This window comes from Merops nubicus, unplaced genomic scaffold, assembly GCF_000691845.1.
Source record: "Merops nubicus isolate BGI_N331 unplaced genomic scaffold, ASM69184v1 scaffold48813, whole genome shotgun sequence".
NCBI classification, from domain to species: domain Eukaryota; kingdom Metazoa; phylum Chordata; class Aves; order Coraciiformes; family Meropidae; genus Merops; species Merops nubicus.
The window spans coordinates 1-52,629 of record NW_008597829.1 but is presented as its reverse complement, the minus strand read 5'-3'; the positions used below and the strand labels follow the sequence as shown (position 1 = coordinate 52,629).

Here is a 52,629-nt window from a genome sequence, read left to right as displayed (position 1 = left end):
TCCTGCTGATGTATGCACCACAGTCTAAGGAAACTTCTCCTAAAAAGGGGCACATTTAAGACCTTTACACAAAAAAAACCACAAACCAACAAAATTCAGCCTAAGCCCTTGGTGAGTGTGACACAAGATTTGGCATGTCTATAGCAGTTGGTTTATGTTTGCTCTCTCTCTTGGGAATTGTATATATTGAATACAGTTAATTGCTTCAGGAATCAAATTGTGCTTTCAAACCTGCTAGGCAGCTGTGGGATGTGCTACAACAATCATCAAACATTTTGATCATGGTTAACGTAATACTAGGGCAAATATTTTCTTCACACCCCCACTAAAATGAATAAAGCAAGCTGGTATTCTCATTGCATAATATATTTTCTTTTCTACATGTTTAAACAGCAGTTGTAAGGTCTATAGCTCTGGTGGGATGGATGAGTAAAGAAGGTGCTTCTGACACATATAATGGCTCTGAAAAAGATGTAAGAGGAGAGAGGAACTAATTATTGGCCCCTCTTAAGTACTACAAGACACCTGAAACAGTCCTAGGTAGGACCACAGCAGCTATTTAACGTCGTGGGAACCAGGGTCTCATTGGCATCCTCATCAAAGATACAAACAAAATTCTTTGTATTTCATACTGACTGATTCTGACAGCAATGAATCCAGTTATCTTTCAACTGCAGACAATGAAATTAAATCAATAGTGATTTTGGCCTTTTGGCTCTGAGATCTGTGTAAGAACATGCACTTGCACTGCAAACATCTGTGTTATTGTATTTTCTTTGGATGGCAAAGGCCAACACAGGGAATTAATCCAGAAAAAAGAACAAAAACTTTTCACAACAGTAGACAGGGAAATCACAGGAGTACTTCCCCACATAAAATGTCCAAGACTGAGTTTTTTATGTTTGGTTGTCCAACATCTTTTATTTCCAATAGTCAAAACGAAAAAAAAAAAAAGACCAAAACAAAACCAAACCAAAACCAGAAGATAAATCACTGTATCATTTTCACACTACCAGATTAACTGTATTCCAAATTTTAAGTCCTACAACTTCTCCAAGATTCATAGCTTTTATTTTTCCCCCAATACTGTTGTTGTTGCACTTATGTGCACCTCGTATTCCTCCTAAATCTTATAACAGACAAGTAAGACTCCTTGAATACCACTAGTGAAGCTCAAGTCTCAAGCTGTGTCTTTGGAAGTATGACTGTGAAACTCTTTCTCAAGGTTTACTATCCATTGTGCATTTGTCATGGTTCAAAATCCAGCCATAGGTGTTAGTCAAGTGCAAATAACCTTTTCAAAGCTGTGTGATGTAAAGATGGATCTAAAGTAGCCTAAATTCTTGAAGATATAGTAGTAATTTGAAAATCATTGCTTCTTGGACTAGATCTGATTTAGAGATACACCAGAAATATATAAAGGAAAAGAAAGGCTGTCCCAAGATAAAAAAATAATGTGAAGAACTAAACATATACAAGACAATTAGTGGTGGCAAATTATATGCCATTTTAAGTAGAATATTTTAGTGGACATGTTTATAAGAATGGCTAATATCAAGTTTATAAATTCAGATTAATTTTAATACGAAGTCTTAAGATACTGTACAAAATTCCTTTATAAGTCTAGCAAAGCATGCATAATTATAGGATGATTTGCATCTTTCTGAAAGAAAGTCTGCAGAACAAATATGCATTTAGGAACTGACTGCAGGGACAAGCCATCATTGCACTGAAAAACAGTACTGTGCCAACTATAGTGTGCAAACTAAAATGAAAGACAGGAAGAATTTCCTTATTTCTGATAAAATTTCTTTCCCTTATTCACTGCTCCTCCACTACAACTCGAAGAGCAAAGTTTAGGCTTTTGGAATGCAGCAGATTGCCCCAAGAGTTACAAGTTAGATTTTTTAAAAAATTTTTTCCCCTCTGGGGACAGAATGCTTCTGGGGATCTCTTGTTTCCCTGACAAACTGCACGATTTGATTGCTGGTTCCAGCAGAACATATGCAGTTTATAAGAGCATTGCATTCTTTTCCCCTCTATCAAAGAAAATAAAGTCACTTAAAAGTCTAAGGAAAATGCCACGTTCCCAGGAAATCAAAATTTCTGCCTCTTTGTGTGCATGTGCATGTGTGTGAAGTTGAATAGCTTTTGAATGAAGTGATATTTTTATTGCTTTGAGGCATACATGTATTGCAATAGGTTTTATTATTTTGGAAGGTGGAAGTGTGAAGAAAGCAGCTCTTTAAAAAAAAAAAAGGTAATGTTACATGGAATAGGAAATATTTGCATTTCATTTGTTTAAAAATAAGCTATTAAAATACATCCTGCTGTTCTTCACATGTCAGCCCGGACAAATGAAGCAAAGATGCCATCTTCTTGGGAGAGGAGGTTCTCAGGGGTGTCATATTCTAGAATGTTGCCTCGCTTCATGACGATGACCAGATCTGCAGTTAGGATGGTGTGAACCCGATGCTGCCATAAAGAAAAGCACACAGAAGTTGTTGGTGGAAGGCTACCTGTGTGTTTACAGTGGCATTTGGAGTAGGTCCCTCTACTTCAGTCTGAAGAGATCACAAATTACAGCCTCCAAGCCTGAAAATACTTCAGTATACATTTCACTTTTGGTCTGCTCATTGCCATTATGGACAGCATAGCTGTTGGAATAAATCCTGTGGCACCACTAAAATACATCTTCCCTTTTAGGAAATATGGGTGAGAAACATCCTGGGAATGCCTGCACTGCCAGGTGGCTTAGCATCCTGCTCTGCTCCTTGGGTTCTGCACCCTGACTGCTTACTCTGCATCTGTCTTGGGGAAATCCTGGGTTGCCTCCTTCTATAAATGAATTAGCTCTCTCTGAGATTAAATTTGAGTATGCCACAGGCAGTAGTTTAGCCCCACAAGCAAAAGGAATGGAACCAGGCTGAGTTTGATTTCAGCGCTGTATGAATACAGTAGTCAGGTAGTCAGGACAAAATCTAAAAGTGTGATATTCCATTATATGGGCAGAAGGTCAGGAATTGCTTTATGGGGTGGATTCCTTTAACCTGATAGATTCAATGTTAGCTGCACATCTGAGCTTTAATTACATATTTATGATTAGCATAAATAATCATTAAATTAAACAAACCCAGGAACCACACAACACCTTCTTGCACTGTAATCTCAGAAGCTGAGTGGAAGAAAGGAAGCAGAAAGAAAGGAAACTAAAGAGGTAAAGATAACTACCAAAGAGCCAGAAGTCTCGTGAACAGTGTGGACAGAGAGAGTCTACTTGTGAGTCTTCACCAAAGTGGTGAACAGGCCGTCCTCTTTGAGGAGTAAGTTTGAGGCAGTGTCACATTCAACTAGAAAGCCCTCAGACAGGACTAGGACAATATTGGCGTCCAAGATGTGAGATACACGATGCTGGAAAAAAGAAAACAGGTGGGTGAAGGAAGGGTTAGCCATGAATGAAGAGAGGAAGGAAATTAAGCCAGCTCCATGAGGAAAGCTAAATATTAACATGTGCTATTTTGCTTGAGATGCTGACTTTGGAAAGGCAAAGTGAAAGAAAAGTGAGAATCCAGTCAGAAGGACAATACTGAAAAGCTGAATGGCAGGGAAGTGAAGGACAATATGCTTACTGCTAGAATCTTCAGCATTTACACATCCAAGAACCTCAGAGCCTATTCTAAATGATCCAGGTTAAGTGGTTTGCCTGACACAAACTAGTCACTGACAGAGTTGAAATCAGAGTCCAGGAGACATAACTCTGATCTCTAACCGCAGGACTATGTTCCAGACCAAGCAAATGGAACAGCTGTTGAAACACACATTTATCTAGTGGATGAAACATCTGCTTGCTGAGTAAGCCTGCTGTCACAAGGTGGAACTATTCTTAATGGTGTCCACCACATGTGTGCACAGATATGTGGAACTTTTGGGCACTAGCAATGGCAGGAAAGAAGGAAAAAATATCCCAAACTCTGAGTTGAACAGATAGCAATTTTTGAGCAATTCCCATTGATTCCAAGTTTTAAAACCTGTATTATAACTCCACCTTTTTATCCTGAAAGAAATGATAACCCAACTTGAGAGACCACACCAAAAAGATTATGAAATTTCATCTGCTTTTATAAATTCATGCTATGATTGTAGACACTATGCATAGACTTCAGAGGCAAAATTCAAACCTAGATGTTGGTGCAAATTTCAATAATGATTTAATACATGGGTTTGGTTTCAATATTTTAGTGAGAATGACTTCAAATTTTCTTCAAAAATGTGTAGATCCTGAAGTTCAGTGCAAAGTCCTTCTCCAGATCTAGGTGGTTTAGCTTGGCTCACTTGGTAAGAAGATAACACTTATTGCAAAATTTCAGGTAAATAATATGTGTCTTAACTTCTTCTAGTAACTGGGAATGTTCTGACCTTGTGTTTTAGTTCTATTTTGTGATAGTTTTAGTTTTGTATGGTGATCTTTAGCTGGTGCAAGGCAAGAGCAGCTGCCTGAGGAGTGAGGAAAGGGCACTTGCTGGTGTCTACGCTTACCGCTATGGTCACCACGGTGCGGTCTGCAAAGGCAGTCATCACAACCTTCTGCAAAATGTTCTCCTGTCAAAAGGGAAGGTTTACTGCAGTTAATATTTTTACATTTTAATTCATGTGGCTTCAAGTACGTAAACAAGAGGATCATGCTTCGTATTATCTCCGATCTACGCACCAGATTCTCAATAATGAAATGCCACACCTGTGAAAGCAGGGATTTGCTAAAACATTTTGCCTTTTTTTTTACCCCTCCCCATAGGCATCAGTCCCCAAAACACATCAACAGCAAGAGCTGAAACCAAACACAAGAGAAGAGCTAAAACCGACGTCCTTTTTCTTCTGCTAAAGAGATCTCATGGTTGACACGTAGGGTTGACACATGCCTCTTGTCCTAGTAGATCCATGCATTGCTAGTGCTGATTGCTCTACTCACTGTGGCCATGTCAATAGATGCTGTGGCCTCATCCATGATGAGAATGCTGCTCTTGCGGACAAAGGCTCTGGCCAGACAGAAGAGCTGCCTTTGCCCTACACTGAAGTTCTCTCCTCCTTCTGTGACCATCGCATCTGTAATAAAACCAGTTACTTTGACTGTTGCACCACTGAAGTGCTCTCTGTGTACTAGTCCAGGGTAAAGAAAAATCCCTGTAAAAGCCAACCAGCATAATCTTGACTAAACACTGGAATGGAGTGATACCAAAAAAAGTGAGCACAGCTTCTTGGGAAAGGAACACTATATTATTAAGCAAACAGCTGGCAAAAATAGTTAGCAAATTGGGTAGACTGCGGGACTATATCCTAGTAATACAAAATACACTTAATATGGAAGAAAAAATGAGTTTCCTTCATGAACCAGATATGAAATGACAGGGGAAATGCTCTACCAGTGTTCTAGACAAGAGCTACAGCTCTGCTGGCAGAGCCAGATTCTGCTGAAGAGTAAAAGTGCTCTTTTTTAACTCTTTTCTGATTACTATTTTTCTGCAATGAGTTGAAAACCAGACTACTCTTCAGCATTCTAGTAAGAATATTCTCTCTAACATAGACATAGCATATTTTTTAGGTGCCTATCAACTCCTACATGATAGTTCAGAGTGTAAGGTCCCATGTATCTTTTTATATCCATAATTTCATTATGTGCCTGTTTCCACAGACTTGCTTCAGACATACCAAGGCCTCCTGGCAATGACTTGACCATGTTCTTCAACTGAGCAATCTCCAAAGCTTCCCAGAGCCTATCGTCGGTACACTTGCATTCTGGATCCAAATTGAAGCTGAAAAGAAAACCATACCAGGAGTCTTGTTACTGAAATTACAGTTCATTTAGGTCTTCTACAAAGGGACATGAATTTTGGCGTTGTGGATCTCACCTGACTTCCCTTGGACAGACTGTGTTGATAGATTGGACTGAGCTAGGAAGGCTCTTTCCCTTTTCCATCCCTTCCTGTTCCACAGTGCCTGTCACAACCACACCATGCCATGCTGCTTGTCACCCCCTCCTGGCACACACTTACCGGATAGAGCCACTGAACAATATTGGATCCTGAAGAATGATGGAGAGTCGGGAGCGGAGGGTGTGAAGAGGCAGTTTGCTGATGTCTATTCCATCAATCACTATCCTCCCTTTTTAAAAGAGCATGCAGAAGTTGTGTGAGGGAATTGCACAAAGCATGTGATCTGTAGGTAGCAGACAGATGGATAAACCAGCTTGTTTGGGCTGGACTGCAGGGGATGAGGCAGCTCACCTCTCAACCTCTCAGCAGTGTCATGTGAGACATTCAGGAAGGTGAATCTATGTAATAATCTAAGCCAGAGGGAACCCAGCTTTACAACTTTTTAGTGATGCTGTTGCCTTGCTCTTTCTTTCCCCTCACCCCCACCTTCCCTTAAAGAAAATGGTTGGCTTCCATGTGATGTGATCAATGATAGCACCAGAAGGATAATTTATTATGGGGCAACCTGACCTTTACAGCCAAACAGGGTGAGAACAAGAGCAAGTTATGTAATTAGCCATGTCCTGTGCCTTTCTCTCTTCCCCTTGACTTTAGCAGTTGAGGAAGACATTTCATTTGAGATAGTGCACAATTTCTTTTGTATAATATGTATGTATGTGCAATCCATACATACAAAACTATTCTCCAGACTACAGAAGGAATGGTGTAGCATTAACTTTTTTAACAAGAGGCAGGTCAGAAAAACAAAAAGGATGTCCTACTGCAAGGCATTTTAGTACTGCTCATGCTGGTTCCTACAGCTCGGTTTCATTTGAGTATTTGGTTGTGCATTAGCCACATACTGTTCTCCTAGCATAAGATTACTGGAAGCAGTCACATTAATCACTCCTTAACCTAGTAGTTCATTGCTTGACAAGAAGTTGCTGCAACAGCTGAGATACTTGGTGAAGTTAAGAGGATTTTTCCTTTCCTAGTCACTACTTTAGGTCAATGAGCATATGGATCTCATCTGAAAATCTGATTTATGATGTGCTGGATGTGGCAACTGCTGATATTTAGTCAAGGGAGATGGGTGAAATGTGCAAGAGAAACTGGTTGGCTGCTCTGTAAGTAGAAGAGAGTGAGAAGGGTGGAAGGAATCTCATTCCTTGAATCCTCAAACAAAAGCCAGGAACTACTGACCCCACTGAATTTTCCAGAACAGAAACTTCCTCCAGGTTATGGGGAAGGGGTGGGATAGGGCAAACTGGGTGAGGGTATGGTCAGGGGGATTTTCATCGGGCTCGTTTCTGCAGTTTCCCTGTGGCTTACTTCACTGTGCGGCTGCACTGCTCCTTGGCAAGTACCAAACATTAAGTTCATCAGTTCTCACTCCCAGCAGTGAGAACCTAATCAAGAACTGGCAAATGCATGGATATTCAAAGCTATGCACATACACCTCTTCTGTCACTGCCAGTTGTCATGATACTGCATTTTGTAGGTTACTCTGTGTGGCCCTATTCCAACCAAAGACTTCATCTCCACCTTGCTGGATTGCCAATAGTTTTTCATTAGACGGTCAAAGGAAACACGATTTCATCTCTAGGATGCAAAGTCCAATTGTTTTCTGACTTTCAGAAAGTCTGAATCAGGTCTTAAGACTTCACCATGAGACGTCAGTGGTTGCATAAACTTAAGCAATTCCTTTTCTTCACAAATGAGGACATGAAAGAGGGTTAGCAGAAGATGAGGTGGACTAATGAAAAACAAATTGATATGGCATGCCTTGGGAATAGGGGAATGCATTTTTGATAGAAGCCAGGGTGCTCAAGGAAAAGAAAAGAGCACATTAGGAGACCTTAGGAAAAAATTAGAGAGAAGTTGAGAAAGTGGGAAAGTTTGAGGGGCAGCCAAGCAAGACAGAAGAGAAATGAGAGGTAGTTTCAACAGAGGGCAAGAAAAGGAAAACACTAAGGAATAAAGAAAGGAGTGAGAGTAGCAGAATAAAATGGAACACATACAAATTTAAAGAAACAACAGACATAAGGAACCAAGATGGATAACATGAATGAAATCTTGGCTCTTAGTAAAGGTGCTCAAATTCTTGTTATGCAATTTTTAGTAAAGCCAGGACTCCACCCAGAAGTGCACCAGCAGAGAGGCCAAATATGGGTCTAGCTGAGAGGGAGAGGGATGTGCACAAAGGATACACAGAGCTTGATTAGAAAAGACTTAAGGATTCCCATTGGGGAAAATCATGTATACAGAAGGAATGGATAAAGAAAGGCTACAGAAAGAAGATTAAAGTAGAAGGAAACTTAAAGTTGGCCATGAACATTATTATTATTTGTTTGCACTATTTATATATCCAGGAATCTTGCTCATCAATCAGAAGCCTATTGCCATAGATACCTATAGGCATAGAATCACAACAAAAGCAAGTAGTAGCTGCATCAGATTTACTTATCCTCCCACATCCTAATGAGGTTTCTCCAGCAAACGTTCCATGTGCAATGGCTGAGTTTGGAACATGGAAATCTTTGAAGCAAAAAAAAGATGACTTTCCAGTAGGCTTCCCTATTTCCAGAACAGTACACATGTATATGTATTAGAAATGCCAGGGTGCCTATTGCCACATACCAGTTCATGCCAATTAGCTGTGAAAGTGAAATGCTGCAGGAGTAAAAAGACAGTAAAATGTTTCCAAAGCCTTAACTCAATTTCTCCTGTAGTTGTGGGAAACCACAATAAAATAAAGAACAAATATCAAGGGAATGGACTTGTTGAGTTCTAGTTTCTATTTTGCTAATATTGTTGACAACTATCATAAATTAATGCAGTTATTCTTTAGGGAGAAATTTAGAGGCTCCAGAGAGCAGTGTATTTTTTCCTCTCATCTCAAAAATGGCATATTGTTTTTTCAGAGCATATACACACACACAGAGGAAAAAAACTTAAAAAATTAGAAGCATAATCTACTTGTAACATTTCCTGGAAGAACCAAGTGCTGCTTGCAAAAGGACACTTTGTACGTTGAAGGATCACGCACAACAAGGCTCATTCTGATCAAGTATCTTCTGAGTCACAGAGCCAGGATACAAACTGAAAAGAAACCTCCTTGCTTCCTCTGAAAATAAGGGGGGAGCAGGTCAGGAGTGACAACATACTTCAGTGAAAACTGACCATCAAATATGTCCACCATTCTGAAGAATGCCAAAGACAGGGATGACTTGCCACTGCCAGTACGGCCACAGATTCCAACCTGCAGAGGAAAGCAAAATGTTACTCACTTAGAGAGGGAATCCAGAAACAGACTTGTAGTCCTGTTGGGAAAGCTAGACTGGATTGCCCTACTGGTGAGTAGAAAGGTCCTTTCCAATGGCTGGTGGTAGACCAGAGAAAAATAACAAAACACCTCTGCAAGCACATTCATCTTTTGTGCCTCTCAACATCGTGAGGACTTGTCCCAGGAAAATTTTTGGAACTTCAGCATTTTGACCTGAACTCAAGTGCCACTATATGCTGAAGTGTGAGATATTCTTGCATTTTTACTCAGTTCCAGTCTGGTGTTCATTCAATGTTATCTGGCCACCTAGGTTCAATCTATGCAAGGGAGATGGACATGGAAAGAAGTGAGACTCTCAGAAGGAAAACTGATTCTAGCCAAGACTAAAATTTCATCAGTGCAAATTTCTTGACCCATGCCCAGTGACCTCAGAGAGGACCATCAATGTATATAGCTGTCACTGCAAATTGTTATTCTTGCTCTTCTGCTGCCTTAGAAAATAAAACACAATAAGGAAGGATCTGCTCCAGAATGAGGATGGTAGGAAGTTACTTGACACGGTACCTTTTGTCCTGGTTTGATGTATGCCTTCACATGCTTGAGAACAGGCTTCAGGTTGTTTTCATATCGAACACACAAATTTTCAATCTTGATTTCTCCCTCCTGGGGCCAGTCTTTGGGGACTTGAGAGGGATCTGAAATAGTTACAGAAAAACAATCCAAAATGAATGCTAGCAGAGGGTCACCCTTTATGACATTCCCCTTTTCCTCTCTCTCCTGCCTGAGCTCCTTCCTGAAGCCACTCAAGAAACAGAGCCCCAGTTCACTGCCAAGGCAGAGCTGGGAACTGCCTAAGCAAGCACGTTAGCACTCAGCTTCCAGATCTTGGCATGCAAGAAGAGAGGGCAGATCCTAAAGTGTCTCTTGGCAGTGAAATGGGGAGAAGCCAAAGGAGCAGAGAAGAACGTGGTGTCTTCACAGTGTTAATGTGCTCTTTGGTCAGTAACCAGTACAGGAAGGGCAGTGCTGGGAAGGGGGATGTTACTCCCGTGCAACATAAGATTATCATAGCTTGTATTTTGTCCTGATTTGCAAATACACAGTTTTATACAGGTTTTGTCTCTGGACTAAGGGGCTTGGCATTCCAGGGAAGCCTGCTGACCTGTGAGCCTTTTTGGTCTTAAATTTTAAGCACTTCTAAAATACCCATCAAAGCCAGTTTGAAATATGTGGATTAAAACACCAATGTGCCATTCAGGGGAGAGTTGCTGATGTCTGATTACCAGCGTGACCCTGTCCTGTAGTCCTCATTTGCTGCAAACATCAATGATGTCAAAGCATGTGACTGATGGTGCATTTCTAATTTTTATCCATATTTTCATTTTCTAAATAGCTGCATGGACATTTTGTTCATCCCATCTCGAACTGTGTTCTGGTACTTTCTGATTGTGCTACAGGACCATGCTCTGTCTCCCTGGCATTTGGTAGGATTGTTTTTTTTATGTTGACTAGCATGGGCTACATGTCTCATAGCTGCTTTTTGCTGTCCTTGTCATTCACAGGAATGGGAATTCCTACACATCAATGAGAACAGATTTTGGCCAAAGAAGCGTACACATTTTGCATGACCAAGTCCACCATGCTTTCATATCACCACAATAAAACCCCAAAAAGATTAGAGTGCAGTACCCAAGCAGCCGTCATAGTTCTCGGACTCCATGTTCAGGAAGCTGTGGACTTTTTTTACTGCACCCATCTGCACCTCCAGATCAGCCAGATTCCTCACCACCCAGTTCAGATAGTTGGTTATCTGCATCACAAAATGGAAACAACAACAGGGTTCAGCCTTCTGTCTGATCATCTCATTCTTTGTGAATAAAGTTTCTACCTGTTTGCAAATAAATTTAGAAAGTCATTGTCGTCACTCAGCACGGTGGGTCTCTTCTTGATGTTACAACAGTTCAAGACACAGTGACTAATAAGAGACAAATTCATAATAAGCCAGCTATACTCCAACACAAAGAACCCTGACATAGTAATTTAGTGCTCAGCATTCTCATACTTGTTTTTTTTAAGAACTATGGGAATATTATACCTACAGTCTGAAGGTGTGACTGTTTAAGGGAATCTCTTGTTCTCAGCATCCAGCAATCAGTACTGAAAGGCATCTTCTCTAAGCACACAAACACACCAAATAATCAAAATTGGAAGTGCTGTTTGGAGTTATTACATTTTCTAATCTTTGAAAGACAGCAACTAAGCATGAAGAAAGTTCCCTATTTGCAGATGCATTGAAAAGATTTCATGGGCATTTAATTTCTGTTTCTGTCTGTGCATATTTAGAGAATTCATTTCTCTGGAAAATGTGAGGGGGTTTTAGCAGAGAAATGTATGAGGAAAAATGTATTATCAGCTCAGTAATATTTTCTTCTTGGTTTTTGTTCCCATTTGTAATGAAAAAGATTTATCAATAGAGAAGGTATTACTCCTAGGAGGTAATAGTTGATAATTAGTTGCCTAATAATACCAGTAGCTTATACAAACTGATCACTAGTCAGTACTGTCTATTTGAGGCTGAAAATTTTAAAGCAACTTCCTAAACACTTCCTAAATGTTCCTAAGTGTGTATTAAGGTGCTCATACAAAAAAGAAAAGCTGATCATATTAGGAACAGTTGATTGTTGAGCACCTTTAAAATTTGAAATACTTTACATACCTGAATAAAGATTTAGAAACTTAACACAGTGAAAACATCCTGTACATATTCTGAGAAAGTTTTTGCCTTTTATTTGTGGGAAATTGCTGAACCTGTCAAAGAAGAACTTTATTATGAATAAATCCCCCAGCCCCATTTCTTTTCCACTAACTTAATACTTGCTTTATGCAAGTTAGCACATGGCTAACTTACACTAATGATCTGTTTGCAAACACAGACTGAATGTGAAGAAGCCAAAGATGATGCAGACATCCTGGCGCTTCCAGAGCTCTGCTAATGAAGCAGGATTACCAGGAATGTTTTCAGAGTGAAGCTGAAGCACTGGGACTGATTCTCAGTTGCGGGCAGATTCTCATACTGCTGCAACAGTGGCACGAAGGGGATCTAAGGCCATCCTAAGGCAGCTGTTGAGAACTTTCTGTTGTAACAATGAGCTTGCCATCATTTCTGTGCAAAGCCAGATCTTGGTGTTAGACCCATATCCACATCCCTCCCTCAACCCAGTGCTGTAAAGCAGCCAGAATGTTTGCCATGCCAATCATGGATTCAAAAATTCTTCCTGCCACTATCCTCATCCTGCCTTTGTCCCCACTCTCATGGTTAATTCAGTGATACTCCCACTCTCTGTGGTGATTGTACTCACTCTGGGTTCATGATGCACTCTCAGCCTCTCTTACAGTCTGATAGACTGAAACACTATTTGTTCTCCACGACTCAGCTCAAATAACTAACAATAGTGTCAAAATGAATTGGCTAGCATGCTACAAAAATCTTGTCCTTCTTATCCCCATCTCCTCTGCTTTCCTAGCTGTCAGGATGAACCATGCCTACCAGCCTTAAAGGTTTGAATACTCAGATCCATGAGGAATTGCACGGACAATATTTGGCACCCAAATAGTTTCCCTCCGAAGGCAAAACAGGTATTTCTGGTTCTCTTATTTGGTCTTTCGTTAAAGATTACCCACGCTATGACAGTTTGTGGAGTGCTATTTTCTGGCAGGTTTTGCCATATACAGAGAGGACCAACACCACGTTGTGCAAAGCAGAGTACACAGCAGGTCCTCTTACGCACTTTTAATTTTCCTGCTCTCCTTGGGAGCACTCGGGGCCTGGGAATGGTTCTGTTTTTTTAATTGGCTCATAAAACCTGAAGCAAGTCCAAGTTGCCCTGAACTCTCTCGACTTTGGCTCAAATCCATTATTTGCAAGATTTTTTTTTTTTTTTTCAAGATTAAGAAAGCTGGAAGATAACCATGTACATGTATTTTTTTTTTTTAAAAAAAAAATATGATAAAGTTAATACCTTGGTCTGAAAGTTTTTACTCTTTGCCTTGGTACGTACCGTCAGGGCGTAGAGGAGACCTAACCCCACAAACCCTGAGTTAGGTCCTTCAGTGATGGAAGTGACAGCTGCAGTCAGAACTATACAAGCACCAAGGTAATCCTGCAACAAGAGAGAGGGGGAGAGAAAGTTTCTAGGCAACAAGAAAATTTCTTGGGTTGCGAAGCAGGTTTGATTTAATGAGGGTAAGTTTTATCACAGGGACATTATTTTTATAAGGAGACCTAGTCTTTAATTCTGGTTTGTTTTTCCTGGCAAAGGTATGAGGTTGTGGTGCCCAGCTTGAAACACTCTAAAGGAACTTGCTGAACACAAGTGAGACAGGCCAGTATTTTCTGCAGATCCATTTGGGCTACAGCATCTCATTGTGGTCACTTCAATGAGAGCAGGTATCAAAAGATTTAATGAGAACATAAAAAAAAAATCATGAGTGTCATAACAATGACACCCCTAATTCCTACCACGAAAACAGATCAATTCCACTTCCTCCACTGCCCTTGGGGTTGCCTCCCTGAAAAAGTGAAGTGTCCATGACTTCATGAAGGCCATGAAGAATTTTGGGAGAATTTATACAGGTCGTGGAGGTTTCCTTGGCACAAGTGGGCAGATTGACATATAGTGTCTACATCATGCAATGGGACACTACGCATGGTTGAAGGCATCCCTGAGCCTGCTATACACTCACAGCAAAACACCACGTGGATGTTGGCAGTGTGGAATTTGAAGGCAGTATAGCTGTGTAGTTGTGGTGCTGCAAATAGCCTGCCAAGCCTTGCTTTTGCCACAGCACTTTGAGTTTCAGAGGGTTACTGTGGTAGACACCTGAAGGGTCCCAGCTTTGTTGCATGGTGATGACTTGCTTTACAGAAATTGCTGTATAAGGCTGTATTAGAAAGATCTGACTTGAACTTATCTTCTTGATGTGTTCATTTCAGTTTTGAAATGAATGCCACGTGTGATCTCATGTAGTTGTCAAGGTGCCTGATTCATGAGACTGCTGGTATTCCCACTCTCCCACTGCTCCCTGCATTGTATTTATTTTGGATTACAGGGTTAGCATTTTCCATCCATTTTTTTTCCCCTCTGTCTGTTGATATCCTGCCTGGAGTCTTTCCTTCTGAGCTTTGAAATGAGGGCTGCCTAGTTCATCTGTCTGTAAAAAGTATTGATGAGCAGGTGACAGACTCAACATCTAGAGGGAAGAAGCAACACAATGGTCTCGAGCCTCCATCAGCAGCTGGGACAGAACTTCACAGTTTGCTATAACATTTGATGAGCTTTTGAGTGATTTTAGTATCACTGTGCCATTAGGCAGAGCTAAATTAACTATTCCTTGGTATGACCACATTATTTCTAAGGCTATGAGGAAAGAGGTGCTTTCATTCCACATGTAAGCAAGTCTAAGACTGTAAGACTTTAACAGTCATTGCCACAGCTTGTTCCAGGACTGGCTGTTGCTTTGTTATTTTTCTGTCTTTGATTTGGAAGCAAGTTCAGCTTGATCTTAGATGCTGTAGGAAGCTGAAAGCTTCATGCACAAGGGTAAGCTTTGCCATCATAAGAAATGGGGCTCAACTTTCTTGCTCCACCAGCATACCAAGAAATGAAGGTGAGGATTAATCATGCCTGTTACTATTCATGTCTAGCAGAATCAGGTCACTGCTCTGTTTATGCACTGCTCTTTCAGTGTTAGGTGAATCAGTAAATCACAGTGACTTCGCTTGCCTCTTCTTGCCTTGCAGATCAGGAAAGTTCCTCATGGGCTGTCCCTGGAGAGCCCCTGAGAAAGCCAGGAGCCTGTCGCACTGGCAGTGGCTGTGTTGTGCCCTACTGTCATTTGATTTTCAGCTGGACTCTAGTTCTGCCATCCTTTCTGATACTGAACAGCAAAATCACAACTGCAGTGAGGGCACTGCAAAGAGGGGGTTTAAATTACAGCTGTGGGATTAAATCTGTTGCTGGAGTAATAGTTCAGGACCTGGAAGCTCAGTGGTGCCTAAACCAGCCCTGGCAGAACGATGGGACAAGTCACAAAAAGCAGTCCCTGTGCAGCAGGTCCGCAGATGGTGCGCAGTAGTAGACAAAGTTTTATTTCAAGTTATGTGAAATGTTTGCTCTTGTGCTCTCTTCAGATGCTAGACATCAGAACAGCAAAAGCTGAGGGAGGCTTGTATTTTCCTACTCCTGGCCAAGAAAGCTGAAAAGAGCCTATGGGTTTACCATAAACAACGCCAAGCTATTTTAAGGAACAGCGTGTATAATCTCATCATGAGATTAATTCTCCTCATTATCTTCTCTGCATCAGGCAAAGTCTCAGTTTGCTTCCAAGGTTTCAAAACTGTGGCTGGGATGAAACTGAACGTACCGTCCTGACCTCCAGCCATCTGTTGGCAGCTGACAGAAATAAGTAGGCAATGTTGTTCGTGTCCGTGAGTTCCAGCATACGTTGTTTAAACCTGGCTTCGTGCCTGCCAAGAGCAAAGTTGTTCTGTTACAACACACAACACACAACACACACATACCCAAAAGGATGAAACGTTAAACTCTTCTCTCCCTCCTATCCCCCTAAAGCAAAACTTTTTGCTCTTCTGCTTTTACCCAACTTTGGGTTAAAAGCTCTTCCCTAAGGACTCATTCCTGCAGCCAGGTCTCTCCTGAATGAGGCAGAGCTCCATGTGTAATGAAGTGAGTGCTGCTGTGACCCCCCACATCTTCCTCACAAGCCACTGGCAAGAGCAAACAGCTCACCTGTCAGCTTAAAACCTGATCTCAGAAGTTACCTGGCCAGCTGCAGGAGCCTTCAAGAGGACTGACATCTCTAAGGCTCCAGCTGGTGTAGACTCTAGATTGGTCAGTAGATCAATACCTTTCAGCTACTCAGCTCAGCTGTTTTCTCAGCCAGACATGTTTTCTCAGACACTGCCTAAGCAACTCAGGAAACTACAACGAGGGAGAGCTATACACCACTTCTGAATTACAAAAATGAGCAGTGTTACCTCCACTGTCACTTGTTCCTCTCCCCTACGTCATGCCTGTCACATTTTAAAACCAACACAGGGACATCAGGGTGCCTAAGAGCTGAGGTACACTCTGAGAGGAGAGGGAGAAATCTGCTGGTATTAAATTCATGGTGCTTTGCAGTGCTCTGGATATGTCCTGCAGTCAGATGAAAACCATTTTTTTTTTCACGTTCTACTGTCTGTTAAATAGCATCACTCAAATAAATTAACTGGACTTCATTCAGTAGCTTATTGTCTGTTTTATCCCAGCAAGCTCTTATATTTTAAAGTCTCAGGGCCCTGCTGTGAAGCACCTGTAACCCTTGTTCTGCCAGAATTTTTTCTTTTTTTTCTGTTCCTTTTCCCTCTGCCCTTGTAAACATGGCAAGCAACCTCCCCAGAACAACTGGTAACTCTAATGACGTGGGCAGGAGCAAAGATGCACCAGCTATTCTGCTTGTCTGCCTTTCTGGCAGCAAAACCCCTGTTTTCCTAATGGAAAATATGACATGCTCAGTCTGTATCTTTTCATCCCCATCCAGCTCATCTTCTGGGCAGTTTTAGACTTTTATCCTGTCAGAGGACAAACAGCAAATGTCACTGAAATTGCTTTCTGATCCAACTGTACTACTTTGCAGTAAGTTATATGAGGAGCTGCTCTGTTTTATCCTGGAATATACTGAACTCAGACTGCAGGGAATGACTAACAGGACTATTAGTAAATAAGAGCTTGCTGACAAAATCCACTGGAGACTTCAGGTTTGGTCAACAGCAGAGCACAGATGGGGAAATGGAATGGATTTGTTTAGCACTAGAGGCCCTGGAAAATGCACGTGATGGTTATGATGTCTAGTTAGTCCCCAGGGACTGCATTTTGCTCTCTGCCATCAAAGCCCACCTTGCCTTTTTGCACACTACAGAAGAGTTGAACCACTCCCAAGAAGTGCTAAGCTCCTTCATCTTTCTCAGGAGATAATGTGATGAAAGGCCACTCTGAACCTCACAAGAAGCATACACCAGAATCAGGCCTTAATTATGACATATTCTTTCAGTGCATCATCCTGGTAGATAAAACTTGTTAAAACACTTCTTGGTGACCACTGGCTCACATCACTTCAACACAGCAATGTTTTGGCTTGTGCTGCCACAGTCTTATACCACAGTACTCTGTACCAATAAGCCAGGTCCTAAAGCTAGATCAAAGTGATGAAACAGTCTTAAGCTGATGAAATAGGTGTGTAAATAGCATTGCAGTGAGATCTGCACTGTCTCCTCACTGCAATTACTGGAGAGCAACATCAACCTAGCACTTTGACAGAGTCATGCTAGCTATGAGGCAGTGAATATACAAGGAGAATTTGGCCTGTATTTCATGTACCAAGTAGTTAAAAAAAAGATATGCTTGGGAAATCGGAAAAATTTTCCAGAACTTCTGGAATCTATTTTGCAGTTTTGATTGACAAGACTAAGTTTTACAATATTAAGGTGAAGTTCTGCTCTGCTGTAGTTTTCTTGGGAAGTCTCTCAAGTTGCATACTAACTTTCAGTTGGGAAGTGCTATAATGAAGTTTCCCTGCCTTTAAGAATGGGTTAAATGCAGAAATGGTTCAGGGACACTTGGATAGCACATCTTGTAGGATATAGCAGAGGGGTCTGAAGGTGTGATGTGTGTGCCTGCCCAGCAAAGGAGACCTTCCTGCTGTCCAAGTTAGGAATAGTTCAACAAGACACTTTAGAAATTTACATATCCCATCCTAAAAAAAAATCATCACCTTTAATTCATTGAAAAACCAATATAGATAAATTATTGTGTTATTGATAGTTACTGTGTTTAGAGCCATGGCAAAGCAACAGGAAAACAAAATCTCTTTCCTTTTTTGATTTGGCTTAATTAAAAAGTCCACCAAATTCAGCATTTTGCCCTCAGATATGCTCCAAGCAAGCTGCATGGGTCAGACCAAAACCTCTCTCTAATAATTTGTTTTACTGACCTGAAGGCTCTGATGGTGGTAAGGCCTTCAGCTGTCTCAGAGAAGTGACACAATAAAGGGAGCTGGGTGCTGTCATCGAGTTCCTGGAGGTCCCTGGGTGTACAAAAACCAACAGACAGCCATTACAACGTAAACACCTCTGTTTGTAGAAATTTTACTGCCTAACAGACAAGAACAGACTTTTTATGCATTGCACATATTCTTTCCCAGATCACACAAAATAGTATTTCTATAGTATAGAAAGACACTGATGTGGGAATATCACATTTCTCTTTTCCCATAGGAGCCTTGGAATCGTTTCCCAGCCACCTCCACAAACCAGCTTTTGGTCACAGCTAAGCTCCTCTTTGTCCCACAGTAATAATGACATTATCATGTCTCTCATGGAGAAAAACCCACTATTTTAGCCAGATCCTCATTACCTTCTATTCTGAAACATACTAATGCATTAATATCATTAAATTCAGAACAGATATTTTAAACTTTATAGCATGTTATTTGTGTCTCTTACATGAGATGTAAAATAGATTTTGTGGATCTGCAAGTTTATCTATTTTATTGCAACTGTATCAGCTGGCTTAACAAAAAGGGTGCCTTCCATATAAGCTTTTCCTCTTTTTTAGTATCTGTAAGTACCCCAACATGCTGAACATAGAATATAACAGACTACATTTATTTGACCATCTATCTGTAGTGTTAACATTATAACACTGGTTGAAATAGAGACAGCATTGACAGAGAAATAACATGAATGAGAAAGTTCCTCAGTTATTCAGCAATAGTATTTTCAAGACCTGCAGGGAGCAATGATAAGTAAGTCTAAAAAGTTCCAGTCCTCTGAAACAGGAATGTTGGCCAAACCACAAAGATAAATCCATCTTTCTGTAACACTGACATTGGCATAGCAGCCAGTTGTATAAACAGAAGAGAGGCCAGATCATTAGATATTTAAACTCTTTATTAAAATCCTACTATGTTTGCAGACTGTATTAGATAGGCCAGGAGAAATAACTGCTCCATGATGCTGAATGTTACAGTGTACAGAACTGAATTTGCTGCTCATGTTTTGATAATAAATATGCTCTCTTTCAAATTAATGATGGAAAATACACAGAATTTTTTGAGGGACGTAATGGAAAATACAACAAAGGGTCAAAGTGCTGCAAGAAATACTGTAAATATTTTCATTTCTAAAAATTAGTGAAGCTTATATGCCTGGAAAGTACTGCATGCAAGTAAATGATAAATAGTGGCTGCAGCTGTTCCTTCATTTTTAATAGAAATAAATTGTATTTATTAGTGTCTGTTGTGGATTGAAAGAACACAAGTCAACTTTGCATGCTTCACAAATGATTTAAAAGAGTTTAATTTAAACAGATTTGGAAAAAAAAAAAAAAAGAAGAAGAACTTGCTGATACATATTTTCCCAGAAAACAGTAAAGGACTAAAATGAATGAGGTAGTTATGGATTTGCAGAGCCAGTGGGTGCAAGTGTATGTGTGCTGACTTGCAGGGGTGATCAACCTCTTGTTAGTGTAGATGATATGGCTATTGGTACAGCATGTGGGAAAACCAGGTTTGGAGGTGGGTACAGCCTTTACTCTCACATATAAATACAGAGAGAAACTGTAATATTTACTTGAGGTCTAATACATCACATTTTGCCTACTTGTGTATTTTAAGTAAGGAGTTTACACAGTGTACACTACTATGTGTAGCAAGACAAGGTGACACTCAGAAGACCACAGTGGATTTAAGAACTAAACCCACGTCTTCTGATTTCTCAGCCACCTTGAGACCTTTTGTACTGCCACATACAGCCTTAGTTTGAAAACCTGCTGGGGAAAGAACAAGATGAAAGAACAATATTTCTGTAAAAGTTCAGAGAATTTAAGCAAATTATTTCTGAATTAAACAGTTTTGTTTTGTGAATACTGATTATAGAGTTTTTTATGAATAAATATCCAAGGAAAGCAGAGGAAAAGTAGGGTAAAGTGAAGCTAAATTATTGATATGTTGCTCTGTGCCCTTCCTGCTCCATTGATTTAAAGGGAATAACTGACACAGTTCTTTCTTAGGCTACCTAAGAGTGTTACCTGTGAAGCCAACTGTACTGGTACACTCAGCTGGAAACTACCATCTCTCTTAACTGAATGCTACAAAACAGCAGCAGAAATCTGGCTGATGAAGAAGAAGCAGCATGACTGACTGAACTTAAGAAAAACCTTTTAATGGCTTGCTTGAGATGTTTTATTAAATGATATAATTAATTTAGCACTAGAAGCATGATTCTAAGAAATCCTGACACATTTTTTTGTTGTTGTTGAAAAATGGCACTCTTCATAACCAGCCAAATCTTTGTGGATATGAAATGCTGAAGTACAGTGAAAATTACTTTCTGTGGAGTTTTTTTCCCAACATGAAGAAAAAGCCGTGAGTAACATTAATCCAGGAATTAATTTTCCATTCTCTACTAACCCTCAAAAGGTCAAAGAGGAGCTTTGACCAGATGCAGGCTCACTCTGTTGATTAACAAACTACATGCTCCTCTGACTCTACAGCCAAGAGTATACAAAAGTGATGCAACTAGTGTTACTTCCCCAATACCCCATTTGTAGTCGGTCAACTGGAAAAATCCTCCAATGTCTCTTTCGAACTCATAACTCAGGATAAAAAGCAGGACACCATGGCCATTTCCTCCTTGTACTACCTCCAAGAACCTCACATGCCATCACAATTCATATGTGTACTTTTTTTTAGCAGAAATTTTCAGGACATTTTTTTTAATACGTACTTGGAAGCAACTCTGAAATATTTCTGGATGAAATAAAATGCTATCCCAAGAGGCACGAGGGCAACAAGGAACCATGGGGTGGCATAAGAGATCATTCCAATGGCTGACAGGCAGAGTAAGGTGGAACGAGTAAGAGACTCCAGCGTAGGAGGAATGTGCTAGAGTGAAATAAGAAACATAGATAAAATTAAAAAAAAATCATCAGTAGTAACACTGTATTGTCTTTTCCTACAGAGGATCATGGGGAAAGTGGAATGGTACCACTGTGCACTCATTGATATTCTCATAACAGGAGCCTTTATGTTTCTGTGGGTGTGCTACTCAGCTGTGTAGACATTTAAAAATGAGCCAGTAGTTTGTTTTTTTTTTTCTAAAGGTCAGTGATTCAAAGGTCTTGGGGAAGTAGGAGCCATTTTATATTATATAACAAGCAAGAAAGAGAAAATTGTTTGAGATATCCCAAATATTTAGAGAAACAGCATGCTCTGTCTCAGAGCCTTTTAACTTTCTTTCCATGTTCCCATCACCCTTCCATTCAAGATTATTATTCAAGATTATTGCTTATTCAAACATTTTAATTTACAGTCATAGTGAAAGCATCCCATCCTCTCCCTGAATGCTCTAAATTCACATGCTACAGCCAGCAGGGAACATCAATTTGTCGCAGGTACTCCCATGTATTTATAGTTATTATATTCTACCCCTTTTTCATATTTTGAGCCCAGAATCTGGTGTTTTGCTAATCCAGATCTTTCAACAGAAGCAAACAGTATCTGCATATGAAGAAACTAAAAGCCACTATTTTTATTCTATTGTTTACCTGCCCTCATTACTACAAATGTATGTACTTTCTATTTGGAGTTTGACTATTATAATTCCCAGAGCCTGGTTTTGCTACACTTTTCTCTACTTAGTATTTTAAAGCATTAGCTTATTTAGTAGCTAAGTGAAAATTTACACACTCAAGATGTAATAAACCAGGATATATTGATACATCTACCTGATCAATGATATTTGTATCAGCAGAGAAGCGATTTAGAATTAGCCCCAATGGAGTCATATCGAAGAACCTGTTGAATAAATTGAAAAAAAAAAAGAAAGTTATCTGAAAAGGGATTCCAGTTTTGAGTAAAAAGTCTGGTGACACAGAACACAGAGCTGTGGCCATCCATTTTTTCTGAAACCAACTAGTAAATATGAATAACATAGCAAATCATAATGTCTGCATCCTGAATGATTCTCCTGGCATTTCCTCTCCCTAAACTTCTGTGCCTCCTTTTCCAAAAACCTACCACCTTGCCTCCTGCTCTTTCATCCACACTCCCTCAAGATTTAAGATCCTTTCCAAAGATCACAGCCTGTCCCTGGCCACTACTCAACCTTCTGCATAGCACTGGGGGCCAGGGCTCCGTTATCCCATGAAAGCCCTGTGATAGCTGTATTTGTTACACAGGCAAACTTTTGGCCATCCTCCTGAGATGTCCTGTGAGAGACTGTGGTTATTCTACACAAAAACTGTCCCCAGCCAACAGAAGAAGTCAGGTTTGACCTCCACATCTGACACCATGCCCATTGCTTAGAGCTGGATGACCTGGATTTCCCCCTGATTACCTCACTACTTATTTCCACTTTATGAGGCCTTGAAGGAAACAGGGTGAATACAAGAGCTTTTCACAGTAGTACCTTCCCAATTACAAAGAGGACAGAGTTTTGACCATGTAGTTTTCCAGGAGGAAAGCTATTTTTGCTGTACCTGATGGGTCCAAGGATGATCTTGTTGAGGAGATTATGGTGTAGGTTCTTGGCTGCTGTGAGGCCCATCCACTCCACAGTTAGAGATGTGATAAGGCAAAGGACAATCCCTGCTCCAGAGAGGATGCTGAAGACAGCTACATGATAAGTCTAATAAAATGACAGATACATCAATCCTAGAAATAAATACCCATTTCTCTCTTTCACAAGGAAGTTCTCAACGTATGCAGTACCAGTCAGGTTGTATGCCACATTATTTTTTTGTATCATTATATTAATATAATCTTTGGGACATAAAAGTAATGTGACAGAACTGAAATTAATTAAGTTCCTATAATTAGAAGATCTGATAGTTCTAAGATCTCTCAACCTACTGATGAGTACCCTTTGAGATCTTCAAGAGATAGTATTTAGAAATGTGAAGATAAGACTAACTGGACAATAAAAAAGCATGCAAATTGTCAGCCAAGAAACTCAGACAGCCAAAACAGAACCTCTCAAGAATAAAGTCATTTGAGAGATGTTGCCAAGTTCCACTTTATTACGTTCAAACATTACTAAAGTTCCCAGAGCAAATCCTAAACTAATCTGCCAGGGCTATAACACATTTAAGCCTTCTGAGAGTTCACAAAGTGGATTCCAGTGTGATATTTGCATATGAGTCAAATTTACAGCTATTAGCAGATTGTTTTTAAGTAGTATTTTTGAAGACTTTTTTTTTTTTTTTTTCCTGGCAGGACATTATTGGACAACTGGTACTTAGGAAAATGGGGTCAATGACTTAGGTGTTAAAGACTCCAGATGGAAAAGTTTAGTATGAGACGCCTTTCGTTGAAAGGTCAATAATTTTTCTAACCTCAGATATGCTTCTGTTCCACTTTTGCATGTTTGAAAAGACTGGTAAAATTTGAACTGTCTAATGTTCTCTCATGAACAATTCATCCTTTCTATCTAATAATCTTTCTATATCTATCTGTTTTTCCAATGTAGCTGGCTTCTGGATGAACAGCAAATGATTACTTTAGACCATCATTTTTTTTTGCCCCCATCAAGCTCCAAGATATGGCCCACCTTGTTTGTGCTCTTATCATCAGTGCTCCTGACTTCATTTGGATTGTCCTTTGATGTCCACGTAGCAAGCCAGTAATCTATGGCCACTATAACTGAGTGTTTCAACAGCTTTGAGAAAATCATCAGAAAGAGCAAGAAAAATCCTCCAGAGGTTAGATAACTCCAGCAGGTTTTCCATGGCATCTTTGTCCTGAGCCTCAAGACAGTTGACATATTGTCATCTTCTTCTTCTTCCTCTTCTTCCTCTGTGACTCAGACATTTGATCAAGTTAGCTTGGATTCAGTACTAAAATTTATACCTGGGTTTACTGGATCTGGTCGATGTTTTGTTTTGTTTTGAATTTTACTTTTAGCAGCAAAATTCACTTTGTAATTTAAAACCAGCAAACCCTTCAGACATATTGCATAAGACTTCCCCTCTGCTCTTCAAGCAACTCTATAAACTGTCAGTCTCTGATTTGTTACAATTTTGCTTATAAAATATTTTTGTAAATCAGATCTTCAGTACTGGCTGTTTAGAGGTTAGGCTTTCCCCAGCCTCTTCAGCTGCTTTTTATTACACAGTAAACAGAGCATTTTAGGTCACATGGAAGATTTTAGAAGCCTCTCCAAAGCTTTCCATCCAGAGGCTTTGTCATCTGTTGCATGAAAGAATTCAATTTTCTCTTCTTAAAAGAGGACTAAAGTTTTGTGAGATGAAATGATAGTTGCTCACATTATACTCAAATATAATTGGTAGAAAATTTCTGCTAAGGGGAAATATGTATTTCATAGGGGTATAAACATGGCATTTAATTTTTTTTTTTTTCCAGGTACTAAGAATATGCACTTGGGGAAGAGATACATTGACCTCTTCTTGACAGCCCTGAACTAACAGCAACTCCACTCATTTCTGATTTTGAATTTTAAAAATGAATTACTGATTTCTTCAAAGTTGTAATCCTACAGTTTTTGAGACACAGGGAATTTGTGTACGTTCCCTAGGTCACATAATAATTATAGATAACTTAGAATGTAATGTCAGGTTATATTTCTGTTCTGAAGTTACTGATATGTGGATTTGATCTGAATGTTTGCTTTTTGCAGGAATTCTGTGGACTATATGAGCATGTCTTTTTCCCCCTATGTTTTCTATCTTACCCCACAAAGAAGATACAGAGGTTTTTGCAAGGCTTTCTTGCACAGACCAAAAGGAGGAGCTTGGGAATGATCTCATCTTAAATTCCTCCAAGAATTTAACTGATAAAGTGTACTGATGACTGCACATAAGTAAGAGGTGCTCTGCTCAGCTCTGCCAAAGAAGTATGAAGCCAACAAAATATTTCCATCTCAGGGGCTTTGAAATTTAGCTCTGCCTGTTGTACAGTGATTGGGAATCTCTTCAAAAGGGAGAAATACAGGACCCACAGGCCTATAATTTAAGATGACAGTCCATCATGAGCATTGCCAGATGAAACACAAGGCAGCAATAAAGAACCTCTTAATAGCCAGAGTACATTCTGCAGTCACTTCAGCCAACATTGCCATGATAGTTCCTTCAGTTAGTGCTCCTGTTGAGTTAAGGTGAAGTTCACCTCTTCTCTTCCTTAGCACAGACTTACTGCTTGCCAAGGCTCACTACTCCCTTTAGGCCTGGTCTAACATCACAAAGATGTTCTTGATGGGTCTTGTTGCTATCTGCCAATATCCAACCTTTATGCCCCTCTGCCCCACTTTTAAAGTGATGTTAATCTGAATCTGCACCTGTAAAAGCATCAAGAACTGAGGAGAACAAGAAGCTAAGCTTAAGAACAAGGCCTAAAGCTTCTCCCACAAACAGTCTCATCTAGAAAAACAGCAGGTTAACTCCAAAAAGTGAACTGAAAATAGCTACCAGTTTTATCACATGGTTCAGCCCAGAACAGACCATTCTGTGAATCTCACGAGGTATCTCATGAGGGACAGGGCTACAGGTGATCTAACATTATTTGGCCAATGACTAGGCAGAGCTACCTAAATTTGCTTTATTTACTCTTCTTATTGTTGCTTAAATTCTATCTCTCCCTTCCTAACTTCCAGACAGTATGAGTTAGCAAAGGAATTAACTTGATTTGGTACACCCTTATCCCTGCACAACGTTTGGAGAATCCCTTAAACAGGTCATATTGTAAACAGGTCAAAGTATTGGACTTTTCACTGTTATTATCAAGTGTCATCAACACGTTCATACATCATGGCTATGAACTGCCAGCTATTCAAGTGGAAAGGCAATGAAACATGGGGATAGAGTAAATAAAGTGAAATGGTAAAACATACCTTCATCTTCATCTTCTAGTTGTGATTTTGATTCTCTGGGGTACATAGCCCTTCTAAGAGTTTTTCTTTCAAGAGTAGTCTGGTCAGCTTCCATATCCTGTAATAAGGAAACAGATTTATTAGTTTGAGAGCTTAGCTGTCTGCCACTATGTCAGCACCAACAATAACCTCAAAGAGATGTTATTTGGATCATTTAGCTCACAGAATGCAAAAGCACAGTATTTTAGGATTTATCTTTCAGAAAATCCTGCCTTGTCCACTTCCTTCCTTTTCTCTTTCTTCTATTATTTTATTCCCTGCCTTCTGGAATGATAAAAACTTCAAAAATAGTCTTTAAAGAATCCTGAAATCTCACAGCAGTAACAGATTAAAGGGCTAAAAAATACTTTAGGAAGTCTCTTAGTCCATCCCTTGCCCCAGTAAGGGACCAGTTCTGCACTGAATTTTAAAAGGGTGTTTGGCTAATGTGTTTTTAGAAACCACCTGTGACAGACATACCACACACTTCCTAGACAATCTATTCCAGTCCTTAAAGTTACTTTCAGTTTGTGTGGCTTATCCTTAATGTCTATTTTAAATCTTGATTTCCGGCATGTTTGGATTTTTTTATAAATTAACTGAAAGATATATTTTTTCAGAAAGGGCAACTTTGCCCAAATGCTCCTATTTACCTTTTCCAGTTCTTGATCTTGGCGATTCATCAGAGTTTTCCAGTGTTCATATAGCTCGATATCCTTGTTTTGGATATCCTTTAGTGTCCCTTCTCTAAGCACCATTCCATCCTTCATTGCTATGATCTAGGGGAGAAAGCATCTGATAGGTCTACTCAGCAGCATAGATACCATAATCACTGACCTGGATCTACAAAACGTGTCTCAGTATTAATGAGATTTCCATTATGAAGATTTCTATGTTATTTTTTTTCAATATCTTATTAATAACTTAGGTTTGTTGACACAGCTTATAAACTGAAAATTCTATGAGCCATGCTTACCCTTCTTCTAAAAGCATAGGCAAGGCGTAGTAAGTAGTAGTCATATTTGCAATTAAGTCATAATTATCCAGTGTCTTTCAATCAAAAAACCTACACAAATAATGTTAAAATAAAATTGTTCCTTTTAGTATAAAATCCATATGATGTGAAGTGGCAGTTAGTCACAGGACAGACAGAATTAAGAAAGAAGGACTCTGTTACAGAGGAAAAGAGTCTTTTCATTAAGTGTCATGGTGCTAACTTCAAGTGTAAGTTCATCTTTAACAAATCTTTGTCATGGCATGTCTTCTCTTACCCAGTCAGCATGTGGTAGATACTGCAACTTATGTGTCACCAGAACAAGAGTCCTCTTGTCTTCTTGCAGAAACTTCAAAATCCCTTCCTGCATTAAATGATCACTTAAGTGAATATCCAGCGCAGAGAATGGGTCATCCTGCAACCAAATAAAATTAAAAAATATTACAAGAGGATACAAAAATCAGTTTTGTTTCTTTCAAAAGTTTTTAAAAAATAGAAAGCATCTGCCATTATTAATGCTTCATCTCCCTCTGCCTAAGACCTAGTCAGAGGGCTGCACTGCAAAACAGTGAGCTAGAATCCATTGCTCTTCAGTTCATAGCAGTAAACCCAGTGAATTTTTTTTGTCTAGATGTGTGCAGTGCTGGTGCCACACTAATAGCGTGTATTAATCCTGATCAGGAACACCAGAACTGAAATTTCTGATCCAGATTTGAAAATGCCAGGATCCAGAGCCAAGCTTGAGCCTAATTTTGATGGGAAACCAACACAGGACAGTTAAAGCCAAGTTAGGAAATGCTCTAATTTCCTCCAAACTAAACTATAGATGTGCTTGGTTTTCACTTTGAGTGAGTGTGACCAGTGACAAGACAACATTCAGATAAAGATATTAATATGTAAACTTCTTCTGCTTTTAAGAACAGAAGTCCCTGGTTAATTTTGAAGAGGCTCAGTACTGAGAGTGAGCAGAAGTTAGACAATCTGTTCTACTCTTCCAGTGTTAATCTCTGTAGCAAACCCAACCTTCTTCAATCTCCCAGGATGTTTTGTTGCTGCCTCTGGTCGAAATTTACTTCCTATGTCTTTAATTTGGATTTGGATTTGAATAAAGTCACTATAGTTTTCTAAATAAACATAATTTTTCCTGAAGCTAAATACAAGGAATGACAGTTTTATTACTGACTTTCCATGATCCATGGGAAACAGAAAAAACTTACCAGGAAGACAATGTTGGTGTTCTGATAGAGTGCTCGAGCTACACAGATTCTCTGTCGCTGGCCACCACTTAAATTAATCCCCTAATGAGTATAAAGGATCAGAAATATGCATCACTGAATAAACATTGTGATAGGACTTTGGAAATATGATTTTTTTAAAAATAGAATTATACAAAGTTCAAATAAAAACAAAAAGCTTTGTTAAAATGCTAATGCTGTTGATAAACAAGTATAATCCTCATATAATATCAGAAGAAAAATGATTATTCAACAACTAATCGTGGATAAGTGTAAATTATTAAGAGCTTCTCTAAGCACAGTAGGCTTCTTAGATTGACAAATGCAACCAACACTAGCATCACATTCTGCAAGCAAAATATAGTAGACTTTGATCAAAAAAATCCCATTTGAGAAATAGCTGAAGAAGGAAAAAAGTTTTCTATTATTTTTTACTTTATTTTTGCAGTAATCCCTGGTGAATTACAATTATTTACCAGGCTGGCAGCCCAATACAGATTAGATCTGTCTGATACCAAAGAGCACCTTCCTAATCCGTAGGCTAAGCAGACATAAAAAAGGATTAGTGTTATTTACCCTTTCTCCAATTTCTGTCTGATCACCAAATGGTAGTAAGTCGATGTCAGGCTGCAGAGAGCATGCATCTGTAACAGCTTTGTACCTGTGAAAACAGTGTGGTCATTGCAATTATTTAACCATCCCCTTGCTTTCTTAACACAAACCCCTGCAGCTCGAATTCACTGCTCTGATGTTGTGGTTATGGCTGGGTATTTTCAAAAATAAGTAGGGCAAAATGATTATTCAGCAGCTAATCATGGAGCATTGTAAACCAAGCATTATAAGAAATGACTTATTTATTATTGGCAAGCCTACTTTTTAAAGATTCAGTTACATAAATTATTTGGTATATTCTTCTCTATCACAGAGCTATTTTGCTGGACTCTTTCCAGTAAGTTATTCTTCTTTCCCCTTTAGGTGCCTCTTCATTTACTTCAGAGGGATATTACAGGACAAAGGATACTTACAAGGGCTTGAAAAAACTTGAAATTTGTTCTGAGATTTCTAGGTCTGTGTGGTATCCCAGACACACAGCTGGGATCAGACTATGTGAGGGGTGTAACTCAGCCCTTCCCATGAGTGAAGATAGGCTGATGGATGCATTAGCTGAAGAGTCTGGTCCCTGAAATTTTAGATTATTATCTGGATTTTGAGATATTGGGTCATTGCTAAATTTTAAGTGGGAATGGAGACATACATCTTAGCAAAGCACACACTGAGAGGAATAGGATGTATTTTAAATAACTTAAGACAAAGAGAACGTTGCTTTTGAAAACATCAGCAATTTATTTTCCTTAAGTCACTTTTTCCAATGCATTTGTTCACTGACCTTTTAGGAGTACACAAGAGGCAAGTGCTGGCTACGCATAACAGAAGCTGTGCACCCCAGCTTCCACACTCCCTTCTCCTGTATTTCTAAAGGAAGGCTTGAGGTTATTTCCTTGAGGCACCCCATCTTCATATGTGCAGTGCTTTTGTAGAGCCACAGCAGGATTAGGACACAAATCCAATGGAAACATGCCTAGAATCCCTATCTCCAGAGTCCTCTGGCAACCTCAGGCTCCATTAAACAAAACAAAAAATATGTGAGTGGTCTCCAAAGATGGGATTCATCTCACCTAACTTTAGCTGCTTGAAAAAATACACACATGGCTTCCGCTGTATTCTGTGGAGAGCCACTGTGGGATCTCTCACAAACATCTTAGACATCCACTGTGGTTAGATGGGGAGCCTTGAAGGACTAATTTAAAACAGAAACCTTCCTTTGAGATGGCTAAAGTCAGGTTGGATAATCCACCCCAGGGTTAATGTGCACTGCTATTTTTCAGAATCCACAGACTTCCTCCAGAAGGAGAAGCCAAAAAAACTCTTTAAGAGAAGCTGCCAAGTCTTTTTGAAAGGATTTTGATACTTACCTCTGTTTATTAAATGGGCTTCCAAAGATAATGTTCTCCTCCACGGTTGCATTCAGCAGCCACGGCTTCTGAGCTGCATAAGCCACTGAGTACCTGTTTCTGCTGCAGACAGATAAAAAGCATCAGTAAAAAGCAAAGCACCCACGTTGTGAAATGTCTGAGAATCAGTTTTTTTAAAAAAATAATTTTATGAGTGTGCATTCATAAAAATACAGGGCAATACACAGGCAAAGCAACTGTTACAAAAATGAAGGGAGGAATTTTAACTTAGATGCTTTTGTTAGAACAGTGCCCACTCTCTCCCCTGATGGCAAAATCTATACTCTAGGTAGTATTCTATTCTATTAGAAATGGATGGTATCTACCTCAATCTATCTGTCATTTCAATCCAAGGGCAAATGATGAATAATCAAAATTATTAAATAGTTATAAGAACAAGAATAGTTATTTGTTGTTTTTTTTTTTCCCCCTAACATCAGAGCAGGTAGTGAAAAGGTGCTATTCAAATGGCAGCAGTACATTTGACTCACTGCTTTCTGAAATTTTAGATTATTTTACATGACCATATATACAAAATACTTTTTTAACACATAATGCTTTTTTCTTTTAAGTCTATTAGGTCCTCAGTGGTTTGACATGATTTTAGAAAAGAGGTCAGTTTAATACAGACTGGGAAGGAATCTCTAATGTCTCCCAAGTATGTATTAGACATACTTTAAAGATGTCAAAATACCTAATGATGTCTGTACAATAGGGGTATGAATGTTCTTTACTTCTGCCTATTTTGCCTATGTACAGTGGCAAAAAACAGTCATGCAGTTTTTCTGAGATGCCCAAGATGCGTGAACTGGCACCAGCTTGTGGATCTGAAAACTTAGCTTCCTTCTCAGTCTCTTTGAAGGTATTGCTTCAAACCAAGCTTCTGATAAAGTTTTGTATTCAAGCATTTAAGATTTGCTATTGAGAGAGAGGGTTATAGGGTCTGAGAGCTGGTTAGAAGCAGTCAATAGTATCAAAAACATTCTAGGAGGTTTAGCAGTTCAGTATACACTAGTATGACATATGTCCTCTGGATTATCAGGCAGCAAATCATGGTGTGGCTCCCAACCACAGCTATGTGTGGCACTACTTCTCTAGCATTTATGATGTGTTTTTAGTTCAGCTTGTCCTTTAAACCTGCAGGCCCTTCCCCTGGAGCCAGGGATGGAACCACTGCTTGACTTCAGTCAAGACTTCTTTTGCTTCAGTCTCCTTTTGCACATTGTGTGCCCTGCTCTATCACAGAGTGGTCAAGACGGGTTACAAACAGCATGAGCCCCAGTACTGATCAGAAAACATGCAAACAGTTGGGAGGGGACATGTAAGGTTTTATCTAGAGCCCCTCTCTTGCAAGAGATGGAGCTCACCTAACTCCCAGTTATGTCCCAGGGGAGCTGGGAGCTCTGAACATCTTTCAGACAAGACTGAGGTAGTGGTACAGTGGCTGGAGAAGATTGGGATCCACTGGATTTAACATAATCTCTCAGTTAATCCTACAGTAAATTAGTATTGACATGGTAAGAAAACACAGAGATGGCTGAAGGGTACAAAGACAAAGGTTTGAGGAAGCTCCAAAGAAATGAATGAGTGTATTATGATACACCAAAACCAGAAATAATACCTTCTGGATGCTTCAAAAGAAGGTTCAGTTTCATTTACACTGTAAATTATGGTAAATGACATTTAGTAAGCAAGAAATATAGAGAAAAACATTTTGTGCAAGTTCTATATACAGAGAAACTGGAGTTAAGTACATATTTTAAGAGCTCAACAACACTTTGGGGTTTTTTTTTAGTTCTTAAAGGGAAAATAAGCAAGGTCTCATTAAAAGTATATAACTTTCCTACATACAATAGTTTCATACCTATAGTGCATAGTGGCTAAACAGGCAATCTATGTTAGAAGATGTATTAAAAATTAAAAATGCATTGCAAAATCTATTAAAAATTAAATTATTGCTATTTCCTGGGCATATAAAAGGTTGATAAGCCAAAAGTTAGTTTCCCCACACAATTCCACCAATGACCTGCAAAGGCTGGAAACTAATGTCAGATTTCTCCTGGAGCAAAGACAAGCTTTGCAGATATAATCTTGCAGGGTGCAAACACACTTTTGACTCAGAACAGATTTTGTTCCTGTTTGTATCAGTAAGGCTGCACCAAGTCATGCATGGCACTACTATGTAGCTTTTCTTGCCAGCCTCCACTTCTTAAGGACCATATCCATTAAATACATTTTGAAGAACATGCAATGGCAGTAATGACATGAATGATTTTCAGCTCCCTCTGTTTCTTGACTCTAGCAGTGTCAAGGGTGTGGAATGGCAATCAAAGCAGTTCTGGACCAGAGATGGTGCTCGTGTCCAGGCATGGCAACACACCATTGCAAAGCACAAAACCTAAGAGCGTAAGGGTTTCTGCCAGGTAAATGGAATCAGGCATTAGAAAGGACTAGAAAAATGTGTTATTTGGCTGATTTAAAAAAAAAATAAACCAAAACCAAAACCAAAACAAACAGATCGTCCCCTCCCAAGCCTACAAATCTTCCAGATGAAACATTTTACTGCTGAGACAGAAATGTCTGCTTGCTTCCTGGGATACCAGCAACTACAGCTGCACACATAAGCAGAAGATCCAAGTCTGGCAAAGGTCATAAAAATTCTAATAGGAAAGCCCTTGCAATGCCGGGCTTCCATATTAAGCATCTTCCCAAAATGCCAGAAATATGTTGTTTTCTGTGCTGCACATCAGCTCTCTAAGAACTTGGATAATTCACGCCTCCTAAAGTTTCCTTCATGCACCTATCACCAGAGAAGCTGTTACATCAGGAGTGAACAAGCCCTTGTTGGTTATCTCAGGAGGGTCTGAGAGCTGTAAATTGGGAGTCAAAACAGACATTGCTTCACCAGAGTTGGTCCTTTATTCAGCATAAGCCTCCAGTCTTCTCTACAATGGAAAAAAGTTATGAGAGAGCAAAAGATGGAGTCTAATGAGAGATTAAAAAGAGGTTAGGAATTAGGTCGAGCCAAATAAAAAAGAAGAAAACTTAAATTTACTCTATTATAACCCTCCAAACTTTTATCAGCAGAGCATTAAAATGATAGAGAAAGGGATAATGATTTCATGTGTACATTTTCATGTATACACACAGAGTGCCCACTGAGGTATAATTTTACAAAAACTGGCCACAAGCCTTGCAAGACTCCTTGCAATTTGATACTAAATTTAATAATGCTTCCTCTTATAATCAAATAGATTATCTGAATGATCAAGGACTAATTTTAGGATCTCAATTTCTTAAACTCTTTTTCCTTAGTTAGAAATTTCATTCTGTGCTTAGCTTGACAGATACACTTTAAGTCATCCAACTTCTGACTGAGATTTCTGTGAGAACTGATGTTCATTAATAATCTCATGAATAAAGACACATGAGACCTTTGCTGAGCTGGGGCCTTCACAAATAAGAGGATTAAGTATTTGGCTTGTACTTTATTACCCTACTGAATCTGAAAGAGTGATGCAATTGCAGGGCATGGGAGTGGGCTGAAACTGAAGATCCCGAGATTTCTAAAAAGAGTGTTTTATTTGCCCTCTGGGATCAGTAATCTTTGCTCTAATTTCTTTACTTATTGAAATGTGGCTATTTATACTGATTTTTATTCTGTACCATAAAATAATGTGGGGCATGGTGAGTTCAAGGCTGAGATGGTAGGAAAGACCAAACTGATTAGGTTGATTAGATATTTTTACGAGATCTTTTAATATATAAGCTGATCTGTCAGAAATTTATTTAAATATTTTAGGAAAAAAAAGTAAAAAAGAAACCTTGTTGAAATTTGGACAACTTTTATGCTAACCCTGGATGTTTTAAAACAGACCACTGCATCTCTAACCAGGCCTAGATTCCCTCAAAAGGAAAATGGAGGAGAAAAAAAAATGATACAAAATCACTAGGATAGCATTGTAATGGAAGAATGAACCATTTCCTCTGCTAAAAGAGGCAAGAGATTTGATATCTGACCCCTGGATGATACCTCTTACAGAAAGATACACTGACACCCTTTCTTTCCTAAGATCCCAAACCAGTGACAACCTTGGCAGCAGGATCTGCAACTCTCACCACAGTCAACCCCAACAGCAACTGGGTATTCAAGCCCCATGATGTGGGGGAATTTCACTGTGACGAATGCGTTATGACAAATATAGGATTACCCCAGTAAAACTGGGGCTGAAATCAGAACTATCATTACTACCACTTGCAATTGTTACACCTGAAGTTTTAGGGGAATTCATCCCTGGATCAGTAGCTGCGTTAGTCATGCATGGGGAGTCACATTGAAAATGATTTAAAAGAGCAAATAGGACCTTTATTATGGTTTTGTAAAATATAGGATCCACTTTGTTAAATACCTGAAGCATCCTTCTGTATTCAGGTGTCTGCCAGGCAGTCTGAAATTATCAGCAAGACATAACCATGTTTGCACCAGCTGTATGACAGTACCAAGTCATCATTTGCAATGAAAAAAGGTCACTCAGTGAGGCCTGAGATGCTTGCTAGAACATGAGTTGGCTGGTCATGTACAGACTGCTCATCCACTGACAATATGCTCTTGATCTCTATTGAATGTGAGACTTCAATTGTATTTAATAAACATTCTGTAGCATCTTTCTAAGATTTCTCATTTTCTCTAATGTTTCTAAGATTCTTTATCTTTCTCTATGACAAATCTGAGTGTTTCTCAAATATATCTTTGAAAACAATTGTGAGAATAATTTCCAGGCACACTCTACTCACTCATAAGTTCTTAAAATACTTAGAAAAAAAAGTGTGATTGTGATGTCAAAATCTGCATTATATTTCTCAAATAAATTAACTGTGGTAAGCCACATATTCTTCTTCCTTCAGGGGTTAAACTCACATATAATTAAATTAAAGCTGGTCTTGCCTTGGCTCCAACTGTACCTGCTACTCCAGTGAGATCATAGACTCAGAATAGCAGACAGTGAAATACACTAGAGGACAAAAAATGCCATGCGTACTAGCCCAGGAAAAGCAAAAATATCCAGCTTGCAACACCACTGTAAGAAAAGGATGACAGAGGAGGTTACTAGTCAAGGGATGGGGCAAAAAATATTTGTCCCTCACAAAATTGACCCTTTCTTCTCACGAAGCTAATTACAAAGAGCTGGGCTTAGTAGTTTTAAGGAAACAGAACTGATCTTTAAAATCAAGGAACAAGTCTTAGGGTTACAGGACATGGTTTCCACAGCCTCTGCCCTGCCTAGGCTGGAAGAGTGGTTGCTGCCCCACTGAGTTTCTGTAGGAATTTCTCATTCCCTGGGTTTAAATCCAGGTGGATCCCGAGGCCTGACCTCACTGGCAGTTCCCTCTTCAGCAACAGCCTCTTTGCAGCCTTTAGTCCTTAGGTGTCCTCAGGCTGCTTTCTGAATGCATTACTGTGAAGAATAACAGTGATTTCCACAGGCATGGCCTAGGCAGATACCAGGGAAGGGAAAAGCATTGCTCACATGTTATTATATCACTCTTTTCCTTTTTTTTTTCCCTGCTAGCAGCAGCATCACTGAGAGGTAAGGACAGCCTTTGCTGTATGCTGGTACCCCACACATACCACTCCACTGAAGAAATTCCAGCCTGTCATGCTTTCACTGGTGTGCACAGTGCCAGCATATTACAGTGAGTACTGAAGCCTATTTGATAACAGGAATAGCATATGCTTTATATTCAGGCCATTTGCTAGGGCTAATATATTAGATAATAATGGCCAGGGTAGCCTCTTTCCTCTCCTGAGCCACTCTGCTCTGCTAGCTCTGAGCCACGACAAAACAGCAATGAAAATCCTGCAGATGTTTGAAGGTGATGCCTTCCAGAGAGCATCCAGATGGTGATAATCGTTCAACATCCAGTTCTAAGACGTGAGGTTTACATTTCTCACAGCCAATCCCACCTCCTTCTTAAATAAACACAGCAATTCATAGCTATATGAAACATACTTGCTCCAGTGAACTTTGCCCTCCAGTGTCTGCATCTCTCCCAGTATAGCAAGGAGAAGTGATGACTTGCCACAGCCAACCTGGCCCACAATCATTGTCATCTGACCTACGATCATAAAACCACATTTAAAAAAACAAAACAACAACAAAACAAACAAACAAAACAAACAAACAAACAACCAAACCAAACCAAACCAAACCAAACCAAACCAAAAAAAAAAACCCAAACCAAACGATTCTACTGAAGTCCACAAGGCCCAACTAGGTCCAGTTCTAGAGCACTTGAAACCAGTTGGTTAAATTTTTTAGCATCCACTACATAAATGGACAATTTTTCATGCATTAATCTATGGATACATATAATAATGGACAGCAGAAGTACACCCTGATCTCCAAAGGAATTATTGTTTTGACATATATTATAATATATTCTGTGCAACTGTGTTACTTTATGGAAATTATTCAGGGTCAAATTATATAAAGTGGGGAGTGATTATTCAGTCTGAGCTTCCATAAAAATTTGGGCCAATCTAATAAGTGACTGCAACTGAAAGAAGATCCATTTCTCTGTTCTAATTTGCTGTATTCCTGCCCCACCACAACTTTTCTACCTTCCTGCTACATTATAGTGGCAATGGTGCTTCTCACATCTTCCCATGAACTAATTGAACTCCCTAGCTGTGCTAGCTGGTGTGATTGCTAGTGTTAGTAAAAGGTCTTACTCCTTCCAAAGGAGGTAAACTTTCAGTCTGTCTCACCCAGCTTGTGGATAATTATGTGACACCTAAAATGTGTCAACCTAAAGCAATAAGGTATTTAAAAACTAAGTACTTTGTAGGATATGAAAATAAAATATAAGGCAATTTAATAACATGAAATACTAGCAGGGTTGGGGATTTTACAGCAACAATAACAGTAAGTCGCTACTTTTTGCACTTGCTATGTAAGTGTTCCAAAACAAATCAGTGTTTTGTAAACCTGTGGAACTCTGAGCCAAAAGACCCTGAGGATAGAAGAAACACAAGGAGCTCAGCTGGACAAAGAGAATTAATTGAAATAAATAGAAAATAATTGAGGATTTATTGACAGGCAAACTGCATGAGGCTCAAAGAGTTCTCTGAGATGAAAACAGTTGTGAACTGGGAGGCTGTAATTCTGAGGAAGGGTAGAAGTATAACCATGTAAGTGCTGAGTCCCTGTAAAATACTGGATTAGATGGACCCTTGGTTTCAATTATTTGGGGGTTCTCCCTCTTGCTTTTTTTTTTTTTCAATTTGCCTGTTAAAAATAATAAAGATTTTTTTTTGCAGCCATCTTTTTCACATTTATTCTTACTCTTGAGTTTATTCCTGTTACTATAAAAACATATAAACTATATAGTTATATAAAATCATGTAATGTTTTATTTATAGTACTTTAGGTTAATGATATAGCTATATGATCAATACAATTCATGACTTTGTATGCATTTTTAACCTTCAATTTTTTTCTTATAAAAACCTAAATGTGTGGGTTTGTGCTTTTTAGAACATCAAAAAAAATGGAATTACTAGTGATTTGATATTACATATTTAATGTTTAACATGTGCATTTATCTTACCTGTTGGGATTCTGATGTTTATGTTGGACAATGTAGCTAAGCCACTTCCCCATGAAAAGTATCCATTGGTCACCTACAAATCAATTAAGCAAATACTTAAGCCAATGAAGGAAGCAAATAGAATGTCTAGTTTGGATTTAAAATATGTTACTGAAATACATCTGTGATTAATAGACATGGTAACGTATGACCAGACAGCAAAAAAAAAAAACAAGTTAGGTTAGTAAAGACTGTCAAATTCAGAAAAGTTTGTGAATATACACAAATATATATACTGTGTGAAATGCAATAAAGGGATTATCTTGAGTTGAACTCTACCAAAGACTTTAATTCTGTCAAGTATATGATTAAAGACTAAGAATAATGATCACAAGGTCTCACAGGTGACAGCAGAACTTATCAAGGAATGAATCATCCTGTATATTGTGATATATGGCCTCTTGTGAATGGATTCCCAAAATACTAATTAAATATTTACAAGGCTTATGTTGGACATAAGAAAAACGTTCCCCAGTATACACCAGCCTTTTTGTACTATCTGTGGAGTTGATAGGTGCATGAAACATTCTTTGCACAGAGCACAAGGACATGTGGGGGGACAATTTGGCCTACATGACTTAAAATGTCATCATAAATTACACATCATAATAAATATCAAAAAATGATTCAAACGTTTTGACTTTGATTCTAAGAGGGCAAGAGAAGAGAATGAAAGTCTAAAAAAAATCTGTAATAATTTCTGCATATCAGATTATCTGGTTTTTGTTCCTTTAGATTCATGATGTCTCTGTTTCCTGAGAAGACAGAGAATCACTACAAAGAGTGGGTCTGTAGTGAATCCTTCTCACTTCATTTTTGTCCAAAGTACTGCTTTATTTAAGGGCTTGCAATGGACGATCTGCCTTTGGAAGAACAGCAGCAATTGAGCACTGTTTGGTCCTGTTGCAGGAGGACCTTGCTCTTTGTAAAGGATAAAGCAACATTTTCAAACCACCTTGATTGCAATGTCATCTATCTCCACAGGACGTGTTTGCTTCCTTGTTGGCTGTTCATAGCTTTCAAGCTGATATCTCAAGGGCTGCCTCCTGTTGATGGCCTTGGTGTGCTACATAGAGAAATTAAGAAAGGGGGAGAGAAAAGTTTGAGTTCTCAAGATGGGACAGCATTTGTTTCCTTATAAAACAGACAATCCATTCCTTTCCTTACCACCATTCTAGGTCACAAGAAGAAACCAATGCTTTTCAATATAAGTGATAATAAAGACACACTACAGTGATGCATACAGTTTAATGTTTCAAACATCCTTCCCTGAAGCATGGGGGACATCCTTCTGGTTTTGGTTTCCCATGCAGAATCATCCTAAATTTCACCTCTGTCATCCTCCTTCAGCCACTAGGTAAGTCTGCCCTACCTGAGGTAGCTCCAAACAAAGCTGTGGCAGTAAAAGTGTAATGAAATGCAGTTACCAGCTTCGTTCTTGGAAGCAGAATAGCTGCAGGAGTGAGAAGCATATCAAATTAGTTTGTGCAATTAGCATAAACTTAGTGACTCCTTACAGATGGGCTGTCTACAGTGAGTGAGTCAACCTTTACAGATACGACCTTTATTTTTCCATTTTTTTTCCCATTTCCCCATCATTCTAGACTTTGTATCTCTCTGTAGGGCTGGGCAAAAGATGGACAAAAGAAGCAAAACAGATGCTGAAACAATTTCTTTTTTGTTTCCTTTATTATAACTGTTAAGCCAGAAAAACATGAAACATATTGGGTTGGCAAACCAATTTAATTCAGCTCAAAATAAAACTTATTTTATGCTAATCTTTTATTTCTGTAGCTGTCTTCAAGCTTCAGTCACATTTCAAATGACATGATCAGTTTGAAAGAGTTAAAATATCTAGCTTTAGAAAAATCTCAAAATGAAAAAAAAAAAAAATTCCTAAATGAACTTCCTTGAGTTTTTTGTTCCCCCAAATTTCTCTAAATTTGCTATATGTTTAGCTCTCCTGAAACAGTACTTTGGAATTAATTCCTGTTTCACAAAGTTTGATGTTGTTTTTCTGGGAAATTATGAATTTCCCAGAGTAGGAATCAGTCCTGTCTAAAGATGCCCAACACAGAATGGATTTTCCTGGCAGCATACAGGACAAACCCATAGCCACAAGAAATGTACCTGGGCCTTTTATAAAAGCTGAGGAGGACAGATTTGAGCCACGTGTAAATGTGTTGGTGTGATGAGGGGTTTTTTTATTACTACTGGCACTTCAGCAATGCTTAAATGTGTTTGGAGACCATCTCATAGCAACACAGAGATCCTGAGGTAGAAGAGGCAAAACCGGTCAATGTTAGAGTCAGACTGGAAGCCAAAATTCCCCAACTGTATCTCTGCTTTGAAATTCAGCCTCATAAAACAGAACTTACAAGTCCTGTGTGCTTCTTACAGGATTCATAAGCTAAAGAGCTGTCTCCACCTCTCCAGCTGTCATCTCCAATCTCATCACTCAGGAGGAACTCATTCAGCTTCTGTACACTTGAAAGAAAACAGGACAGTGAGTTCAATAAACTCAGGTTTCTGGAGGACATTTCCATTTTTATTCAGTCCAGCCAGCAGGATGTATCAGAAGTGTTCCAAAAGAAGTTCATGGGAAACTTTTGGGTTCCTATTGGACTGTCTGATGGCGAGTGAAAAATTATTTATGTGGAAGAAGGATAGATGAAAATAATGAAACACCCCACTGGTAGCTGAGAATGAAGAGGAGATCTGGTCATGTGAGCACCACTAGAGCTCTGTGGGAATGGATTCCATCTTGACCAGCCTCTCTCTTCTGTGTCTTTCTCAAGCCTACACACATTCAGGATACATAAATGAGTCATTCACTCACCTACATCCTCTTAAACTGCCAATGCACTAGCTGCAGCCTGAACACAGCTTCTGCATAAACTGCATGCACACAGGACTGACCACTGCACTAATCAGCACAACTATGGCCAGCCTTGGAGAAATACAGCAAGAGCTCTCTTTGCTTGCTTCTTAAAACTGTCCTCTGGGGAATACAGCACACGGGTTCAATTTATTCCTCATCACAGAAAGAGCTGAGCCTCTTTCTGCTCCCTTCCTTTCAGAGTGCTGTAAATATCTTTGTCCTTATCATTCTGAGGAAGGGACGAACAAAAGCACCCGTGGGTCATGGTGAAGCTATGTTATTTTGCAAAAACTAAAGTGAAGGTGCATTGAGCCAGAGACTGGCAGAGGAACATATAACTTCAGATCAGTGATTTGAACATTAACCTGCAAATGGGAAAGCAGTCCTGTGTCAAGGCCTGTCTGAGCATTTCATATGAAATTATCCATACATATCCTAGCCACAGAGGTACTGGTTAGCAAGAAAGCACTGCTATTGTCATTATATCCTCCTGCCAGTATACCTGTTCCTATCTCTTCTTTTGAAAGGAAAATTTATGTCTAATGCCCATATCAGAACTTCAACCTTACATATGTGCATAGAATTTATCTTTGTGTAGAAAATCAGAGAGCTCGTTCTGGTCATCTACCTAAGAATACATAGAATCATAGAGACATTATTTTGAATTTGAATGAGGACAGGTACTCCCAAAAGCTTTCATGGTACTAGAATAGTCATTGCAATAAAATGGAGATTTTCATAAAAGCATAAGCTCTTAATCCTACCATAAACAAGTGCATACTCTTATACATGTATTTGATTGATGATAAAGCCATTGAGTGGCCAGGAATACATTCTTCATTTGGGGGACATGATGTTCATGGGAGAAAGATGCTATGAAATAAGTTTGCCAAAGTTTGTTTTGGCAAATATGGTCTTTAAATAAAGCCCTGAGAGGTGGCCAGCAGTGCTAAGGAAAATGTACACACCATTTTGCTGTTAAGGCTGTGCTAAACATAGTGCAGAGTTGTAGAGGCTGGGATGATTTATAAAGGAGACTTGAAATTTTCCACTAGTCAGAAACAATTTCAACCTAGGGAAAATCTCTCATGTGGCCCTGGTCTTGCTTCAATAAAAATAAACCCAATTTAATTTATTTTTTTTTTTCCTTACATGAGTGTAGTGCTGGCAAAAGATAGCTGTAGAGCCTGAAGTCCCCTTCACTGCTATTTATTCTTATCATTCTGCACCAAAAAGAGGCAGTGGCAGCAGCAATGCAATACTTTGCCAGTGTGTCTCAGTCTTGGCAAGAAGAAACTATGTTTCTGGGTGGGAAGGTTAGTTCAGTCTTCACATCCTTCTAGTGCTTGTCATCTGACACATTACTGCCAGTCAGGTGTCAGCCTGTGCCCCTTGGGATATTTTGGCAGCGTATACTTCTACATAGCTGCCCCATGACCATGACTCCATACAGACCACTGATGCAACAGCCAAAACTCTGAAATTTGACTTACTACCAACCAGCTCCCTTGAGATTATTAAGTATTCTATAGCTCAGCATGAAGGAAGTTATTTTGTTGGGCTATTTGCAGAAATAAATGCCTGGAACATATAAGTTTCTGATGACACAACACATTTTATGAGTTTCTTTTCCTTTTTCTAAAAGAATTATTCTCCACTTCATGCCAACTTCCTTACCATGCCATGGGGATTCCTAACCCTCACAGATGAAACTCCGAAATATCTGCCTTGCCATGCTTCCTTTCCTGCATCTCTTTAACTGCCATTCAGAGGAACACTATTTCCTCTATAAGAGAATCCTTTATGGCTCAGCTTCCCTGGAGTAACTAATCCTTCAGTGTCCAATATTCCTCCATCCACTTTCTTTCCTAAAGTCCATGCTAATGCTAGACAGTGAGAGACTGGACAATACCAGATTCTCACTTAACACCCTTTGGAGGCCTTTGTGGAGGTACAGTTGAGTCAGTTGTTCTACCTTGCATCAGCATGGTCGGTCTTTCTAAATAACTTCCACCAGTCTTTCTCTTCTCCCTCTGTGTTGAAGAGAGTCCAGAAGAGTGCTAAGTGAGAGCAATGGTGGGTGGCCACACTGTGTGAAGAGGAGCATAAGCCAAGCAAGGACAGCCCGGCTCTGAATCTGAACTGCCAAACTTGGTGCAATCATGGAAAGAAGGGAATATTTGTCTTTTGTCATGCAGCAAAAAGAAAAGGTTACTCTGAATTTCACATTTGTGAACTTCAGAGGCCCACCTCTAAATCCTCTTCTGCACAAGCAGGTGGAAACAACCTTTTCTGACAGCACTTTTGCTGCTGGATTACAGAATGTAGGTGTTCAAGAGCTGGAGGAACTCGAAGGGCCACCTTACCTTATGATAGCCTTGACTGCAAAACGAACCACAGTAGAGAGCAGGAACAGTGGTGTGACCAGGATGTGGAAGAGGGACAGTGATGCAAAGGCCTGGGCAGGCTGCAGTGGCTTCTCGTTGGTATATGCATAGGTCACGAAGGTCTGTCACGTCAAGAAAAGAGCATGTCAGGATAAGGACTCTTGGAAAAGATGGACAAGGAGAGCAAAATATTCTGCCTAGCTAAGGCAAAAAACTATACACCTCAATTTACTGAGAATCACAGTAAACTGAAGAGAAAATTGTCTTCTCTTAAAGTGAAAAAATGGTTTTAAAACTTGCCGGTGATTTAAAGAGATTTACCTGTTTAAGAATGAAAAAATTTTCTGTGTAAAATCAAAGCATTTCACTTTGTAAAGCTTTAGAACTGACTTCAGTGTTTAGAGGAAATACACAACCCAGGAAAATCAGTAAGAATCCAATAAATCTTAGAGTTTTTTTTTTTAACAGATGCAGAGCTATGGGCATACTTCATCCAATTCTGGTACATACTGCTAGCATACACTGAATTATGCCCTCAGAATTCCATCTATGACAACTCCTTACTGACTAGCAAGCCATGGTTCCTCTAGTACATTAGGCTGAGATTTAAAAAATCCCTTCAAAACAAGAACTTCTCAGAATGGGTCTTCTTCTAAGTTGCAATGATTTTTTTCTTTATTTCTTATAGTAAAAATGTGTATTTCTTTTTGTTTTTACCAATCCAAACCAGAGCTGGTGAAATACCAGCTCTGGGAATGGGCTATACTAGTTAGCAGGGGCACATTAACTTCTCTGCTGGTTTTATGAGGAATCTGTCCTAAAATAATAACTGTGTCCTTTCTTTCTCTCTTTCTTTCTTTCTCCCTCTCTCTTTTTCTCTTTCCTTTTATAAAGAAAATTAAAAAAACCCCATATCTTACTGCAAGAACAGCTGCTATTGGTATGGCCGCATTCATAAAAACTGTGGAAAAAGACATAAAAAGAGATAAAATAGGCATCAAATTTTACAAAATAAGAAAAAAACAGTTGTACAGTTTGTTCTATGGCACTAGAAAAATCTGGGTGTTTCCAATTCAAGCATTTAAAACTCGCAAAGGAAAAATGTTCTGCAGGAAGAAGTTTCCTTCCATGACACAGAGAGATCTTAAATACACAAACAAATAGGAATTATCTTATTTGTATACTTTAGTGAGCTGGGATAAGAAGTTCAGTGTGCATAGTTATTAAGCAGCACAACTGAAACGTTACCCTCTCAGCTCTTCTACATTACAGAAAACACAATTTATTTCAGACACTAATTCATCTTTGCTGTAATCAGAGCTGCTAATATTATCTGGAGCCTCCTTACTACAAAGCAACTCATACTTGCAATGTCACAGAGAAGGTGACAAAAAACTTACTACCAAAAAAATCCCCAAGATATACTCTATATTTTCAAGCTTCTGTGTTATGTATTTGTGTAAAAGTGTCACAGGCACAGCTGTACCTTGCTTTAGTTGAAGAAGGAATGTTGACATGAAGAACAGGATCCATTTCCAAGCACTAAAAACAGTTACTTACTGGAAAGAGATGTGTGAAGTGCAAAGGTTTTGAGACTGGTGAGTTCCTTCATTCTTGTTTCTTCCACGCTGGTACAAAATATGTGTTCCCAGGCATACAGCTTTAATAATTTAATACCTTTTAGTATTTCATTGGTTTTCTTTAGTCTCTCAGTTGAATAGTCCTTCATTTCAAAAGAAAACAAGGCTAAGAAATTGATAATGGTTTGTAGATTAAATGAGAATACTCTTTTCCCTTCACTTCCATTGTACAATTATTTAAAGATTTATAATTTTATTTGTTTGTGATTTTGTACAGGCTTTGAGTTGCCCTAATGAGTTAAACAGTATAAAATTCCATGTTCTTTGGTGATATTAAAATGTTTACAGTCATGAGGGGAAATTAAGTGGTCCTGTTGGGAAAAGAAAAATAACCCAAAACATCCAAATCCTTCGAATAGAGGGTGAAACTCAGGGAGGTGGATTAGTAGTTTAATGGTGTCTATAAAGATAGACTACATGTGTGTAATTGCTGATAGAAGATTAATTCTGGGATTCATACAGACCAGTCACGAAAATAAGTGAGATATTTATGCATGTGTTTAGCTAAGTGCCCCTCACCAGCAAACAGCAATCATAAGTTTTTGTAAAAGCATAATTCAAAAGATTTTATGAGTCAGAGGAACTCAGAAAAGAGGAAAAAGGAAGATTCAGACTATTTCTGAAATTATACAAAGATAAACCTTGTGTTGATTTAAAATGGCACAACTCAACAGGAATGAAGTGTACTAAAGATTAGATTCATGTCTGTATAATTTGCTTAATGAATATTAAGATAACAAGGTTCTTTAAATATATGACAAATCAAACCTCAAAGGTTGATTTAAAAAGTTCAAGGATCACAGGAATGAAGTTAAAAATTAGACAATGTAAACAAAAACTTTTCTAACTGCTAAACTAAATTAGATAGCAAAATAAACTTACACACTTAAAAATGCACAATAGGCATGAATGAAGCAATGCCAGCTGATTTTTAGAGAATACCAAAGCCTAGGGTGAGAGCATAAAGTCTCTGGCCATTTCAGAAGGGGGGTGCACACATTCTTTAATACAGTCCTTCTATAGTTTATCAGTCATTTGTACTGTTCATTAACATCCCATGAAATACAACATCTGAATGGAGGAGTAACACCCTTTCATGGAACTGAATTCAGGTGAAACTGTGCTAGTTGGGTGAAAAATGGTCTCTGCAGAGAAGGCAGATCAAGGCTCATATACTTTTTGTCAGTTTTTTATCTGGCAGATGTTAGGAAGGAAGATCTACTGAGCCATAGAAAACAGAAAGGGACAATGGAATTAAGGGATGGCTTCCCAAAGCTCCACAATGAATGTTCACTAACATCAGGAACAGAATCCAGAACCCTTGGTTCCCTGTTCTCACTTCTGGATCACAGATGTCACTGAAATAATTTACTTACAAGAGTGCTCTTCTGAGCCTCAGCCAGCTTCGTAGCTATGAAGTACTGTATTGGAGCTAAGAGGACAATGACAGCAGCACCAACTAAGGCACTCACTCCCAGTAAATTATAGAGCAGGATCACACCCATTATTATCTGTGGAGAAAAAGTAACGTATTAAAAAAAATAATTTCAATATGCCAGAATGATAGAAAGGAAAAAAAAATATTATTTGTTCTTCTAATAAACAGCTAAATAGTTCATAGGCATCAGTGAGACTGTACTTCAGAAGGTCATGTTCAGAAAGTGTGGGAAATGAACCCAGAAGCCTTTATTTTTGGCATTAGCTGCATAGTTTGAGTTACTGGCTAGTAGTCCTAATTCTAGATGAGGCTTCCACTGAACTAAAAGAGCACTAAAATGATGGTGCTGCCCCAAGGCATTTTACTGGTTTCAAGTTGTTTCCACTGGAGCTCCTTACATCCCTCTGGAGTTATTCAAAGGTTGCACTCTGTTATAGTGATCCTCTTGCAGCTGCAGACAGAGGCACACCTAAGACAGGCACTGAAGCATGAAGCAGATGTGCTGGAAGTGACACACCTCAAACCTGAGCTTGTGCATCAATACCATGTAGCTCTGTAGGAAAATACCAAGATGGTACCTTAGCCCTACAAACAGTTTAGGAACACTGCCCACAGAGGTTTACATGGGGATAGCTCTGATACAACCACCATGATTCTGGTTCCTGAGTTAATACAAGATCTACATATCACCAGCTACAGCAAAGAAGTTCTTCTGTACAAGGGTGGTGATATTCTGGAACAGATTGCCCAGAGAGGTTGTGAATGTCCTCTCCCTGGAGGTGTTCAAGGCCAGGTTGGGTGAAGCCTTGAGCAACCTAATCTAGTTGAACATCCCAGGGCAGTGGGGTTGGATTAGATGATCTGTAGGGTCCTTTCCAACCTAAGACATTCTGTGATTCTATGATTCATTTAATAACATTCAAAGTATTAACAGCCACACTTCCAAATAAACCTGGATTTGAACCAATGACTTCAAATGAAACCCTCTGTATTATTTCTGATTTCTGTTGCTGTGTAAACTTTTTTGTCTTTTTCTCCATTAACTATTTTACAACTCTCTAAACCCTACCCAATCCTTTAGTAGTAGTAATATTGCTGATTATTATAACAGATTACTGATACGGTTCCAGGAATTTCAGCAAAATAGATCTATTGCAAGGGTGCCTTCTATCCCTTTTTAAACTTGTTTAATGTCATAAGTCATAATGGGATAACTTATAGGTAAGGACTATGCCAATCCCACCCAAAGTGAAAATGTTGAAGGTGCTCCAGAAGTCCAAGCTTCATGCAAAGTCCACATGGCTTAGGTCCTTTCAGGCTAATATTTTTTAATTTTTCCTTCTTACAGATCTGCCTACAGATCTTTCCCAGCCTTGTTAAGAACCAGCTGTTTACAGTAACTAAACCTGGTTAGATGAGAGCTCCTCTGAGAGTTTCATGTAGCACAGTCAGTGCTGCTCTCAGCCACTGAGTGGGATTCAATTGCTTTTTGCTCCTTCACAAAACGCAGCTACAAGTGGACACTGCAAATGCAATACTTAGTTCTGGTCAGATGCCTGTGCTGCTGCCATGTGGCAGAAATAAAAGTAAAGACTTGTGTCACTAGTGGAAGAAATACGATCAGGGAAAGGACAACAAGTCATCATTCTTAAAGTCACAGACCACATCAATGGCATCCAAATCCTGCTCAAAAAAAATCCTCTTTACTGCAGACAGCTTCCCAGCCCTTGGAGGAGATGGGGAGCCACATTTCTGCTTGTTAGTGTTCCTAGTGAATGAGTGTGAAGTCCAGATTCCCCTCTGGATTTTGCAGTAGTCTCACAGACATACAGTCTTTGCCATAAGGCTGGAGGATCTCTGAACTTAGGCCCTTATTTTGATGCTCTACCTGAACAGGCATGGCCCACAGATTGGGGCACAGGAACAAGAACCACATTAATTGATTTGTTTCTATGGCGACCAAGTTATTGATCTGTCCCAGCGTCATCTCTCCCATGGACAAGTTGGATGTAGAAAGCCTCAGGATCTTGTTATATATCATTGCCTGTGGGAAAGGAATAAAATGGAAGATATAAAAATGATAAAATTATAGCACAGTAGTAGCAGGATGTTTCAAACTGTGGTATTAGTCTTTACCTAAGACAGTCCTTCTCCCAGTCTCTCACCTGAGATAGAGAGAGAGATGGAGACAGAGTGAGAGAAAGCACAAGAGAGAGAACTGACTTTTAAAAACTTCAATTCCTCTTAAAAGGTTTGTTGCTTAATGCAGACCTAAAATAGAACAAAATGACAAAACATCAAAATGTAGGAGTCTGGGCAAAGATCTTTATTTATCACACATTCGGTGAGCCTGCTTTTCTGTTTTATATTAATCAGGTCTTATATCTACCAGAATTTTAAAGACAAATATGGTGAGCCCAGTTTGCAGTTATGGCCAAATATCAAACATTGCAGCTTCAAGAAAGTTTTAAAAAAAATTTTTGCTCTTTGCCCTGTTTTGCCCATAAGCAAGGTATATCCTGCAGAATTAATCAGAAATGCCTACAGACCACAGTGAATTACACCAGCTGTATATGGTCCTAAGAGTTCCCATTTTGGCAAGTAGGAGTCACAAAAGCACAAAGAAATAATCAAGTACTTTTTTTTCACCAAGTCTGTACCAGCTACCCTGGGAGAAGGCAGAAAATGCTTGAAATGGCCACATCAATCACAGTGTGCACAAAAAAAGAAGCTTCCATGCTGAGATGAAATCCCTATGGTGAGTTACACCTGGCAAAACATCAGTTCCACCTTCTGTTTGTGCACAGTGCTTCTGCAGTCTGTGGAATTTGGTCTGCAGACACCCCTGGTGCAACCCACCTACGTGCTGAACATGAGCTGCTGGCTCCACTTCACCAACATAAACTTTCACAGAGGGTGAAGGGATGCTGGTTTTAGAGATACATTTCTGCAGATGAATCACTCCTGTCCCATCTCACAAATCTTTGTGCCAAAGGGCATAAATAATCAGAATCACCACTCATGATATGTGGACAGTGTTCTTGTAAAGCATGGCTTGGCCAAAGATACTCTGCAGATGACTCTGCACGCAACCAGCACAAGTCACCTCATAAGCAAATGAGCAAAGCAGATGTAGAGCCAAAACAACACTGATTATCTCCATATACCTAACATCATCTGTAAAGAGAGGTTCTGACATGCATAGAGTGGGTGTTAAACATCTACAGGTTAGTGTGATGGTTTCAGTTTTCAGCCAAAGGAACTGCTGTCGTCAGTTTGGCTGTGTCATGGTTACTGCTTCTTCCAGTTTTCTGTATGAAAACACAGCGAATATTTTCTCCTTGTTAACTGAATCTTCAGATAAAGAACAAGAAAAACAAGCACACAAAGCTGGAGCTATTATTAATGATTCTTTTGGCTGATTGTGGTAATGTCTTTGCTCACCAGTAAAGCACCTCGTAGGTTGATGCCAGTTTCTGTAGTCACATAGTAGGATGCCTGCAGGAATGTCCTCTGCAAGATAAGGGCCAGGAAGAGGAGAACTGCCAAAACATAAACATTCCTGAGGAATTCCTCTGAGGAAAGGTATGAATTTGATGGATCCTTCATCTGAAAAGAAAGGAAAAAATTATGCAAGTGGCACAGGAGGGATTGTATATTCTTCAGACACTGGAAACAAGGAAATTCAGTCATTGCATTAGAATAAAAAATATTGAGGGTATCATGTAAAAGTTATAGAAATCAGATTTCTCACTGTCCTATGTATCAAAATCATTTGGATACATGTTAAATACTCTACTAATGCTCCAAAGACTCCAGATCGAAAATGAATTTGGTTTAGCAGGAAAGGTACAATGAGATCAGTGTTTCTGCCTTATCATTGGTTTCTCCATCAAATTCTGATGATTTGTAAGATAGAAATGCTACTCAGTAGAAAATAAAGCTCATTCCACCTGCATCACAAAAAAACAAAGTTGCAAGAAAATATCTTTTATTATATGGGATTAGTTACTTATGTTGCATTTGCATATTATAGAAATGCTTCCAAAATATAGTCTACAATACGTATGAATTCTAGTTTAAATAAGAATATATATGCTACTATTCACCACAAAGTGTGGTTTAAATGCCTCAACTGGGGAAAACAAACAAGCAAACAAAACAAAAACCCAGTAAGTTATTTAAATAACTTAATTTTTTTTTCTGGTTTTTATGTTCACTGTTCTGCTCTGTTTTAGGCAGAAATTGAAACAAATGCACCAAAATACTGCAAGGAAGGCTGTCCCCTTGGTATTTCTGATCCAGCTGGAAGCAGGATGTACTTGAATTCTTTAAAATAATAATAAAAAAAAAAGTTGGAAAAAGCCTGTGCTACTGAAATACCCAGCCTGATTCTCCACACCAAACACTCCTCCCTCTGCCACAGGCAGCTGACACCCAAAAGTTGTGTAAAAGCAACTAATAGTGTTTTCAAAAGGTCCAATGTCTGTAAGACACCTAAAACCCACTGAAATAATAGGTCTAAGTGGCTCAACCAGCCCAAGACTCCTTAAAATGAGGGTTGATTAAGTGCCTGGTTGGTCAGACAAATCTATCTGAAAATTCTTCTCTTAATGTTCTGCTGTATCTAATTTCTTCATGTTTACATAGTGGGGATATAAATAATAAAACAGCATTTGTAGACACCTTTATCAATGTATGTAGAGTTCTCAGGAAGTAAGGGGGAATAAGCATAAAGAGATTGAGTTACATTAGTTGAAACTAGAGAGAATTTAAAGGAGAAACATGTAATGGCAAGAACAACCAAAAGAATGCTTATCAAAATCCATAAATTTAAAGCAAATGTATTCTGAAACGTATCCAAGAGAAATAGTGACTGTCATCATCAAGCTAGGTCCTTGGAGTGGTTTCATGTCCTCTAATGATTTTAATCTTCCCTTTAGTCAGTACTGAATAAAACTTAAAAAATGCCACAACTAAAACCATTACACTGAAGAGTACAAAAGGTAAAGGAAGCATACAAGGTACAAATTTCTAAATTTGAAACCCATTAAATACCTCATTTGTTCAACATGAAAAACCCCACATTTTGGAAGCAAAATATACACTTTGCCTTTTAACCCTGTGGCTCAAATCCAAGATATGGAGGCTCAATGATGATAAAGAGCTTTATTTGATAAGCTACACGATTAAAGTCTCATTCTTCAGTGCGATAGCTGAATGAGAGTCTAAAGTCAAATTCAGGCCATCAGTCATAAAATGTGTGTCAGAAGCAAGCAGCCAAGGAGAAGATGTTTGGACAGTGATGACAGTCAAATGCTTTATCTGGTGGGGAAAATGTTATTCCATTACATACCTATCTGCTCATTCAAATACAAAACACTCACTGCATAAAGTGTGTGGAGATGTTTCTGTATGAGAAGACTGATGTAGGAAAATTTCTTCATTATGTCTTCTCTGCTGTCAGCTGGTAAAATACTTTCATCTCTATCTTTTCACTAGTTCCTAATAAAATCTTTTTCGTATGATAAAAAGTATTCTGTATTTTTTATTGGCTGGCTCAATGCTTGGAGGTGATTTCTGAAAGCTCACTCTTGGTGAAACTTGAAATGAGCTGTGAACTGGCATCTTTTGTGCATCTCTAGTATCAAGAATGGCATTGAATAAAGGGGCTGCTTTTCACCTTTTCACATGCCTCAGTGCATTCCAACACAACAAGCAGCATAATCAGTCACAAACAGGGAGTGACTACTCTCATCTTCTCAGTGAAAAACAGATTTCAGAGAGCTCTAACCTGTCAACGAACTCCGAATGGACAGATGGACAGAAATTAAGCAAAACTCCCAGACTCATCTTTGCTGGATGTGTTATTGAGGCACCACCAGCGGGTGTCTTCCCTGAAATGAGGAGGTAGAGTTGAAGAGGAGCAGAAAAGCTGTTCCTTCTCCCCAGAACTGCAAGATGACTCCACCAAGAGGCAAACAGCTGGACAATGGGGGAAGCCTGCACTACCTGTGTTGCATTCAAACTAAAGACTTCCACTACTTTATAACTTGACTGCCTCTTACAAAAAATGACTCAATTTGCTTGAAAGAAACAATGAAATAATACAATGAGGATCATAGACATACAAAAGCATGCGGCCATATATATATATATATA

The 52,629-nt window shown here is 39.1% G+C and overlaps 1 protein-coding gene across 1 annotated transcript; it reads right to left on the bottom strand.

Annotated features, from left to right (window-relative positions):
• Window positions 1-2,178: 2,178 nt before the first annotated feature.
• Window positions 2,179-50,076, bottom strand: ABCC9 (ATP-binding cassette, sub-family C (CFTR/MRP), member 9; the record flags this gene model as incomplete). The annotated part of the gene is made up of 32 exons (XM_008936815.1): window positions 2,179-2,475; window positions 4,537-4,599; window positions 4,967-5,100; window positions 5,704-5,807; window positions 6,048-6,156; window positions 9,150-9,228; window positions 9,817-9,947; window positions 10,942-11,062; window positions 13,311-13,412; window positions 15,676-15,778; window positions 18,301-18,393; window positions 21,095-21,252; window positions 22,095-22,164; window positions 22,848-22,996; window positions 23,918-24,162; window positions 26,213-26,309; window positions 26,884-27,009; window positions 27,502-27,639; window positions 28,442-28,522; window positions 29,036-29,120; window positions 30,433-30,534; window positions 32,093-32,131; window positions 36,483-36,588; window positions 38,083-38,155; window positions 39,077-39,187; window positions 40,500-40,608; window positions 43,369-43,511; window positions 44,310-44,350; window positions 44,950-45,112; window positions 46,406-46,540; window positions 48,356-48,511; window positions 49,912-50,076. Coding segments are annotated over 32 exons (3,669 nt in total), but the record flags the coding sequence as incomplete, so codon positions are not given.
• Window positions 50,077-52,629: the final 2,553 nt, after the last annotated feature.